At 56.0% G+C, this 60,948-nt stretch overlaps 1 protein-coding gene and 1 long non-coding RNA gene across 5 annotated transcripts; one reads left to right on the top strand and one right to left on the bottom strand.

Moving 5' to 3' along the window:
• The first annotated feature begins 3,098 nt into the window (after window positions 1-3,098).
• KIF21B (kinesin family member 21B) lies at window positions 3,099-52,538 on the top strand. 4 transcript variants are annotated; one of them, XM_039227467.1, is made up of 35 exons: window positions 3,099-3,256; window positions 15,957-16,179; window positions 16,504-16,686; window positions 18,992-19,141; window positions 19,225-19,359; window positions 19,764-19,931; window positions 20,253-20,368; window positions 20,913-21,108; window positions 22,249-22,438; window positions 23,422-23,485; window positions 23,592-23,810; window positions 24,134-24,215; window positions 24,662-24,779; window positions 25,612-25,803; window positions 27,834-28,033; window positions 31,247-31,354; window positions 31,833-31,901; window positions 32,271-32,503; window positions 32,872-33,019; window positions 33,264-33,458; window positions 33,551-33,652; window positions 34,850-35,015; window positions 35,219-35,270; window positions 35,458-35,515; window positions 36,275-36,480; window positions 36,559-36,633; window positions 38,591-38,704; window positions 40,366-40,404; window positions 42,376-42,512; window positions 43,455-43,635; window positions 44,833-44,997; window positions 45,326-45,443; window positions 46,299-46,469; window positions 47,016-47,215; window positions 48,359-52,538. In XM_039227467.1, the coding sequence occupies exons 1-35, from the start codon at window positions 3,216-3,218 to the stop codon at window positions 48,411-48,413; spliced, it is 4,869 nt and encodes a 1,622-aa protein (XP_039083398.1). In that variant the 5' UTR covers window positions 3,099-3,215; the 3' UTR covers window positions 48,414-52,538. The 4 variants fall into 4 exon arrangements, with proteins under 4 accessions (XP_039083398.1, XP_039083395.1, XP_039083399.1 ...); XM_039227464.1 differs by lacking the exon at window positions 48,359-52,538 and adding an exon at window positions 47,750-47,927; XM_039227468.1 differs by lacking the exon at window positions 40,366-40,404.
• A 4,041-nt stretch (window positions 52,539-56,579) lies between these two features.
• LOC120228868 lies at window positions 56,580-58,504 on the bottom strand. The gene is made up of 3 exons (XR_005527615.1): window positions 58,411-58,504; window positions 57,961-58,020; window positions 56,580-56,624 (listed from the first exon to the last, which is right to left on the bottom strand). It is a non-coding gene; the product is annotated as an uncharacterized LOC120228868 (long non-coding RNA).
• Between the last annotated feature and the right edge of the window lie 2,444 nt (window positions 58,505-60,948).

Here is a 60,948-nt window from a genome sequence, read left to right as displayed (position 1 = left end):
CTAGAGCCCAAGGGTATCTCTTAGGTATATTGATTTGTTACTGTAGGGTTGCTGTTGAAAGCTAGGCCGTGCCTGAGAGATCGGGGCCAGATGGCTTCCTCGAGTTGCTGCTGGAGTATTTTAACTACAGGAGTGGGAGCTTCCTGCCTCAGAGAGGGTCCTCCACAGCTCCCCCACGTTCCCATCTGCCCAGACGCCCACAGCTCCTGTCAAGAGAAATGATGGAGGCCCCTAGACGCCTGACAGAGAAAGGCCTCAGCTTAGGACAAGAGCCGGGGCTCAAATTCCAATCCAATTAGGGGACTCAGGGCCAAACAGGGGGTAGTGTGTATGTGCGTTTGCCCGTTTCTGTCAGGCAGAGAGGAAAGGGGTGGAGGTTGGGGGGGATAGGCATGTAGGCAGCTCCTTGAGAAACTTCAGGGTTAGGGAAGGAAAGGAAAGGAGAGCAGCTGGGAGGAGGGAGAAGGGGTGGGAAAGGGTGGGGGTGGGGACAAGCCAGAAGAGAGGAAGCAGAGGCTGTGCTGAAGCCACACAGAGACTGAAGAGGGCAGGGAGTGTCCTTGGCTTCCTCTGACCCATCTAACCTAAATCTCCCCGTGTCTCTTCCTGCCCCTTGGATCTCCCTCTGACCTCTGTGCCCAGTTTCCCTGTTCACCTCTGGGCAGCAGCGCCCAGGAGTCAAGAGTCTGGACATCTGATGGCTCTGCTACTCCCTGGAGGTCCAGGAGGGAGCTGCTGAGGTGGCTGGCACAGCTGATGTGGGGTCCTGACCTCTAGGAAGCCTGAGTTTCCAGCCCATGTGCCTCCCTGCTCCTCCTGGCTTGACATCCTTTGGCCTGGAGGGAAGGGGAGGGTGCATGCAGCAGCTCTGGCGCCATTTCCCAGCAGTGAAGCTGTGAGTCACAAGGGTCACCTACTCTCGGAAGTCAGAGGGGACCTCCTGGAGGCAGGAAGCCAGAGATGAGCACCAGAGAAGTCCAGGGTCTGGTGGGCCAGAGAGCAGTTTTGAAAAATGCAGCATTATCATCCAGGAGAGCTAAATCTCCAGCAGAAGCCTAGGTCAGGCCAGCTCCCTTCCCTCTGGGCACTTGCTTGGAGGTGATCTGGGGAGTCTGGAACAAGATGCATAAGTTCAAATCCTGGCTCCGTTGCTTATATGCTGGGTGAGACTCATTCTCCCCCACTTGCAAAACTGAAAAGGAATAATAAAGCCCAGCTCACAAGGTTATGAGATTCAAATGAGAACATGCATATAAAATACCTGGTTCTCATGGATGGTCCATAAATGTGAGCCACCTCCCTATCTCTTATTTTGGTTGGAAGATGGGGAGAGAATGTCCAGGATCTGACTCAACATTGCAGGCCTGCAGCTCTGGAAGCGGTGACCTGCTGGCCCAGAGAGAGCTTCCTCTAGGTTCAAATGCTAATAAAAGGTGCAGGATCCCGCCAGCATCCCGCCCCCCCCTCCACCCTTGGGGCACTGCCAGTGGTGCCCTGTTTTGAATCAGATTGCGGGGAGGGGTGATGATTTACCCTTGAGATTTGCCCTTGAAATTATCATTGTTTGGGTTTGACTTATTAAAACCAGAGTGATCTGGACTATTGGATGGACCAGTTATCTCTGGGGATGAGTGGGGGAGGGAAGGGAAGGAGGATGGTACCAACAGATACACCCTCAGACCCTAACCCACACCCTTGCCAAAATCTCTGACATAGTTTCATCATCGTTGGAGGGTGATGCAAGAGACTTGGCGTCCGACTCCCCCCCCCCCCCCCCCCCAGAGTATCATCCACATCTGGAGCTGCAGCTGGGTCCTCCTCTTGGGCTCTTTCCAGAGGAGGGAGCTAGTTGAAGTGTGGGGAGGCAGGGCAGCTGGCGAGGGCTCTGTGAATGGCCCCAATGTTGGGAGTTGGGGGGCAGGGAGAAGGTGTCTGGGCTTAGAGGGAGGGTAGGTGGAGCAGAAAGAGAATTGTGACTTCTCAGGGCCTTGCACTTCTCCATCTCTGCCCTGTGTTTAAAGGCACCAGGGCTCCCCTTGTCCTTTATATCCGTGTAAAGGCAGCTGCACTGCTCTGTCCCCTTCCGTACCCACCTCTCCCCTCCAGCCTCTACCCAGGTGCCTGGAGTGAGTGCCCCCTTTGTTGCCTTATCTCCCAGTGCAGCCCAGCCCTCCCATACTGACCCTCTGCCCCCACGGTCACAACAGAGTGTGAGGCAGGCTCAGTGGGGTCATCTGTGGGTCATAAAGGTCAGTGAAGCCACCTCGGTCTCGCAGAGGGAGGGGCCCATCTGGGCGAGGAGCCTAACCAGAATCAACCAGAAGATGAACTTTAAAATGCTTGCAGGATGGAGGTGGAGGGAATTTTAGTTAGTCACCAGCAAGAATCTCGTTCAGTAAAGGTTGACACATTCACTGTTATAAATCAGAAGGGGAGCTTTCCTGGCGCTTTCAAAATATAAACCGCTAATCACTGTGGGCTGCTTTGAAGTGAAGCACTCTGCCCGGAGACTTGGGCTCTTACCCCTTGCTTAGCCACCAAATCTGAGTGATCTTGGGTAGTTCCCCTCTCTGCGTCCCAGTTTCCTTATTTATGAAACCAGGGTCCCATCTAGGCTGAGATTCTGCGACTCCGGGGGGTGGGGGGAGGCTCAGCGTGGTCAGCTTCTGAGCCCTCCTCCCGAGCCCTCCAATCCCGCCCGCCTCCCAACGAGCGGGTGGATGCGAGCCAAGAGGTCCCTTTAAAGGCTCAAGTCCCGCCCCTGCTGTTGCCTAGGGCCTTGGATTGGTGAATCGGGGACGGGGCGGAGCCCGGCGCGGGCTCGACGGGGCTCGGGGGCGGGTCCTGGGTCGGGCCGGCCCCCGCCCCCTTTGTTCGCGCTGCGGCGGGAGGTGGCTGCAAGGGTGGGAGGTGTGTGCGCGCGTGTGCCGCGCGGTGGGGAGCGGCGGGTCGCGCCGCGGGCTGTCAGCTAGCTGCGCGCCGCCGCTCGATGGCGCGAGGAGGCGCGCGGGCCCAGCCCCGTGGGGCCACCCCTGGCCGCGGGTGAGCCCCTCTGCTTGCAGCCCGCGAGCATGTCACCTCCAGCCGCCGCGGCAGACTCCGCCAGCAGTGCCCGCGCCCCCGCCTCCCGCAGCCGCAGCCGCTGCCGCTGCCTGGGGCATTGGCCCCCAGACCCCCGCCCCTGATCCACGCCCAGACCCTAGAGCCAGAGGACCATGGCCGGCCAGGGGGACTGCTGCGTCAAGGTGGCCGTCAGGTAGGGACCGACGGCGGAGGTGGGGGTGGCGTGCGCCGAGGGGGCTCGGGCTTTGTCTCCCGTGGGCGCGGGGCCGGGGGGCGCGGGCGCCACTCGATTCGGAGTCCGCACACTCGGAGGAGGGGTCGGCGTGGGCCAGGCTGGAGGGCGCCGTGCGCTGGACCGGCTCCCGCAGGGGATCGGCGGCCCGCGGGAGGCTGGAAGGTGGCTTTGTTTGGGGGGTAATTTCGGGCCCCTCTTGGGAGCCCTTAATGATCAGAAAATCGAATAAACAAGGAAATCCGGTATTTCACACCCAGCCCTGGCCCAGGCCGGAGCGTCTGTGTGTTTCCTCTTCGCCTCCCCTTGGGGCTGCTGTCTCATACTGGGATATTGGAGGGGGGGTAGGAAATTTCCCTTCATCCACCCTAGTAGGCTACTTCTGTGCTCTTGGTCCAGCTAAGAAGGCAGCACACCCGGCCCTGGGAACCGGTTCGCAGACAAAGATCGATTGAGTGCAAGGACGAATGGAAGGGCTGGGATGGTGCCTTGGCCTTCCATGGGGGAGGGGGTGTCAAGGGCTTTTGGAGAAAACGTGCTGGCCCTGCCCCAAGAGGAGGCTAGGGGAGGGAGGAAGAGGTGTATCTGAGGTTCTACCTCTGAGAGGGCAGGAGGGTGTGACAACCGTACCCCATCTTCAGGCACTCAGATAAAATGGAGGTAGGGTGGTGCACGGACTTATCTGGGACTTGACGTGACATCCTGACAGAATTGAGGTGGGGAGAGGACATGGCTGGGGGGGGGCTTCTGTTGGGAGGGGTACATGGAGGTGCAAAGCTGGGACTACTGCGAAGTTGAACCGTCTGTGTTCTTTGTGTTGGGTGGAGATGCTTTACACCAACACCACCTCTCCCTGTATTTGTTTTAGGTCTTTCTCTTTGAGATGGGCTCTGTTGGTGGGAGAGTGCCAATCTGGGACTGGTCACCAACGCTGGGATGATGGAGAAATACACCCATCTCTGACCAGGCTCTGTGTGATGGGGGTGGGGGTATGGGGTCTAAGGCTAGGGTGGGTCTCTGAGGCAGGTCCCTCGATTCCCTAGGTTGTAGGTGACCCAGATTCCAAGAGCCCATGGGAAGTCACTCTAGACAGGGTCAGAGAGGACTATGGAAAAGCTTCCCCCTCCTGCCCCAGGGCAGATGCCCCCCAGGCAATCTGGCCCGTCCTCTGCAGCCCAGAGAGGAGCAGTGGACTGCTGATCGCAGCTCTGGGATCAAGGAAGGGAGATTGAGGTGCTTCCCATCCATGCATCAGGCGGGCTCAGCATCACTTGAACACAGCCTTGCTGGCCCTGAACAGCCTGAGAGACAAAGAGGAGCCCTGCAGGTGCCTGGTGGGCTGGCTGGGGCGGGGCCAGGCTGCTGCTGGGGCTGACATTGCAGCAGGATCCTGTGGAGGTCGAGGGAGGGAGGTAGAAGGAGAGGGGGGGAGTGAGAAATGTAAATATGACATCTGCAGCAGACTGGGAGAGTCCGAGTACATCATAAAAGGGAAATGAAGCCCTGGCCCCACTCACTGTGAACCAGGGCTGGGAAGGAAGAGACACAGGGTGCTCGCTCCTCCCATGGGGCTTTCCTTTAGACTCCATCTTCTAGGAGAGGGCCAAACAAAGCCCCCTGTCCTACTGTCAGCCTCCCCAGGCTGGACTGGGGCATGGTAAAGTATGGAAAAGCCCCCTGGGATTCGCACTTTGTGCAGAGGAGTGAGGAAAGGCTGGGGTTGCCGTCTTAGCATCACCAACAGAAGGTTTCTGAGACCCTTTCCAGAGAAGGGATTGTGCCTGCCCGCTGCACCCAGTTCTTTATTTAATGGGTGATGGGCATTATCTCTGCTTCTCACTCAGATTGCTCTAGTAGTGCCCAGAGGCCCCCACTCCTTGCCTCAAGTTGCTGATCTCCGATGGAGGGGTGGGGAGATTTGAACATCAGAAGAGCCAGGCTTTAGGGGGCTCAGCCCCACTTCTCCTCTCCCGCTCCAGCGTGAGCGCCCAGCCTGGCACACGCCAGACCTCAATGGGCAGCCGGCCGTGGAAGGCAGACAATGCCTGGACAAAACCCAGTTTCTAATCAGAGGGCTGAGGATTGGACCAGCCTAGGGCTTGGGCCGGGACAGGGAGCAGATGGTGCCACTGAGGAGCTGTAGGAGAGAGTCCTCCATGCTGCTGGATCCCCATCAGCCCCCCATCCCCACCTCTAGAAGACACTTGTCCCATCTAAGGGACCCGGTAGTGGGCTGGAGTAGAGTAGTGGAGTAGGGAGGGCATTGCTGGGGAAGGCCAAGGCTTTGGAATTGCCAAGGGTCCAGGTGGGTGCTGGGTTCTGCTGTCTTTCTGACTTCCTGGAAGTTCTTTCTTGTATCTAACTGAAGTACTTTCTGAGTCCCCATAAGAATAATTTGCTGAGCCCTGTGTCCAACTCTTGGGACAGGGATGCCAGGAATGAGGCAGACTTGGTTTGGGGTGTGTGTGTGTGTGTGTGTGTGTGTGCACCCACACGTGCTCACGCACACCTGTGTCACGGGGGTAGGTTCTGGAGGGGCCTTTTAGACTAGATGAGAAGTGCCAGGCCTAGGGCTCTAGGCCCTATAATCTCCTTGGGAAGAGGATCAAAGCGGGCTGTCTGCAGATCTCTGTAGGGCAGGCCAGGGCTGGGGAAGGGCTAGAGGTGGAAACTTTCAGGACCTGGGGCTGTGAGGTAAGGGCAGAGGTCTAGGTGTGAGCAGACGCTATAAGCTCTACCCCAGGCCTGCCTGGAGTCTGGCCCCTCTATCTGCCCCTGAACCCAGGCTGTAGTTGCCTTTGCACCAAGGGATTCCCAGGCCAGCCCCTCCAGCCTGCCCTGTGATCCTTTTATCCATTAATCCCCTATAGACAAGGACTCAGCTTCCTGGGCTTCCCTCTACCTGGGGATGGGTGGGGGTTGGGAGGATGGATGCTTGAGAGAGGTGAGGCTGAGCCCTCCCCGAGGCTGCAACCCAGACCTGACTAATATGGAGAGAAGGGGAAGAGGTGGCCGTTAAGAAATGCAAGTTGGCAAAGTTGAAATTGGGGAAGGAAGCCAAGTCACATGGTATGTTCATTTAAGACCCTTTCAAGCCCCCAGCTCTGAGCCCCCACCGTGAGGGGAGCCCTCAGTGCCCCTGTTATCTTTTCCTGGTTTCCTTTAGCTTCCTTCCTTTAGTGGCTGGGGAGAGGAGGTGCCTCTACGGGTCCCACATCCATTCGTGGAAACTACAGGGTTGAGCAGGGGCTGGAAACGGATGGGGGGGGGGGGCGCACCAGCCAGGGACCCAGGGGACAGAATTAGATTGCACCCCTGCCCTCTCTCATCTGGATTCTCTAGCTGTCATTATTCCTGTAGCTTGGACAATGTCTGTATAAATTTTGAATCAAAAGAATCGGTGGCTTGGGACAAAGAGACTGGAGAAGGCCGAAAAAATTATATGAGGGTGGGGATGGGTGGTGCCTTCAGAGTCCCCCTTCTCCGCTCTGACAGCCCAAGGCCGTTCAGTGCCAATCAATGCCAGCTGTGTCCCATGCTGTGCAGGGTTATAGACCGGGGGAACCGAGGCTCAGACAGGACCTCCTCTGCATGGAGACCTGAGAATCTTAATGGTGGCCTCCCGCTGCAGAAATAGGGCTTATGTCATCACAAGGAAGTAGAGTGTAGTAACCACAGGCCCCGGAAACCGACCCCCTCCACCACCCAGTCAGCCTGCCTGACTACCTTGAAGCTGATTGGATCTCAGCTTTTGAAAACCTCAGAGCGAAGATGGGGTGGGGCGGGGGCTAAGGAAGTGGTGGAGGTGACAGGAGCCTGGCACCCTTACGTTCCCAGTTCTGGGGGCAAAGGGCAGGACTGGGGCCAGGGCAGTTCACCCATTGGCTGGGTCCTGGGGCTTTTTTTTTTTTTTTTTCTGTTTGTCCTTCTGGGCCTCGGTTTCACCCACTGTCGAATGGGAACAACTGGTTTGTTTGCATTTGTTCATTTGTGAAGAGCAGTGGTTTGGATGAAGTAGAAGGCACACAGCCCACAAAGGGTGGACTCCTGAGGAACTGATGTGAATAAAATGTTTTAAAAATAAGCTTTAACTTAAGGCATATGTAAGAGGTGCCTCTCTGGTTTGAGCTACAGGGAGTGATGTTAGGTACAATGAAGAGTTCGCCTCCAGCCTCCTCTCTCTCCTTCCCTTCCTTCCTTCTTTCCCTCCTTCCTTCCACTTACAGCAGAAAGCACGCCAAGATGGAAAGGAGACTGAACTGGATGGTGGCTAAGCATTATCACCTCTTGAACTTGCCCTGTGCCAGGCAGTGTGCCTACATTGTCCCACTCAACCCACCCGGAGCCCCACCAGCTGACTGATGTTATTCCCATTATATGGATGAGTGAATGCTCATAGCCAGTAGATGAAGGAGTCTGGATCTGAACCCAGGGCATTACCCCTCCGTCCCTATGGGCGTGGGGGCTGTGGAGCTCTGTAGGAGGGGCCGTGAAGCCCCATGGCAGGTGGCAGCACTGCGGGTGGCAGTGTTCTGACTTCTGAAATACCCCCTCTTTCACCTCTGGCTGTTCTGGGCTGTGGAAGGGAGGCAGTGCCACGGTCCCCTGTCTCCAAGTACCTGAGTCCCCATCCCTGTACTTGGCCGGGTGGAAGCCCACCATCAGAGCAGTGGTGGAGGCCACCTGTCCTTTCTCTAGGCTGGCTGGTCCTGTCTGAGACTGGAGTTAAGGTGCATCGATGAGAGCCTGGCAGCAGGGACTGAGGGCTGAGGACCGAGGACCAGGGACATGTTGGGGGAGGGGCTCACAGCGCTCCACAGCCAGCTGCTCAGAGGCCAGCCGCCTGTCGCTCCGCATTCCTCAGCAGGGGAGGGTCCCCAGGGTCCAGTTCACACTGAGCTGTTCTCCATGTGATGCACATGCCATCACAGCTCTGGGCTCTGGGCACTCCCCACTCAGCCCCACTCTGCAGAGTCTTCTGTCTCCTGGGAGGTCATGGGAAACCCCTGCCAGATGCCCCGAGAAGGGAGTGGACATGGACAGCCGTGCAGGGGTGCAGATGAGCAGATTTTCCCTGCACTGCACTCACCCCTCTTCCCAGGCCCCTGCAGGGGAGGGGTCAGACCAGTGGCTCAGGAAGCCCCTGGCTGCTGCTCAGCCTATGCATCTTTCTGGCTCTGGACGGGGCCTGGCCCCCTCCTTCAGCTTCTCCTGGCATCTCCGCTCCCCAGTCCCTGATACCTCACCCCGCTTCTGCGGGGGCTCCACTGAAATGGTGATGCCCTGTGCGCTGTGAACAAGTCTCTTCCCCAGGTTCCCCCCTCCCCCTACCCCCCAGACTGCCTGCCCCTGGTTGCTACACAGAAGCCAGGACTTGGACGAAGTGAAAGAGAAAGGTCAAGGACATGTGAGGAAAGAGTGGAGGCTGAGCCCCAAGTGCCCGGAATTGACACCCTAAGGTTTTCTGGGAGTGTCTACCTATACTCTATCCCTGTGCGCTTGGGAACATATTTGGGGGCAGAGGTCAAGCACAGAGGGTTGATAGACCCATTTCACCAGATCTGCTAGGGCCTCATAAACCCATGCTTTTTGACCCCATAGTACAAAGCCTTCTTGTTTGGGGGTTCCAAGTCTTTTCCCTGAGGGCAGTCTCAGGCAATGCTGGGGGAGGGTCTGAGAAGGTCCAGCGACAGGGCGACCAGACCCTCTCTGGCTGTCACAGGGCTCTGGGTAGCGCCTTACTCTGTATCCCTGCAGCTAAAAGGGCCAGCACCCCAAACTGGGCCTCACCACCCTATTTTGGAGAGTAGTGGCCTCTGTGGGAAGATGCCTTCTCCTGGCTAAGTCAGCAAAAGCCCCCGGGTGTCTGGGAGCCAGACTCCCCTGAGAGAACAGGATCTTGCTTCCAGCCGCCTTCCCCAGAGCTGGCAGGCTGCCATGGGGAGGAGGGGGAGAGGATGCTCATTCGAGTGGGGGTGTGGGCGCCCTGTTTCTGCCGCAGAGGAGAGCCGCCTTCCTCTGGCAGCGAAGCAGCCTCCAGGCTCCTGGCTCCATGCTTCTCCACGCTCTAGGCTTCGGCTTTCTTAACTGCAAAATGGGGGGAAATGCTTTCCCAACAGACTGCTCCTGGCGCTGCTGGCAGCTGTCGGTCGGATCAGTCCGGAGATTCTCTGAGGGGATCGTTTTTCTCCAGTCCGACCTCTCTCCTGCCCTGCTGCAGGGCTGCTCAGGAGAGGCAGTGGGACTGGGCAGTCAGCTTTGGTTAGAATTTCGTTTCCACCGTTATGAATTGTGTGACTTTGGGCTTGTGAAATTTCACCCCTCTGAGCCTCCGTAAAATGGGGGGAATGGCCCTTGCTTCACAAGGTTGTCCTAACACATTACATGTGTGCTTGTATGTAAATGAGCTTGACACATAGGTTCTCAAAAAACGGTAGGTATTGTTTGTCTTTATCAGACAAGGCACCGGTGTGCAGAAGGCACAGAAGAAGCCAGAGTGGTATCAGTGACTATGATTTCTGAGCAAAAAGATTCCACAGACTCCCAGGCTCCCCTTCCCAGGGCTTAACGGTCTTTGCTGGCAGGAAGTTCTTTTTGCTAGCTTATCTAAATCCCTCCTGCTGTAGCCGAGCTCCCCTTTGATCTGGCTCTGTCCCTGATGAAGAAGAGCTGGTCCCCGGCAGTTCACAGCATGGCTAAGTGACTCAGGGTGCCAGGCCGACTAGAAGTCTTGGTGCTCCTCTCTGTGGTCCCCTGCCCCCCACTTCCACCACAACAGCTCAGCTCCACTTTACCCCTGACGCCCTGCGGTTGGAGCCGGGCAGACCGCTTGGGGTTGGGCAGAAGGGAGGTCGTGGAATCAGATCATTCTCTTCAGGCTTGAGGGCAGCACACCGAGAGACCTGGCTAATGAACTTCCTCATGTCTCTGGTTCTCTGTTCCACTAGTCTCTGGGGGCTCCTTTTCAGGATTCCAGAAAGGCATTAAGGGTCCTGTAGAAGATAAAAGCAGATATGCTTATTCCCCCTGGGGCTTCTTCCAGAGGGACTAGTTATGCTGGTTATTTCGGCCATCTGAGAGGTGATTCCAGTCCAAGTCCCTCGTTCTTCTCCAAGCGCTTGAGGCAGAGCCTGATGAGAGGGTGTCTCCCAGCCTGGAAGTCCCCAAAGTGCAAATAACCCACAAGCATGCTAGCATGCCAGTGCTCTCCAGCCCTCCTTCTGGATTGAATCTCTGGGGCTGATGGCTAGTAAAGGTGGTCTTCCTAGAAGAGCTTGTTCTTTATTAGCTAGGTGACCTTGAGCCCAGTTAATTTCCTCTGAAGTTTCATTTGTAAATTAGGAGCAAAAACACCACCTTAGAACAAACTTATTTGTTTAATGATCTAAAGTACAAAAGCATTGTAGGTACAGTGTCTAGCAAAGAGGCAGTCTTGCCCCTTAAGTATGGTGGTTGTTACTAACGGGAAGTTGCGTAAGCAAAGAGGTAAAGGGGTTCCAGGTGCCAGCAAAGAAAGAAAGGCATCAGGAATCACAGACCATACACCATAATTGTAAGAATTTTCTAGCACTCTGGAACAGTTCTTGATTAGTTATCTTAATATCACAGGCTGTTACCTCTCAGGGACGAGACTCTTGAAATAGAAAGAACCTGGCGCTGTACCCTTAAGAGCTCAGGATACTGAGCTCCTAACTGGGGGGGGGGGGGCAATTCAATTTAAGAGCCCAGGGAAGGGCCCTAGCCGGCTGATGGGGTGGGACTAATTTCACCTGAGCTGCGGAGCCAACCCTTAGGAGCCCAAGGTCACTGGGCGGAGCCCCCGGGGGGCGGCGATTGGCTGGCTCTGTGTGATGTCACTGAGGAAGGGGCGGGGGTGAGGGGAGCTAGCCTCATCCTCCCCCTCCTAAGCCAGGGGGTAGGGCGTGGGGGCTCTGGGCTCGCTACCCCTCGCAGCGCTTTTCTCCCGGGCAGTCTCTCCGCATGCCTCGGGGCCGGCCTCCTCCCGGTCTCCTCTGGCTTCCCAGGGAGCTGCGGAACCGCTGAGCTCAGCTCTTTCCGCAGCGCCGGGCTCGGGTTCGCGGCCTTTGTCCCGCCGCCGCCACCGGCACCGACGCGTGGGGGGCCGACCCCCAGCCGCCTGCGCGCCCCTCGGCCGGTGCACATTTCTCCGGCGGTGAGGGAAGGATATTAAAATAACCGCCCACATCACACCAGCTTCTGCTCAATTGTGAGCAGAGGAAGCCCAGCGGCCACGCGCCCGTGCCAGATCCTGCCTCTGAAAAGCCCGGGGCCCTTTCTCTTCGCGCTCGCGCCCGCTCCCACCGCCGCTCGGTCTGCGGGTTGCCAAGCGGCAAATAGACCCGGCTCTGTTCAGGGAGGTTCCGGGAGCCTTTCTGCGCGGGGCTGTCAGGCCCGCCCCCTTCCCTCCCTGCCCGGGCCGGCAGAAGGGGTGGAGGGAGGCTTTGGAGGGGAAGGGCTTGGGGTGAGGGTCTCCCTGGGCCCAGTGGTCCCCGGACAGAAATGACATTGGATGCGTGGTCCACATGACTAATGACAAAAACGCAGAGCTGGCCCGCGGGGCCATTGTCTGCCGATTGGAGCTTTTCAAATAATGCATTAAATTATAATTTATCTCGATTACTGCGTTTTTTCATACCCCGTTAATTTTGCACTTGTGGCGAATACCTCACTCACCTCGTCCTAGTCCCGGATCTGGTCCGCAGCTCCTGGAGTCTGTAGTTTACTTGGAAGACCCTAGAAGTCGGGTTTCCATCCCTGGCCCCCCTCCCATGTCCGCCGGAAGGAGCAGGGCCGTGCGTGGCTCCCCTTCCCACCACCCCGCAGTAACTGGAAGCATCGTCCTTCCCCTTATCTGCCCTCGGCCAGCCCACAGAAGTGACCTCCCCCAGGGTGGGGCCAGGAGGGGAGGCTGCTGGAGGGGAAGGTGATGGAGTTCTTAGAAAGTTAAAACTGGGAAGAGATTAGACACAGGAAGAAGCAGGGGTTCGTGAATAAGAAGAGAGTAGGGGGTGGGGCAGAGGCTTGTCAAGGACCTTGGACTCTTATCTTCCAGCCCTCTGGTCTCCTACCTGTGGGGTGTGTGTTCGAATGCTCCACTGGGTGGTGAGGAGTGAGCCCCAGGACAGCTGAGACATAATGTCTGCTCCTGCTGGATTGCAAGCCCAGACGGCAGGGCCAGCCTGGTGCCTGGCCTGGGGCACGCATGGACAGATAGATGTAGCAGGATTCCCTCCAGAGCGCCTCCCTGGCTCTAACAGCCCTTTTATAGGAGAAAGCTTATCTATTGATTTGGGGGTTGAGAGTTTCCCGGGGAAGGAGGTAGCTGGAGAAGCAGAACAGCCTGCAGGTTTCATCTGAAGTCAAGCAGAGCAGGAATTGATACCCAGTTTCACTGTATTTACTGTGTGTGTTACTTAATCACTTGAAGCCTCAACTTTCCTCTCTGGAAAATGGGCATTGAAATCCCTAGCTCACTGCATCACTTAAGTGAGCTAGTCTGTGGCGGGTGCGCCTGGCCCGGCTAGCACGTATAAAATCTTAATTCTCCTTTGCTTCCACCTTCAGTTACTCATTCAAGTCCCATTCCTGGGACTGACACTCTCTCCTTCTTCTGGGTTAGTGGGAATTAGTGACTCTTCCTAAGCCCATGTACTGTCTACCAGCTGGTACCCTTTCCTCTGGGTAACACTGCTCACCCATCTGCACCCTGCAAAGCACCCTGGTGCTTACAGGGAGCCACCCTGGGGCCGGCTGGCTCTCTCTGACCACAGAGGACCCCCACATCAAGATGTGCTGGGCCTCACACCCCAGGGTGAATGCCTGACTGACTCCACAATTCCTGGACCCTAAATCCTTGAACCCCTCTTCTCCATCCTCTTTCCCAGACTGCTCTTCTGCCAGCCATCTTGCTCCTGGCAGGTGCGCTCTCCAGTGTTCTGGGGACTGCTTGTTGAAGGAAAAGCTGCCCTCCTCATGGATGGGCCCTGATGGGCAGAGCTGCTGCTCCCCCTCCCCTGCTCTCACTGTCTCCAGGGGTCCTGATTCGATTTCCTCCAATCACCAGCACTGCCATCTGCCTGGAGTAATTAAATGGTATTTGAATTGGATCCAGAAATCCTATCACAAGCAGCCCACATGGTAGGGAGGGTGTCTTCCGGAGTTAGCGCTAGCCAGCAATGCTAGAAACTCCTCGGGGCCTTCCCAGGCCAGCCACTGGGTTCACATGGGAACACCTGGAAGCCCTGGGCAGGAAGTATTTGGTCTTCCACGTCTGAGGGCCAGAGCTCCAGGTGCCTACCTGGTGCCTTGTGACCAGTGCCACACCCCCCCACCCTAGAAGTGCTGCCTGTCAAGCCTCCCTGTGTATATGAGCCACTCTTACCCCCTGGCCCACTAAGCCCTGCCCTTACTGACACTGTGGCCTAGAAGTGTTGAAGCTGCGGGGCGCCTGGGCGGCTTAGTCGGTTAAGCGTCCGACTTTCGCTTAGGTCATGATCTCGCGGTTCGTGGGTTCGAGCCCCGCGTCGGGCTCTGTGCTGACTGCCAGCTCAGAGCCTGGAGCCTGTTTCAGTCTGTGACTCCCTCTCTCTCTGACCCTCCCCTGCTCACGCTGTCTCTCTCTCTCTCTCTCCTAGAAATAAAAAAAAAAAAAAACATTAAAAAAAAAAGTGTTGAAGCTGCAGGTGCGCGTACGCGCGCGCGCGCGCACACACACACACACACACAGAGTTCAAACCCCGCTCTGTTCCTTACTGTCTGTGACTAACTGGGCATCGTCTCATTTTCTACCTCTACAAATGAGGTAGTATTCACCTCAGATGTTCTCTTGAGGATCGAGAGTTAGTGTATGTCCGAGCTTAGACACTCCCTGGCATAGAGTGAGTGTGAACGTGTGTCTGTTGCCACCATTAGTGGTCAAGGTAGCAGAATTGCTGGCCCAGTCTGCCTCCTGGTGTGGGTCAAGTTTCTAATCTGCAGGTCCAGAGAGGATGAGCAAGAATCAGCTGCTCCCTTTCCAGTGAGAACACCGTTCAGTGGGGGGACTGGGAAGCTGAGTTCTAATTTCAACATGACCTGGAACAGCTGGATAGGGTGGATGAAGGTGGTAACCTTCCCTTCCCGTCAGCCTTGGTGAGGGGAGAGCCACTGACCTCTGAGGACCTGTTGACGCCTAAGGGAAACCACTTCTGAAAAAAACCCAGGCTACCATCTGTGGTGTGGACTGGGCCTGGTGTAGCTAACTTCCCCATACCCTCCCCCAGGGAGTTATCTCCCCTCCCCAGTCCCCTTTGACCTTCTGGCAGCAAAGTGTAGGCAACAGGCTGAGGGGAGCATCTCCCCTGGCCTGCAGCTCTGAGTGGGCCTTGGGGGCTGGGGAAGCCCCCGGACGGTGACAGGATGGCGACTCGGTGGCCCTGGCTCTGTGGCTAGATGCCCCACACTGGGCCCTGGATGCATGCTGGCCTGGGCCGCTCATTCTTCTCTTGGTAAATGTTGGCTTTGGGAAGGGGAGCCTGACAAGTAGCCCATTGTAAGCGCCTGGCTGATAGGGCTGGCTTCTGTGAGCCCATGAGCGTCAGCGCCGAACCCACCCCTCTTTTATTTTAGGCATTTGGGAAGTGCTTTTCTGCCAGTCCCTACAACGCATGCTCACTGACTCACACTTGGTTGCCATGGGGACCCTGCCATGGCAATGGCTGCTTGGAAGAGGGAGAAGAGGTGGCTGGATGGAGATAGCCCTATCTATGGCTGGCTCCCACCCAGCTCTGGTGCCATTTTTCTTCTTCACTATAAGGGAGCCCAGCAGGATCTGGAATTGGGGTCCAGGACAGTGGCAGGCCTGGTATCCCTCTTCGAGGTCTCTGCCCTTCTCAGTGGACTTTTGACTTGGCCTGCTCTGTCAGGGCTGTGCTTGGTCTGTCCCCCTGGGCCCCCAGAGAGGAACCGGAGCCAGTGCCTCAGAATGTTGCACCAGGCTCTGGCATCTGAGAGGGGGCTCCGCAGCTGGAGGACTCATGCGGCCTCTGCAGGCCACGGCGGAGGCTCTGGTTTGCTCTTTAATTGAGTCCTGAGGGGAGCAGCCGGGACTGTCCCTCCAGTCCCCACCCTGGTGCTGAGCCTTCCCTCCCCAGAAGGGGGCAAGCTGTCCTCCCTTCCCCATCTGTGGGACACTAATTCTAGGGCTCTCTGTTCTGTCAGGGATGTATACTTTAATGCTGGATGTGGATTTGGTTCTGTCACATCCCACTGTATGACCTTGGGCAAGTCGCTTCGAGTCCCTCAGCCTCAGTTTCCGCGTCTGTAAAATCAGGCCGATAATATATACCTCACAGATTTATAGTGAAGAAGACATGACCTCATTTATGTAAAATACTTTTAGCACAGATCCAATATATAGAGTGCTCAATAAATATTAGCAACTGCTCAATAAATGTTTGGGTGGTGTTGATTTATTATTACTATTGTCGTATTATTACAAAAGTTGCTTCCATTCTCTGGGGAGGCTCCTAAGCTTCCTTCCTTCTCCTCCAGCTGTGGGGGTTGGGGGGAGTGGAGGCTTGGCAGACAGATGAGGCAGAGGAGAGCCACAGCAGTCCCCTGCTGGCTGGGTCTGACCTGGGGCTCTCCCCGTCCCTGGCAGGATTCGGCCCCAGCTGTCAAAGGAGAAGATTGAGGGCTGTCACATCTGCACCTCTGTCACCCCGGGGGAGCCCCAGGTCCTTCTGGGGAAGGACAAGGCCTTCACCTATGACTTTGTCTTCGACCTGGACACCTGGCAGGAACAGATCTATTCGACCTGTGTGAGCAAGCTCATTGAGGGCTGTTTTGAGGGCTACAATGCCACGGTGCTGGCCTACGGGCAGGTAAGCCGCCTCTACCCCCACCAAGGGCCACTCTGACCCCAATCACCCCGCCTGGTGGAAGAGAGAGCCCTGGCCCTTCAGAGAGTGCTTGCAATGGAGTCGTGGTCTTGTCTGTCACCTGTGGATGCTGCAGCCTGGCTAGTTATCAGAGGGAGGCTGTCAGTCAGAAGGGATTTCTGCAGGGTGTGGCTTTGGGACCCGGAGGGACAGGTGACAGGCTGGGTGGTGAATGATAAGGAATTCTGTCCAGCCTGGGGCCCAGGGCTTGCTGATGCTCCCCAGAGGGTGCTGTCTAACCCCCTCCTTCCATCTTTGCGGATGCAGACAGGGGCCGGGAAGACATACACTATGGGCACCGGCTTCGACACGGCGACATCGGAGGAGGAGCAAGGCATCATTCCAAGGGCCATCGCACACCTCTTTGGGGGCATTGCTGAGCGCAAGCGGCGGGCACAGGAGCAGGGCGTGGCTGGGCCTGAGTTCAAAGTCAGTGCTCAGTTCCTGGAGGTACTGTGGCCTGGTAGGGTGGGCAGGAGGGAGACGTGGGGGACAGCAAGACCACGGAAGCTGGGCATACCCCCAGGACGGTGGAATGAGCCTAGGGAGCCATGGCAGCATCTATAGCTGATAAATATCCTACTGTTGGAAGTATCCAAGCAAGAGCTAGAAGGCCACTGGTGGGACACTCTGAAGTGGTTTCCTGGATCAGAAAGGGCTTCAGTCAGGGCATCTCGGTTAAGTGTCCAACTTCAGCTGAGGTCATGATGTCACAGTTTGTGGGTTTGAGCCCTGCATCAGGCTCTGTGCTGACAGCTCGGAGCCTAGAGCCTGCTTCAGATTCTGTGTCTCCCTCTCTCTCTGCCACTCTTCTCTCTCTCTCTTTCTCAAAAATAAATACTTTAAAAAAGAAGAAGATGGGCTTAAGTGAATGAGAACCTTTAAGATCTCTTCAAACCCTGACTGATTCTCAGCTCTGACACTTATTAGCTATGTAACCTTGGGCACATCATGTCACCACTGCACAACGGTGACTCTAATATCTATTTCCTTACGGGTTTTGTAATGATGACATGGTCACATATGCCTGGCACTTGAAGTCCTTGGCCTGCCTGGTTGCTCCCCAGTCTCAGAGGGCCTACCCTGTCCCTTTCTGCCCAAGGTCCCTCCTGACCCTCTGAGTCTTCTCTGACCCCAAGGGGAGGAAGGTCCTCCAGAAGGAGCTTTTCTTTGCAATTAGTCCTTCCTCTCTCTGGGAGAATGTCTGTGTGCCAAGGCCAGGATTTTGGTATCTGGGGGTTTTGGGGGTAGAGGAAGGGATCTTTGGCCTATAAAGGGCCTCCCAGAAAGGTCTGTAAGGAAGCAAGTGGACCTGGATACTTCTCATGGGTGCCTGACTTGACCAGGCACCTCCCTTGGGACACTTGAACCAGGTGCCTTCAGTTCTCAGCATCTGAAGCTCCAACCCATAGACCCCCAACCCCTGGCTCTGGGGCATTTGCTGGGTGGGGGCTGCCCTGGGCTCTGGTTGTACCCAGGGTGCCCTATGAGGGAGGGATGTGGCTCCAGCCCTCTGTAGGTCTTCCATGGCCCACCCTGCCCACCGCACCACTGCTTGTCCCTCCTGGGCACTCAGAGCATCTACTTTCCCCTTAGAGGACCCTGTATTTTAGATGTGAGAGTTTTTCTTTGTCCTTCTGGGCTTTTGGCTTCTGATAAAGTGACCCCCTCTGTGTGTGTGTGTGTGTGTGTGTGTGTGTGTGTGTGTGTGTGTCCTACTGCTGTGTATCTCTACAAACTTTTCCATTTCTTTGTTTTCTTCTTTCCTCTATTCTGTTGCCATGGGAATCCCCAAAGAGTAGGGCAGTTCCTAGAAAACTCATGCCAAAGGGGGAACCACAAGGGGTTAAATGATGCCGTGCGCCTGTCCCAACAGACAGACAGGCACCATGGCACCCACCTCTGCACCAGTCCCTTCCGTTTCCCCTTCCCCTTCCTGTAGAGTATTTCTGTTTCTTTAAGGCATCAAAGCCTCGGATGTCAGAGGGCTGCAGCCTGCCCCTCCCCCACAGGATTCTGTTGGCCGCTGGCCAAGCTGCCCTGTCCCTTTTCCCATTCCCCAGACCCAGCCCCCCAACCTGGGGAAGAGCCCAGCTCTTCAGCAGGTGAAGTTTTCCCTGCAGGGATTCCAAACACAGGAATCTTTGAGATTGAGAGCATGTGAAATAAGGTGACTGCTCCTGGCCCGGTCACCTCCCCCAGTGGTCCCTGCACACTCTCCCCAGGATGCCAGGCCCCAAGGGCATGCTCTCTCCATGCTCATATTCTTTCCGCATTGGGAGGTTGTCATCGCCTCAACCCCAGGGATCATCAGTCTCTACTGAGCTCTGCCTCTCCCCTCCCTCATCTGAAACCACATCCCTCCCCCTTTCCTAGCCTACAAACAAACATAATAGGATCTGCCCACATCACGGTCATATCTTCCTCATTTACATCTGGGACCTTGAGTCCCCTTGATTCCTTTAGGTCATTAGTCCCTTGCCAAGACTGAAAGCTGCTGAATGCTGGTTCCTTGGGGAGTGGAAACACAGCCTCAATACAGTTCTGCCCAGGACCCAGCTGCCCCCCGCCCCATACCTGTTGAGAAAGACCATGGAATCTAGAACCTAGAGGGAGCCAGTGTTGACAGGTTCACCTCCCAGAGCCTCACTTTCCATATCTGCAAAATGGAATTGATTTACAAATGCAGGAAAGCCCCTTGGGGCTCCACACCATGTACCACATAAACCCAGCAGCTGTTTCTGCCCCCACCCAGCTCTACAACGAGGAGATCCTTGACCTGTTTGATAGCACCCGTGACCCTGACGCCCGCCACCGCAGGTCTAACATCAAGATCCACGAAGATGGGAATGGTGGCATCTACACCACGGGCGTCACGTCCCGTCTCATCAGCTCCCAGGAGGAGGTGAGCATCCACTAAAGGTCCAGGGCAGTCGGGGCCCGACTCCATCACCGGTCTTCTGTCCTCACGTATGCCTCCCTCCCCAGCTGATCCAGTGCCTGAAGCAGGGGGCCCTGTCCCGCACCACGGCCAGCACCCAGATGAACGTGCAGAGCTCCCGCTCACACGCCATCTTCACCATCCACGTGTGCCAGATGCGAGTGTGCACGCAGCCCGACCCAGTAAGGCTCCCGCAGGGGCCCGGGAGCTGGTGTATTATGGGGGCTTCTCAGCAGGGCGGGGTGAGGAAGGAGCTGTGGATCCCAAGCTAGCAAATCCGGGCTTGGTGTTTGCCTCTGCCACTTGGTGATTTTTCTTTTGCTTTTCCCTTAAGCCTCAGTTACCCACCTGTACAATGGGGGAACCGTGCGTCTGTGGTTTTGAGGGTTACATGAGAATCAGGCATGTGTGATTACTGGGCACACGGTCGGATGCTCTGCCTGTGCAAGGGGAGAGGCGCCTGCAGCCCTGCCCTGGCTCCCGGCCCCACGCCCCCCTCCGGGATTATTGAAGGATGAGGGCTGAGAGCAGAGGAGCAGCAAGGCGGGGCAAGGGCCAGGTGAGTCAGACGTGACCTCTGCCACAGGTGAACGAGGCTGTGACTGGGCTTCCTGAGGGCACAGCTCCCACAAGTGAGTATGAGACGCTCACCGCCAAGTTTCACTTTGTGGACCTGGCTGGCTCAGAGCGGCTGAAGCGGACGGGGGCCACCGGCGAGCGGGCCAAGGAGGGCATCTCCATCAACTGTGGCCTGGTAGGCACCCATGGCAGGTCACCAGCCCCGGCAGCCGGCACAGCCCAGTCTCAGACCCCTTCCAGACCCTATGGCCACGGCTGCCCAGTCCTCCTTGGGCCTCTTGCTGCCCAGGCCACCCATATGTCCCTACTGTGAGGCCCTTCCTCCTTCACCCTCACCCTTGGCCCAGTTCCTGACTTTACCAAATGATCACATCACCATAGAAACTCTCCAAGGGCTGCTGGGTCATTGAGGCAGGTACAGGTGGCTCGGGGCTGTCTTGTCCCCACTCCCTCTCTCCCTGAGTGCCTCTCAAGTGCCAGGGTCTGTCTCCCACAGCTGGCCTTGGGCAACGTGATCAGCGCCTTGGGGGACCAGAGCAAGAAGGTGGTACACGTGCCCTACAGGGACTCCAAGCTCACTCGGCTCCTCCAGGACTCGCTGGGGGGCAACAGGTACCCTACAGCCAACCTCCAGGGGAGGGCCAGGGTAGGCAGGAACCTCCTGGAGAATATCGATGTGAGGGTTCGGTTCATGAGGACCTCATGGGTGAAGGGGCCTTCCCACTGCAGGCTGTGGGCTTGGGAGACAGGAGGCTTAAGATGCTGCACGACCTTTAGCCAACATGGTTGGACTTGGCTTTGTCTATGCAACTGGGAGAGAGGGTCTTAGAGTGATAGAGCCCAAATGGGGTAATGGAGGGGAACTACTAGGCAACTACAGAGCCGTGGCTGGCAGTGACACATCACAAGCTGCCCGCTGCCTTCACTGTGGGTTACCACCAACGTGAGGAAGCCCTTGGCTAGGTGGTCCAGGGGCCCCCCATCCCAGGTTCTGCCCTGGTGAATGCCCAGGCCCTTAGGGCCTTGGGATAGTAGGGGAATGGGTTGGGAGCAACCTCAGTTCTGCCCTGAGGCAATGCTTCTGGGGGCCTGGCTGTGCCCCTTGAACCTCACTCTCCCACTGCACACTCTCCCCCCCCCACCCCCCCGCCTCCAGCCAGACCATCATGATTGCCTGTGTGAGCCCATCAGACCGGGACTTCATGGAGACGCTCAACACACTCAAGTACGCCAATCGGGCCCGCAACATCAAGAACAAGGTGGTGGTGAACCAGGACAAGACGAGCCAGCAGATCAGCGCCCTGCGGGCTGAGATTGCACGCCTGCAGATGGAGCTGATGGAGTACAAGGCGGTGAGCACACCCCCTGGGCTTGGCGGGCCCCTATTCTTCAGTGTCCCTCCCACCCCTCCGTCCCCTTCCCACCCATTGTCCTGAGTACCGGCAATGTGCCACCCATAAATGGGGGGCTCCCCTGGGTGAAGGGAGCACTGTCAGAGCCCCCAGAGAAAGGAGGGAACTCAGCTTCTGTTGCAGAGCCTTTATGCACAAGGACACACACTCTGGTGGGTGTTTCCATGTTTGTGGAATAGGCTGCGTTGGACCAGATGAGACTCCTAGACTTTGGTACAGAAGAAGAAGAATTGATGGGGACCACATGAGTAGCTCAGTGTGCCTGGGGGCGGGGCAGAGGAGAGAGCTGGCCCTCTCCTGGAGCTCACTCACTGGTGACTGACCACTCACTCAGGTGGTCAGTCAGGGAAGGCTGCATGGGGGGGTGGGGGGCGTTTTGTATGGTCTTTTGAAAATGTGAATGAGATATTATCAAAAGCAAGTGGAACAGGCATTCTGGGATGTGAACAAGTCATGGGCAAAGGAACAGAGATGGAAAACGTGGGTGCTTCTTGGGGGAGTGTCTAATTCCACGAGACTGAGGCAAAAGTCAATGGCTGCTGGTAGCCCGTGGCTTGAATCTGGTACACAAATGGGGTTTGGTTTGGCTTGCCCTTTGTTTTAAAATAACACAGCTTTGTTGTCTACCTTTCTGAAAATCGGGAAATTTTAGTTCTTCCTGAAAAATGGGAAGGTCTAATAACAGATAGCACTAAGTTGGCTGGTGTGGCATAGTTAATGCCCAGAGCCCTGGCTCTGTTAACCCCAGTCCCCACCACTCCCTGTTGTCTTGTACCCAGACTGATTTCCTCATTTATGCTAACTGCCTGGGCCCCTTGAGGGTTTGGCCCTCGGGTTAGCACTTACAGCGATATGAAGGTAGGCTGTGGAAAGGTGAGACTAGGGGAGGCTTGGAAAGGCTGGTTATAGAATTTGGACTTTCTGGTGGCCAAGGGGCGCACTGGGAGACAGGAGTCGTGTTTGGGGAAACATGAGGCAGGGGGAGACCAGCAGCACTGTTCCGTGCATCATCAGCCCTTCCCCACCCTGTGTGCTCTGGCACCTGACCCCCCCTGCCCCCCCGCCTGCCCCTCCTCCCAGGGCAAGAGGGTGATCGGAGAGGATGGTGCCGAGGGCTACAGCGACCTGTTCCGGGAGAATGCCATGCTGCAGAAGGAGAATGGGGCATTGCGTCTGCGGGTGAAGGCCATGCAGGAAGCCATCGATGCCATCAACAACCGCGTCACCCATCTCATGAGCCAGGAGGCCAATCTGCTTCTGGCCAAGGCCGGTGAGTTGGGGTGCACCAGGCCAGCTCGGACACCAACAGGCTGGGGCTCCTTTTCCCCATACTCACCCTAGGACATCAGGCAAGCTCAGCCAGCCGATCAATTCACACACAGATTGATGCATTTAGGCATTTTTTTCTCAGTCAATTTTATTTTTCTATTTATTATTTAAAAAATTCTAATGTTTATTTATTTTTGAGAGAGAGAAAGACAGAGCATGAGCAGGGGAGGGGCAGAGAGAGAGGGAGATATAAATTCTGAAGCAGGCTCCAGGCTCTGAGCTGTCAGCACAGAGCCTGATGCAGGGCTTGAACCCACGAACCGTGAGATCATGACCTGAGCCGAAGTTGGACGCTTAACCGACTGAGCCACCCAGAAGCCCCTCCCATGATTTTAAACCTTTTTTTATGACACAAGTAGTACATGAATCCATCCTCCTTGCTTAATATGCATGAAGTAGAGGTTAAAACCCCTTCTCACTAAACTCTCTCTACTTCTCAGAAGTAGCTCTGTGCACATTTTCCCATGCCTTTGCTCCAAGCCTGGATATATATTCATATGGATGTGCGCACATATACGTGTGTGAATACATAGTGCCTTTTTCTGTATGTGGGATCATATGTATTGTCCTATGACTTCCCATTATCACTTGGCATTATGCTTTGGACATCTTTCCATATTAAACAGGTAAATGTACTTAATTCTTTTGAGCTGTGCAGTGTTCCATATGTGCCGATGACGAACAGTATCTGGTACCAGCCCCCTGGGGATGGACCTTGGTTGTTTCCGATTTCGTGCTCTTACCAACAGTGCTTGTGTACATCTGTGCACACGTATGCATCTTTCTTTGATGTAGATTCCTTTTAGTGAAAGGCTCACATGTGCTGTCTTGCTGGACGCACAGGTACAGGACCACCAGCTTGAGCCGCAGGTCCTTACCATTCCTTACCTTTATTGCTTTCTCCTTGCCGCCTTCCCCCTCCAGGTGATGGCAATGAAGCCATCGGGGCTCTGATCCAGAACTACATCCGGGAGATTGAGGAGCTGCGGTGAGTGAGCCCCAGCCTATCTGGGAATGGTGGAGGGCATGGGCTGGGCCAGAGCCCAGGGCGATGCCGGCGCACCTGGCCCCAACCCCTTGCTCTCCCCACGCAGGACGAAGCTCCTGGAGAGCGAGGCCATGAATGAGTCCCTGCGCCGCAGCCTGTCTCGGGCCTCGGCTCGGAGCCCCTACTCCCTGGGTGCATCTCCTGGGGCTCCGGCCTTTGGGGGCAGCCCAGCCAGCTCCATGGAGGATGCCTCGGAAGTGATCCGCAGGGCCAAGCAGGACCTGGAGCGGCTCAAGAAGAAAGAGATCAGGCAGCGGAGAAAGAGGTGCGCGGAGGGCTCCCGCTCCCGCTTGTGTTTAGCGGGTGGCTGCCCCAGGGCTACTTGGGAACTCACTGAGCACATTTGCTCAGGCGTTTGGGCAAAAGCCCCTCTCCTTTCTCTAATGCTGCACTTTCCCCCGAGGAGAGGGAGGGTGGAGATTACCCAGGGTTAATTCCAGATTGGGGGTAGAGAAGAGCAGCCACGTTCTCTGCAGAACAGGAGCCCAGCCCCATCCTCCTGGCCTCTGGACAAGACATTGCTGTCCCACCCTTACGACCCCCCACCACATGCGCAAAGCTAACCTGGCACCCTTCACTCCTGGGCAGCCCAGAGAAGGAGGCCTTCAAAAAGAGGGCAAAACTCCAACAGGAAAACAGTGAGGAGACCGACGAGAATGAGGCTGAGGAGGTGAGGGACTGCCCCGTCCCCTCCCATCTCCATGCTTACCCCCATGTCCCTGCTGAGCGGAGGGGTCCCCATGGCTACCTTGGCCGGATGGGAGAGGGCTTGGCTCTGCCTCTGGTTGAATTGATCCCCGAGCGTCCTCATACTGGGTGCCCTGGTGTTCTTCATCCCTCAGGCCCCCACCTCATTCCAAACGGGTGAGGCCGGATGGGGAGGCTCTCCCAGAGGGGCTCTGCTCAGGCTGCTGGAGGAGGGGGTCGGGTGGTACTCTTTCAGGACTGGGGATGGGCACAAGGGGCCCTGAGCCTCATCTGCCCGGTTCCCCACCCTCCTGACACACCTGAGGCTTTGTCCAGACTCCTTCTGCTTCTGGACTCCCTTCCCTGAGGCCAGGCCCAGCCTGAGTGAGGAGGGGCCGCTGGCCTCCCCTAACGCTGCTTGGTGTCCAGGAGGAGGAAGAGCGAGACGAAAGTGGCTGTGAGGAGGAGGAGGGGCGTGAGGATGAAGACGAGGACTCGGGTAGTGAGGAGAGCCTGGTGGACTCGGACTCAGACCCTGACGAGAAGGGTGCGTGCGCCCGGGCCGGGGCAGGGGGAAGCGACACACTCAGTGGTGGGTGCATGGAGCAGGCTGCCCGTCAGCACTGGGCCCAGAGAAACTGCACAGACCTTCTGGTATCAAGTCCCTGAGCCAGATGCCCCGAGGAGGCGGGGGAGGTGGGGGTCAGTCTCCTCTTAAGGGGGTCAGGCCTTAACTGAGTTCTCAAAGAGTATGGATGTCCAGGGCTCGGGACTCCCAGACAAGATACCACCACCACCATCACCACCACCACCACCATCAACAGTAAAGACAACAGTAATGAAAAGGGCGGCAGCAGGCACTTACCGAGCATGTGTCATATGCCAGGCACTGCTGAGCTCCACCCCTTTGGCCTGGGTCATTCAGTTCTCACTACAACCCTGTGCATAGGTGTTAGGAACACCCCAAGCTCAGAGAAGCCTAGTGGTTTTCCCCAGCGTGGTAGATGCAAGAGCCAAGACTTGAACGTAGGTCTGGCTGGTGCCAAAACGTAGGAACACCCACTCTGTCAACTCTGCCCTGCTGCCATTTTTGACCCACAGCCCTCCTTCTCCACCCAGCCTGGGTCCCATGCCATCTATGACAGGTAGACGTTGGCCTCTGGGGCACAGCAGGGGTGGTGGGATGCCTAGACCCCCCCACCTAGCTCCTGGGCCAGCCCTGAATTTCTGAGGCTAGGCTTCCAATGAGTCACCCTTACCCACCATGGGATTTATCTGGTAGTGGACTGGTCATGGCTGAGCAGAGGAAGGAGAGCCCCAGCGCCCCCACCCCACCCTCAGCCCCCTGAACTGCATTGAGCTTGTCTCTGCCCCCACAGAGGTGAACTTCCAGGCAGACCTGGCTGACCTGACATGTGAGATCGAGATCAAGCAGAAACTGATTGACGAGCTGGAGAACAGCCAGCGGCGGCTGCAGACTCTCAAGCACCAGTATGAGGAGAAGCTGATTCTGCTGCAGAACAAGATCCGAGACACGCAACTGGAGCGCGACCGTGTGCTGCAGAACCTCAGTGAGGCCGCCACCCCCTCCTCCCTTGCTGTCCCCCACCCTACCTTTGCAGTCACAAGCCCCACCCAGGAACTGGCACCTTTTGCAATTTACCTGGTCTTCTGGGCAAGGGCTTCTGACCTGTGGACTGTGTCCCTTTGACCCACTGTCACCAACGTCTTAGGTCTAACCCTAGTTCTGTGCTTCATTTTACATCTATTATTATTTTATTAGCATCTTTAGTATATTTTTATTAAAAATATTTTTTTTACATTTATTTATTTTTGAGAGACAGATTACAAGCAGGGAAGGGGCAGAGAGAGAAGACACAGAATCTGAAGCAGGCTCCAGGCTCTGAGCTGTCAGCACAGAGCCCGATGCAAGGCTTGAACTCACAAACCGTGAGATCATGACCTGAGCTGAAGTTGGACGCTTAACCGACTGAGCCATCCAGTCACCCCAGCATCTTTAGTATTATTAGCCTCCTTTATTTCCCTAGGGACGTGGACATGATACTCCTTAGCCTTTTTTTCTGTATTCAGTTCCTGGAGTATTTTCCTTTGAACGTAGTTACAAACCTACTCGTCACATTTTGTTTTCTTTATACTGCTTTTTAGCACATTCATTCAATTACTGTTTCACTCATTCATCCTCTGATTCAGCAAACATTTGTTGACTCCATCTTATAGCGCTGACATTATTCTAGGTGCTAGAGATATTGGGGTGAGTAATGTAGTATACATTACTCTGCATCATGAAATATACATTCTTATGGGGAGGCAGACGTAAATATGATAAGTAAGCAGAATGTGTAACATGTTTGATGCTGATAAGTACCGTGAAAAAAAAAATACATCAGGGAAGGAGGTCAGGGAGTGCTGGGGAGTGGGTTGGAGTTTTATAAAGGATGGTCATGGAAGACTTCACGGAGGAGGTGATATCTGAGTAGACTTGAAGGAGTTGAGAGAGTGCCAGCACAGAATGAGCACAGGGCTGAGTATTCCAGGCAGAGAATAGAAGATGCCAAGGCCCCGAGGTGGTGGTGCGCCTGGCATGCTGGTGGAATGACAAGGGACAGATGGCTAGAACATGGTGAAAGGGGACAGTAACGAGAAATGAGATAAGAGAAGAAGTATGGGACCAGGTCATGTCCATCCCTGGAAGGACATTGCTTTATTCCCTAAAGGAGATGGAAGGGTGTGGAGTTTTGAAAGAGGGATGTGATGTCAATTTTAAAAGTATTTTGAGAAGAACATTCTGGCTAATGAGGAGGGGAACGAATGTGGTAGTTTGAGACCAGTTAGAAACTGTTACAAAGATCCTGGTGAATCACTAGGGGCAAAAAAAAAAAAAAAAAAAAAAAAAATTCTGGTGAAAGAGGATTTAGACAGCATGTGCTGAGGAGTGGTCCAGTTCTGGATCCATTTTGAAAATAGAGACAAAAGTTTGTTGACTGACTGGATGGAAAATGTCAGGTGAGTCAAAAATGTCTTCAGGGCTCCAGCCTCTGGGAGGATGGTGATGACATCTACTGAGAACGGGAAGCCTGCTGGGGTGAGGGGGACAGAGATTGGGAGTCTGGTCTTGTGCCTGTTAAGTTTGAAGAGTCTGCTGCACATCCCCAAGGAGACACCTGTGGGCATTTCGGGCAGCAAAGGTCAAGGATAGAGAAGTCAAGTTTATCCCTTCTGCTCTGGCCCACATCACTGTCTTCTTACTAGCTCTTTCCTTCCCACTGGCCTGGTTCTTTCCTCCAGTTATGGGTCAGAGCCGAGCCAGCAGGAGTGGCCCACAGGACCCTCCCAGGAAGCTCAGAGATCTCAAGATGCAAACACCCCCTCAAGGTCCAATAGAATGTCAGAGCAGGAAGGGGACTTGGCATCTTCCAGTCGGATCCCCTCATTGTTTAAATAAGAAACAGGTGCACAGAGGGGTGTGACTTGCTCAAGGTCCCGCAGTGAGACTAGAACCCAGGCTCCTGGTCCCCTCCCCCCACCACCATCTCAGCCCAAAGCTGACACGGCACTGACAGGGGCCTCTTGCTGCTCTCAGGCACCATGGAGTGCTACACGGAGGAGAAGGCCAACAAGATCAAGGCGGACTATGAGAAGAGGCTGCGGGAGATGAACCGGGACTTGCAGAAGCTGCAGGCCGCACAGAAGGAGCATGCGCGGTTGCTCAAAAACCAGTCCCGCTATGAGAGGGAGCTGAAGAAGTTGCAGACCGAGGTGGCTGAGATGAAGAAGGCCAAGGTAGGGGCCGAGGGGGTGAGCAGCAGGGCTGAGGGGTGGCCACGGGATGTCTTCTTAGAATCCACTTACTGTGTTAAAAATTACCATCGCTATCAGGGTGGGCAGTCTTCCTGACACACAGCATTGTGTAATTCGAGCCTGTCTTGGTCCTGGACACTGAGCCAGGTTCATTGTCCAGGGTGAAAGCACCTCTCCCAGTAGAGAGGCAGGTGAGGATCTCAACACTGCCCCCTGTGGTAGGAAACTGCACCGCAGCTGCCCCCAGTTTTCCCCAGTACATGTGAGAAGTCTCATGTACTCAGCCTTTGCCTATACTAATGATAACTATTATTACCGTTGTCTGAATGCTTACTGTGGTCAGGCTCTAGGCTGGTGGTCTAACCTGCACGAACGTGCTACATACTCAGGAGAATATGAAGGAGGCCTGATTATCATTCCTGTTTTGTGCATGAGAAAGTGAGGCTCAGAGAAGTCCATTTCAGCTGCTTAGAGTTAGTGCAGGGATTCGAACTCACGCCTCTGCCTCCCAAGCCAATGTGTGTTCTGTGTGGCATAGTGCCTTTTCCGCTTGGCCGTCACTCAAAGTACTTAGTCTCTGGGGCCTGGAGCCTGCCCCGAGGTTCTGGTTTCTTGGCTCTGGTTTTGCCACCGGTGTCTGAGTGTGTTCTTGTTCTTCCCTGGGGCCCGGCACATCCATGCTCGCTTTTATGTCCCCCCTCCCCCTGGCCTTCCTAGTCTTGCTGTCCTACCTTGGCGTCTGGCCCCTTGTGCTTTCCAGCTCTCCACAGCCCTGGGTCAGGCCCTGAAGCTAGACCCCCTAGCAAAACCTGGCACTGGCAGCTGCCCCAGCAGGTTTGGGGGGGGGGAGGGGCGGGCTGGCCTCAGAAATGGGAGCATCAAAGATGGCTTAGGCTGGTGGGACAGAAGTGTGGATTTGGGGAGCCATTAGTAACTGTGGCCTCACTGCTGACTTGCGTGTAGGCCTGCATGCAGGGCTAGAGGCCGTGCAGTAGTGATACGTTCTCAGAGGAGGTGGGTTCTGAGCCCTCAAGGGAGTCCTGGCCACCTCTCCTGGGCACACGCTGTCTCCAGCCTCATCTGGGCCACAGGTCCAAGGGTTCCATCAGCCTGGCCAGGCTGTTGCTTTACTCAGATAGGCTGGCCTGACCTGGGAAGTCCCACTCCTACTATGATGCTGAGGGGACGTGGATCCCCCAGGTGCCCCCTGGTGGTGGAGAAGGGAGTGGCCAGTGTGCCTTGGGTTTTCCCTGGGGGGAGCAGCACACCCATCAAGGTTTGTGTTTGTAGCTGCTCCCGGGGTAGTTCTGGGGTGGTGCTATCTGCATCCTCAGTCTGTCTCCCTGGAGGCTCCCTGGCTAACGCCCCTGTAGCCTGTACTGGCCAGAGCACATCCTAGCTTGGGGTGACCTTGATAGAGCCTTGTAAAGAAAGCCTGGAGAAATAATATAATGTCCAAGGACCCACCAGTGTTCCTGCATTTCAGTCTCAGGTTTGCTGGGGTCCTTCAGCCAGGTGCCCCACTCTGCCCATCTACCCGTGCTCTCATGAGCCCTGACTAGAGGTAGAAAAGAACCTTCCAGGGGTCCCCCGGCAGGGCCCAGGGTTCTGTCAGAAGGACAGATGTGGCATCAGGTTAGAATCCAAGGAGAGCCAGTGTCTAAGAACCCTCCCGCCTCAGTTCAGCTGCAGCAGTTCACAGACTTGAACCCATGTGGGGTCTACGGTCCCCAGGGCTCCTGGGAGATGAGACACTGCCTCCTACTTCGGATGTTCAGAGCAGAGCTGGTCTCGGGTGCTGTGGCCCATTTCAGCACCACCGGGTGCCTGGGATATGCCCGCCCCTTCTGAGACCATCCCCTCTGCGCTGGCCTCTGTGGAACTTGGCCACACATGTAAAGGTGGGAGGATGGGCTCCTGTCTAGGGGTACACAGTTCTTCCCAGGAAGCCTCTGACCCCTGACCCCAGCAGATGGCCATTTCGGGTTTGCATACAACTTCTGACATGCTGGGGTTCTCAGGCCAGCCTGGGGCTGCTCTGCTCAATGCCAGTCCTTTGGGAGAACACTCATTCTTGACCTTGAAGACCCAGCAGCTTCCAGCCCTCCTCTTCTCTGTAGATTCACCCCTGTGGGGCCTGCCTTCTGAGGGAGAAGCTAACCTCGCCAGCCCCCAGGCCTTTAGAGCTTCATTCCTTTCCTCCCATGCTATTTCCTCTCGAGACAGTCCTCAGGGCCGTGCAGCCTGGTGACATTGCTGGCGATGTCTGAGGCCTCCGTGCAGAGGAAGGATCAAGCTCTGTGTGGCTTTCATTCCCCTGTCACTTGGAAGGTGTCTAAAGCCCTGTATACATTGCACTGTCATGCATTGGGCACCAGGACTTGGCGGGAGGGGGTGGCTGCCATGAGGTCCTAGGTACATGGCTCTCTGTCATGTTGGGTCATCTCTGGCTACCACAGTGGTGCTCTCTGTGCCTTTGCCACAGCTCTGACAACCCCAGGTTCCAAGTTCTCTGTGCTTGATCACTAGCTTTGCTCTGAACTGGCATGTGGCCCTCCCTGGGGCTAGAGTGACAGCTGGATTTGGGGGCAAAATGCCCTTGGCCAAAAGTCTGACCATTCATGACCAGTTTTATGACTCAGTCATTTGTCTCTCTGAGGCTCATTTCCTGATTTATAAAATGAGAATGGTAATGCCTCTCTCATGTGACTGTCACAAGAACAGTGCCTGGCGTGTTGCATGTTCTCGATAAATGCTAGTAGTTTTTATTGTTGTGCCTGGGAGCCTGGCCCTGGAATGTGGCTTGACCCCCACCTCAGCCCTGTCAGCAGCCCAGCTGTCAGTGGGAAAGAGGGAAATGCTCCACCCAGGTGGGATTACCTGCCTCCAGCAACCTGAGCTGGGCTCCCAATGGCCAGACCCAGGACAGGGCTTTGGGTAAGGGCCACCGAGGGCTGTGACATTTAGAAGTGGGTGGCCAGGGTTAGTCCTGGCAGAGTCATTGCCCCCGACAGCTGGGCTGGCAGCAAGGCCACTCCTGGCGGATTGCCCCGGCATGGGGCAGCTTCCGCTCGCATGGAAGAGTAGGGGCAGGCCTCTGAGCCCCGGGCCACCACCCCTCCCAACATCTTCAGAGCCAGCCCCTCCTCCCCACTGCCCAGCCCCACCTCACCCCCACCATGCCTGCCCATGCAGGTGGCCCTGATGAAGCAGATGCGGGAAGAGCAGCAGCGGCGGCGGCTGGTGGAGACCAAGAGGAACCGGGAGATTGCTCAGCTCAAGAAGGAACAGCGGCGACAGGAGGTGAGAGGCAGCCCTTGGGGACCCCCAGCATCCCTGTGTGCCTGGCTGCCCCTCGGTTCCCACTACAGCAGGGCACAGCACAGCATGGAAGGGCCTGAGCACGGCAGCCTTCTGGTCCAGTCCCTCTAATGTTTGAGGAGGTTGGTGGGGGACCCGAACCCCAGACGGCAGGGCCCTGCCCAGGGTCACCAGCAAGCCAGAGGCGGAACTGTGCAGCTTCCAGCCCTGAGCCCCCGTGCCCCGGATCCTTTGCCTTGGGGCGGACAGGCTCAGGGAATTGCCTGCACGGAGAGAAGGGTCCACACTGTGACTTCTGGGAAGGGGAACCAATCTCCATGTCCCATTTTATCAATAAGTTCTGTCTACACAAGAATCAGCCCGAAGGCCAGGCTTTCACCTATAGAGGTGGGTCCTACAGGCCCCACCTATGGGGTGTGGGGCTGAAGTGTGGACCCCAACCCCCTTCTGTCACCCACAGTTCCAGATCCGAGCTCTGGAGTCCCAGAAGCGGCAGCAGGAAATGGTTCTGAGGAGGAAAACCCAGGAGGTGAGCGGACACAGCTCCCCTTCTCCGGAGTTCCAGCAGAGCCTGGAGGGAACGAGGCCCCGCTGGCGGTGGCCCTGGCTCTCCCTGTTCGCTCAGCAAATGCAATTGAGCAGAGCCTGCGCGAGGCCTGCTGTAAGGGCCGCCCTCCCCAGGAGGCCTGAGGCTTGAAGGCAGGCGGCAGGCTCTGGTCCTGAAGGCCTGAGGCCTTAATTAAAAAGGTGGAAGTGTCTTGTGTTCCTCTCATATCAGAGAGCCCTTGGCTCTGTCTCAGTCCCAAGCCCATTCCTGGGTGGAGCGGCTCCTGTGGTCTCCCCCTCTGGCACCCCCCAATTTGTCCCTTTCGCTGGGTCCCTCTTCCCTTGGCCACAGGTTTCTGCACTGAGGCGCCTGGCCAAGCCCATGTCTGAGCGGGTGGCGGGGCGTGCAGGACCAAAGCCCCCCATGCTGGACTCGGGGGCCGAGGTGTCAGCCAGCACCACATCGTCTGAGGCCGAGTCAGGGGCCCGCTCGGTCTCCAGCATCGTGCGCCAGTGGAACCGCAAAATCAACCACTTCTTGGGGGACCACCCTGCGCCTGCTGTCAATGGTACCCGCCCTGCCAGGTGAGCTGGGCAGGCAGTACCCCAGCTGGTATGGGCAGGGCGGGTGGAAATATGGAGGCAGGACTGGAGGGAGGTGGACTCAAGGGAGGTGTGGTCCTGTGAGGGGTCCCCATGGCTGTCAGCTCTGGGGTGAGGGGGTCCACGGAGCTACAGAGGCTGAGCGTGCTCCCAACCAGGTGGGTGGGGGATGGGGATTAAAGAGTATGCTTATCTCGATGAAATGAAATGATAAAAAATTGTATCCCCACCAAAAGAACATATTATTATATTAACACTGTTTGATTACAAAATACATATAGAGACTTGGGGCGGGGGGGAATGTAGAAAGGGAGTGCTCCCACCCAATTGCCTTTGCATCTGTCTCCCAGAAAGAAGTTCCAGAAGAAGGGGGCCAGCCAGAGCTTCAGTAAGGCTGCAAGGCTCAAGTGGCAGTCCCTGGAGCGGAGGATCATTGACATCGTCATGCAGAGGATGACCATTGTCAACCTGGAGGCTGACATGGAGCGGCTCATCAAGGTGTGCCTGGCCACAAGGAGCCTGGACTCCTGTCTTCCCTTCCTCCGCCTGTCCTCTGTCGCTTCTGACTCCTCCAGCCCCTCAGATCTCCTTATCCCCATTTCACCCACTCCTGGTACCTGCTCTGGAGTCTGGAGGTGCAGGGGGACCCAGGGACCCCACCTGGCGGGGGGAGGGAGGAGCTGTGGGCAGGGGCAGGGTTGGGCAGCAACCTGAGGCTTGTCCCCCATCACCCTCCCTGCAGAAAAGGGAGGAGCTGTTCCTCCTGCAGGAGGCGCTGCGGAGGAAGCGGGAGCGGCTACAGGCTGAGAGCCCAGAGGAGGAGAAGGGGCTGCAGGAGCTGGCGGAGGAGATCGAGGTGCTGGCTGCCAACATTGACTATATCAACGACAGCATCACTGACTGCCAGGCCACCATCGTGCAGCTGGAGGAAACCAAGGTGCCCACGGGGCCTGGCCTGGGTGGGGGTAGGAGCCATGCGGGGGGTGGGGTCAGCCTCAGTGACAAGGGGTCTCTACCTCCCCGTCATAGGAGGAGCTGGACTCCACGGACACATCGGTGGTTATCAGCTCCTGCTCCCTGGCCGAAGCCCGTCTCTTGCTGGACAATTTCCTCAAGGCGTCCATTGACAAGGTGGGCCAGCAGCTCGCCTCCCAAGCAGGGAGCCCAACAGTCACAGGCACCTCTGTGATCTAGCCCCGTGGTGAAGCACACAGGCCTGGCTCCTGAGCTGCGTCACTACAGGCTGGGGCAAGCTGCCTCCCCTCTGAGCCTCTGATTCCGAAGCTGCAGAGCTGGGGTGATGACAATAGCAAACTCTTAGCCTGCTGCATGGCTTTAACAAGATGACACTTGCACAGGGCTTGCCATGATGCCTGGTACATAGCGGGGCCTCCATTAGAAGTGACCCTACATGTCTGGTCCAGGCCCATCCACAGCAGGGCTCGGGTCTGTTGGGAGAAGCGTGTATCTGTATGTTGGGGCAGGGGCAGCAAGAAACAGACCACATTCCACGCAGGAAGATTTACACTAGAACATCACATCCACCTGTCCTGTGCTCCTGTCCTCTCTCTCCCTGACAGCTGGCCAGAGGATGGGCCTCCTTGCCCCTGGTCTTTGGGGACAGACACCATATAGAGTGTCTGGCGAGGGAGCGGGGAGACCCCCTCTGCTCCCAGTAAGCTCTTAGCTCTGTCTGTGTTTTAGGGGACTGAGTTAGTGCTGCTGTGACAAAGAACCACAGACTGGGTGGCCTAAACCACACAGATTGATTTTCTCAGCTCTGGAGGCTCAATGTCCAAGATTAAGAATCAGCAGGACTGGTTGCTTCTGAGGCCTTTCTCTTTGGTTTGTAGGTGACGGCCTCCTCGCCTCAGGCAGTTTTCCGTCTGTGTGTGCCTGTGTCCTAATGTCTTCTTCCTATAAGGCCACCAAGGACATTGGATTAGGGCCCACCCTGAGAACCCCCTTTTAACCTAATTACCTCTTTAGAGACTCCATCTCCAAATACAGTCACATTCTGAAGTGCTGGGGGTTAGACTGTCAGCATGTGAATTTGGGAGGGTGGGGACACAACTCAGCCCATAACAAGGGTCATATTCTAAGGCGACCTCTCCGAACATGTGTACTTAGGGAAAGTTCAGGAGGGTGAGGTTGCGTCTCTAGTCTGGGGCTGGTGTGAGGGTGACGTCTGGGAGTTAGCCTGGGTTTGGGACGGCGGGTACAAGGGTGATATCTGGGAGGGGGACTCTCCACTGGAAGGGTGGTGATGAGGGTGCCCACAAAGCCACGGTGGGAAGGGTAACCCTCGGCCTGGCTCCCTGCCCTCAGGGACTACAAGTGGCACAGAAGGAAGCCCAGATCCGGCTGCTAGAGGGACGACTGAGGCAGACAGACATAGCGGGTTCCTCCCAGAACCACCTGCTCCTGGACGCACTGCGAGAGAAGGCTGAGACACACCCTGAGCTGCAGGCCCTCATCTACAATGTGCAGCAGGGTACAGTGGGTGTGGGCAAAGGCCTCAAAGCTCCTAGATTTTTCCAGTGCTCCCTAGCTCCGTCCCTGGGGGGACCTTCACCTCCCCAGAACTCCCCCAAAGTCCTAGTCTGATCCCAGTAGGTGAGGTGTGGGAAGGAGGCCATCCCCTCTCCCCTCACTCTCTCGGGGCCTCTCATCCCTCCTCCCTCCTCCCTCCCACAGAGAATGGCTATGCCAGCACAGATGAGGAGATCTCAGAGTTCTCTGAGGGGAGGTGAGTTTTCACATCATGAGTGAGAGGTTGACTCATAGCATGAACCTGGGGCTGGGGGGTGGGGGCTTGCCATAGGGTCCCAGGGCTAAGCCTGGATTTGGGAGCTCTTTGCAACCCACGAGTCTAAGGCTCAGAGAGCCAAAGCACAGGCTCTTAGGATCCTGAACTCCCTCTGCTTCTTCCTTAGCTTCTCCCAGTCATTCACCATGAAAGGTTCCACCAGCCATGATGATTTCAAGTTCAAGGTGAGCCCCATGGGAAGGCAGACAGGCTGCAGCAGGGCGAGTCTCCCCATCGCCTGGTCTCCATCTTTCTGTGGCTCTGCCTCCACCCCCCAGCCCTGACCTGACAATATTGCCTCCAGCTGGGATGGAGATACCCTGGGTTGGAATTTGGGGGTGCTCAGTTATGTACCTGGTTACAACCCATTCTTCCTGAGGTAGGTGGAAAGTGAGACAAATAGCTGGAGTCACTGCACAGTTATGTCACCAGAGCCAGAGGCCCTGCTTTCAAAAATCACCCCGTTCCCTGCCCCCAGACTCTGCCTCATGCTCCAAGTCAAAGACTAACTTGAGACCTCTAGTTATTCCACATGCAGATTATTGATTCAACGGTATGGGAGTCAACAATGGGAGTCATCTACCAAGGAGGGGTCAGTTATTAATCTGAACCAAGAAACAGAATTTATGAGAGAGAGAAGGGTGGGGACTCCAGACTGGGAACAGTAAACTGTGCATAGTTTTTGGATAAACTGATTAGCTGACCAGCAAAGAGGTCATGCTGGGCATTCTGTGTTTGCAGAGTCCAAACAAGGGCAGTAAAACCCTTTCAGTTGCTTTGGATTCTCTACAAGCCTTGAGAGATGGTCTCTGGGTGATGTTCACCTGGGTCTTCCATTAGTGGTGCCACCATATGCTAAGAGGCACTGTTTCCTTCATTAGGATTTGCCCAGCTCTCCCGTTACATTTGGGCAAGTCAGTTCACCCCATTGCTTCTGTTCCCAGGGTGAGCCCAAGCTGTCTGCCCAGATGAAGGCTGTGTCGGCCGAGTGCCTGGGTCCCCCACTGGATATCTCCACCAAGAACATCACCAAGTCCCTGGCCTCCCTTGTCGAGATCAAAGAGGACGGAGTGGGCCTCTCCGTCCGAGACCCCTACTACCGGGACAAGGTGTCACGCACCATCAGCCTGCCCACCAGAGGCAGTACTTTGTAAGGAGGGGAGCCAGGCTCATGGGTCAGGGTGGGTAGGGAGTTAGGTTGGGGTCTCACTGGACTCTTCTGTTCTAGTCCCCGGCAGTCTCGAGGCACGGAGACATCCCCACTGACCCGAAGGAAGTCGTATGACCGAGGGCAGCCCGTTAGGTGAGAGCATGTTCCAGAACCTGCACCAGGGTCACTGCCATCCTTGGGTGCATGAATCACTGTGATGGTCTACTGTAGATCTTCATGCATACTTTAGTCTGGGCTGGTCTAAGTCATTCAGCTTTCCCCCATGCCCCTTTCTCCATCCTGTCAGGCATGGGCTCAGGAGATATCATCTCCATAAGCACCTTGAACTGGATGGCTAACCCTGCTGCCAAAAACTGTTGGCTGATGGGAGCTCAACGTTGGTGCCTTTGTAGTGGCTTAAACTAGTCATTGCACTGATGTGCTTCAGCTCCTTTTCATGACGACAAGTACTTGGGAGGTCTCAGCCCTTTCTAAGGTTATGTCATGTGAAGAGCATAGACGTTTAAAGAAAACCCAGGAGATGATTGCAGAATGGTGGCCAAGTCTCTAACTTGTTAGCCACTCATAGCATTGGGTCCCACAGAGCTTCTACAGGTCACCAGAAACCTCCTGTGGTCATCTGGCCCATGCACTTAGTTTGCAGAGAGCTTTGATGGCTTTCTCCAAGTCCTACAACTTAGTAGAAGAAGAGCAGGGGCTCATGATGACCTCTTTCCACCACCCGACCTGGTGGAAGGCAGGAGGATTTGCTCAGGCTTCCAGCCCTCCCTCGAGTCCGAAGCCTGGGCAGATGCCCATGCCAGTAGCTTGCCGTGGGGGCCTTCAGTGGGGAGGAGTTACATGGATATCTGTATACTGGGGGCCTCACAGACAATCGCTTCACCCATGAACTGAGAGAACACACTTAAGCTGCAGTCTGAGGGATTTAGACTCTTCAAAGGAAGAGAGGGTGTAGGCCAAACCCGATGACAGCTTTCCAAGGAGAGGAAACGTTGGGCTATTGCAATGGGGAGGTGCAATGCAGTCTTGGATTCTTCCCCGATGATACAGTCAATCCTCAGTATTCACGGTCCTTATGTTGTATCAAGTCACTGTGAACATAGAATTAGCGAATACTGAACCACTGTTCCTGGGGAAATACAGGGGTAGGTTCCTGAGAGCTTCTGGTCACATTTTCATCAGCCAGTCAGTATAGAACCTTCTTTTATGTGTGTCTCTGTTTAAAGACCTTCCATTTAATATATGTTATCAGTTCACTAACATTGAGCTCGCAGCCAATAGTACTGTAACCCACACCTAAATGAAGCCTTTCTAACACATGTATTTTCTTTAATTTTTTAATGTTTTATGGATTTCTGAGAGAGAGAGAGACAGTGTGAGCAGGGGAAGGTCAGAGAGAGAGAGGGAGACACAGAATCCGAAGCAGACTCCAGGCTCTGAGCTGTCAGCACAGAGCCCAACGCGGGGCTCAAACCCACTAACTGTGAGATCGTGACCTGAGCCGAAGTCAGACGCTTAACCTACTGAGCCACCCGGGCGCCCCTAACACATGTATTTTCTACATAAGACACGTTACAGCCTTCACGTGCTTAGACATGTGCCAGACAGCCCTTCAGCACTATGCTTTGGGGGTCTTTTAAACAGTGAAAACACCAACAAAAAGCACAAAAATGCAAAAAACATGGCCCTAAATAGACCACAAAGAAGGTTGCTTGTTACAGTATGAGAGCAAGAAGGCAGATTGTCGCCTCATTTGACTTCTGCTGAGAACATGTGCATCTGCAGACTTGAATTTTTGGCTGCTCTGCCCCATGTCTGGGAATGACCCCAAAGCACCGTGAGAGTTAATTTGGGATTACAAATACATTTTAGTGCGCAGGTAAACCCCCAGGTATAGAATCCACGAATAATGAGGATGGACTATTTCAGAACAGCATGTAGGAGCTGAATCCGGATCATTGCACAGCAGGCCCCGCCCTGCGGGCCTTAGAGCCAAGACAGAAGGTGGTGCTGGAAGCACAGCGCGGGTGTGGGTCTGGGGGCTGGACGTGTGGTCACTGACACATGCTGCTCTGTCCCCACTCACCAGGTCCACAGATGTGGGATTCACGCCCCCCTCATCCCCTCCTACTCGGCCCCGCAACGACCGCAATGTCTTCTCTCGTCTCACCAGTAACCAGAGCCAAGGGTCAGCACTGGACAAGTAAGAGCCAGGGCGGGCCAGGGAGGGCGCCGCAGGCAGGGCCGGTCAGCTGGGCAGACCCTGAGCACGCTGCTCCAGCCTCTCGGAGAGATGAGGCTCTGAAGCTCTTCTGCCGGTGTCTCTGTCCTTTCTATTCTAACTGTGGACCCTTCCTTTCCCCCCCGGCATGCTGGGACCTCAGAAGAGGGCAAGAAGGAAGCCACAGGGACAGGGGGCAGTCAGGTGGGGATGTCTGCACAGGTCCAGCCCCCCACAGGGCCTCACCAGAACTGCGCCTTGAGTCCTCTGCTGATTCTCTTTGACTCTTGGATTTTTCTCCTAAGCCCTTTCACGGGACTTCAACCACTCCTTCCCTGCCACACATGCTCAGGCGAGGTCCCGGTGGCCCTTGCGCACTGTCCCAGTAGAAAGGGACTCCCTAATTGCCTTCACATGACAGGATCACCCCGACTGATGTGTTCATTTCCCGTTGGGCTGCTGTGACTATTGCTAGCCCAGTGGGTATTAACAACAATCTTGTGCATTCAGAAGGCACCTTCACTATGCACCTGCTTTCATATATGTTATTCATGTAGACTGTAATCAACCATGAGAACTCTCTTACCTATTTTACAGAAGAGGAAATGAGGTCTAAAGAGGCCCAAGGACATTTACCTAGAAAGTGGCAGACATGGGCCTCTGACGTGCTTCAGCATCCGTTCCTCCCAGTGGGACTCTGCCTTGGGAGAGGGGGGACCCTGTCGTCCCTGTGCTCCCTACACTCTGGACCTTGCTTCGGCCCTCTGCAACTCTCTGCGGCCTCCAAGAGGGCTCTTTTCTTGACTCCCTAAAGCATCTCTGTCCTGGCAGGGAGGAAGGGGGCAGAGCTGTTGTTCAGGGGAGCCCAGGCTAGAAGGTGCTAGGTCTCACACCGGGTACCTGACAGCAGCCCCTCCCCACAGAAATGTCCCTTGCCGGGTCAGAATACGACTCCCTCCCCAAACCCACCATGGCTCAGCTTCCGTTTTGGAAGGGGCGAACTAAGCCTAGACCACGCCAACCAGGGTGCCCCCACCCACACCGTACCTTTACAGTCAGCAGGTCCCTTTTCCAGAAGCATAGAAGTGGGACTCTGGCCATTCCAACCAGGTTGTCTTGCAGACCTTGGCCCCGTCCGGTCGACCGGGTCTTGGGGCCCATGTGTGGTAGAGACTCAGCTCCCAGGCACATCCCAGTGGGCTTGCTGGGGACAGTGGGCTTTGTAAATAAGGAAGTCCCTGAGGAAGCCGTGGAAGAAACCAGCTCCCGGAGGAGAGGTAGGAGCAGGCATGGCTTCCTCTGGCCTCGGGCACGTAGGGACGTTGCTGGTGCAGAGCAGGGCGCCGCAGCTTGTACCATGGGGCAGCCAGGGGCTTGCAACCAGCAAACAACCCACGAGCTGAAATGTCTTCCCGGAGCGTGGCCCTCTCCTCACTCCTACCCTGTTAGCTGAGGGTCCCCCGGCGGCCGGCCCCTCCCCACCTCCTCTCCTGCTGTCCCTCAGCGCCCTTGCCCTCTGCCTCTCCCTGCTGCCCTTGAAGAGAATAACCCGCCCTCTGACCCCCCACGCTGCTGCTGCCTCTGCCATCCCTTCGTGTGTTTTCCTCTCTCCCCTAATCCAGCTAATTTTCTGCCCTCCCCAGGTCTGATGACAGCGACTCCTCTTTGTCGGAGGTCCTGAGGTACACACAGAATGTCTCCCGTGTTGGCTTCCCAGCTCTCACTCTCTACTCTCTCCCCTCTCTGCCTCTCACTGCACCTCCCCTCCCGCCTGCACACCTGCGTCCTCAGCATGCCGCCCTCCCCCCTGGCCTGCCTCCCCTCCTCCGTGGTTCCTCCCTCTCAGGGTCGCTGCGTGGCCTCCGGCTGGAGCTGGGGGCTTGGGGAGGGGCGCACAGTTGCTTGCCACAGACGCTGCTCTCTTCTCCTTATCACCTGGGCAGGGAGGGGGAGAGCATGGGAGCCCGGGGTTGTCTGGGGCTGGGACCGAGCTCTGCCGAGGGGCTAGGGTGAGGGGCAAGGCTGGGGAAAGCCTGGGGGCCTGCAGGGCCCAGCTGGGCAGGTGTCGGTGGCTGTCCCCAGCGTCCTCGTGACCTCAGCTTGTGCCCGTGAGGTGCACAGCTCAGCCCTTGGCTCTGAGAGGAGCAGCAGGGGGTGAGGGAGGGCGGTGCCCGCTGCCCACACCTCCTGGTATGTGGACCTGGGTGCCAGGAGACCTCTTTGCCCAATTTTGGGAAGAGCAGAGACCAGTTTCCACAGCGACCCCGTTCTACCCCTACTGCGAGGAGCGTGTCCTAGCACCCGGTGGGCCTGAGCTCCTGCCAGGCAGATCGTCACCCCTGGGCCGAGAGCTCCCTCCAGCTCTCCCAGAGCGCCCACCGCTCACCGCGTCTGCTGCCCAGGCTATTGACCTGTCCGCAAGCCCGCCGGCAGGGAGCGAGGCTTTGCCACCATGAGCAGCTAGCCAGCCTACCAGCCTCTCTCACTGAGGAGGGTTATCCTTGTGATGCACTTTGCCCAGCGGCCTTGGGCTTTTTCTGCAGCCACACAGCTGGGCCCAAACCAGTGTCGGAAGCAGGCAGCTGTGGGGGCAGTTCACATGTGTGTGACATCCAGCTGGCCCCTGGCCCTGTCTGATTGCTGTCCTTGCAGGGGGGCCCGGCTGAGTCCGCGGGGCGGTGAGAAGCCCCGTGGAAGGAGCACCGGGCACTTCAGCAGCCCATCGGCCACGGCGTCACTGTCAGGAGCCGTGTTCTCTTTGGAAAAGAGCGAGAACATATTTTTAGACTTGCACATAACTTGGCCGGGGTCTCATTACAAAAGACCTTCCCTGAAGGGGGAAAAAAGTCCCCAGAACCTCCAGCAGGCTGGCGTAGTAGAATCCTCCTGCTCACTGAGGACAGACCCTATACTCCCTTCCAGAATGTTCATGGGAAACGAGGAGGCGCCTCTCGGGGTGCATATGGCCTCATTTCCCAAGGAGCCCTAGGCATCCCTAACCCAGAGCTGAGCTGGGGGCCCCTAAAGGGATTAAATTAGGCCTTTGTAAATGACAGTCGCAGGTCTGACCACGCAGGTCCAAAAGGGGCCCACGGGTGGGTGGGAGTGTACGTGTGTGCACAGGCACGCGTGTGTACATGCACCGGTCCCAGAAGTCGCTGTCACATGGCACCGAGGTGGTTGGAGGGTGACAGCCCGAGCACCCCCCCCGCTGTGACCCTCACCTCCCCCTGGGTTCACTGCAGCAGCAGCAGGGAGTCAGAGTTAGTGCAGGAGCCGGTGCAGCCCTGGGGCCTCGGCCCTGCCTAGCAGGGCGTCCGTGCACTTAGGTCTCAGGATCTGGTGGGGCAGGCACCAGATGGGAGCTCCCCATGGGCAGGGCCCATGTCTCCTTCCTGCGGTGCCCAGCACACGGCTTGCTCCCTCAGAAGTGCTCGAGATGGTGACTGACAGGCTGTTGTTCAGACAGCCCGTCCCCACCTGCAGAGCCTATTCCCAGCTCTCAGACTGGTGGCATTTGGCCGGAGTCTCTGGCGTCTTCTTCATTAGGCCTAGTCCTCTCTCTGTACACCCCCTCTTGCCTGTGTACCTCACCCAACCTGTCCTGAGTCTCCCCGGCTGACAGGTGCCCCTCTCTCCTCTCTCCTGGGAAGGGGCATCATCACCCCCGTTGGAGGAGCCAAGGGTGGAAGGACGGCCCCGCTGCAGTGCGTCTCCATGGCCGAGGGCCACACCAAGCCCATCCTCTGCCTGGACGCCACGGACGAGCTGCTGTTCACAGGGTCCAAAGGTGAGCAGAACCCAGCCTGGCCGGGTAGCGTTAGGCCTCACCCCCACCCCTGCTTCCTTTGGCAGAATGGGCTGTAAAGATGAAAACACAGAGCCCCCAGGAGTTGAGGAGGTGGGGTCAGCTTGCTCACTACCTTGTCTCATGTCTCCTGCCTTGGCTCAGGGATGCCTGGCTTGGGTGCCCTTGACCAAGTCTCCCCTCGTATAGCTCCCCGTGGTAGCTCCATCCAGCATTTCCTTCCAGAGCTTCCTCAGAAACTCCAGGAAGCTTCTGGGGTGCCCCACCTTGTCTCCTCATCCCAGTCCCCCAACACTACTACCCCCTGACATCTACTCCATCACATTCGTCTAAGAAATCTCTGTGATCTTGACAGCAGGACCTCACAAAGTCACAATTAATCACAGCAGCAAAATCAGGAAAGTTTTACCAGCAGAAAGAACAGTTCTGCAGGAGACCTGTCAATAGAAACACAATCATTAATACATATGTATGTGCATGGCGAGAAGGGGCCGAGTCATCCATCTAGGTGTGATTTGTTGATTCCAAGTTTTCCCCATAAGATTTGCTTGCCATTTGTTCATCAGTCGTGTCAGCTATTAGCAATTGTAGGGATAGATACCAAAAGCTTAAGAATTTTATTTTAGCCCAGGGCACCCTAGCAACACACAGAACTCTGGTCTTTGTATAGAGTTTGCTTGAGAAACCCTGGCCTATGGTTCTAACGGACTTCTCTCTGGAGTGTTTCTTTGCGCACACACACCATGTGAGCATGCGCGAGCCCATCTTTCTCTCCCTTGGCCCTAGGGCTCCTCCCTCTAGATGTCTCTGGACCGTCTCCCCCACATCCACAACCCCTGTGTAGGGGGAGCGTGCGTTACCTGGCCGCCGCTAACTGGCATCTGTCCTCCACCCCCCACCCACCTGTCTCCCTGTCCCTTACAGACCGCAGCTGTAAGATGTGGAACTTGGTCACAGGCCAGGAGATTGCAGCACTGAAGGGCCACCCCAACAACGTGGTGTCTATAAAGTACTGCAGCCATTCTGGGCTTGTGTTCTCCGTGTCTACCTCCTACATCAAGGTGTGGGACATCCGGGACTCAGCCAAGTGCATTCGGACCCTCACGTAGGTACTCCCCCAGCTGGTTCACAGGGGTGGGCTGGGTGCTGGTGCTCAGCCCTGGTGACCTACTCAGTATAGCCAAGGCCAGCTACTTGGGCACAGAGGCCCTTTTGGGCACATGGATTTGACCTGAATCTGAGGGACAAGGTGAGATTCCCTGGACTGGGAGACAGCGCCCCGGGCAGCATCTGAGTGAGCCTTAGGACTGTTTAGCCCCCTTGCTTCATCTCAGCCTCCTCGGCCCTGGCCCTGGCTTGTGCCAGGCATTCCCCTAGGAGTCTGAAAGGCGGGCTGGGAATCAGGGGTGCTCAGCAGGCGGCGGCAGGCTCCAAAGCCGCGTTGGCCACCTATCTGCCTAAATGAGCCACCAGAGCTGCTCCTGATCCCTGACCCTGACAGTCTCAGGCAGACAGACATGTGGGAGACAGACGTGAGACAAGGGCTCCTGCAAAATGAAGTTATTTCCTAGCTGAAGTCATGCTTCTTCCTTGTGTTTACGTTATAAGCTGTAATCTGTTATTTAACTTGATCCTTAAAAAAGACTAAACACGGAGGCTTCTTAGGGCAGTGAATCTCCCCTTTGTGAGGCTATAATGGTGGATACAGGTCATTATGCATTTGTGCAGACCCGCAGAGTGTACACCACGAGTGAGCCTTCATGTCAGCTGTGGACGCAGGGGGGTTATGCTGTGTCAGTGCGGGTCTGTCAGTTGTAGCAAACACGCCCCCTTCTGGTGGGGCTGTTGGTAAGGGGGGAGGCTGTGGATGTGTGGGGGCAGGAGGAGATGGGAAACCTTGGCCTCAGTTTTGCTGTGATCCTATAACCTCTTTAAGACTAGCCTTTTTAAAAAACCAAAGAAACTCAGTGAATGGAATGGGTATTATCCCCTCTTTTTAAAGACGAGGAAACTGAGACTCAGAGAGATTAAGTGTTTTCCACAAGACCTTGGTTCAAACCCAGTCCCCTGACTGAGTCTTACCATCTTTTTCTGCTGGGGGTGGAGTGGCACTATTCCCCTTGGTCTTACTCACGTTGGACCAGAAACTCCTAGGGGAGAGCTTGGCTCCTCTCCTTCAGTCAGGGAAGGCTTCCTGGAAGAACTGGGTTATCAGGCCTGGTCTGAGTGGGGTTTGCTCAGCTTCCTGCCTGTGTGGATGGACCGCCTTGATCTCTGACCTTGCCTTCCTTGCTTGTGGCAGGTCCTCGGGCCAGGTGACCTCAGGTGACGCCTGTGCTGCCACATCCACCCGCGCCATCACCAGCGCTCAGGGGGAGCATCAGATCAACCAGATTGCCCTCAGCCCTTCGGGCACCATGCTGTACGCCGCCTCGGGCAATGCCGTCCGCATCTGGGAGCTCAGCAGGTCAGGGGGAGGCTCAAGGAGCAGCAGGGGGCGTGGCGTGGCGGAGGCAGGCACGCGGGCTCAGCTCCGGGCTGAGCACACCTCAGGGCTGGCAGGACCCCATGCTGTTGGGCTCCTGTCCAAGATACAGGAACCGTGTTCCCTGAGATCCCTGCGACCCAGGGCAGCTTGTGTCTAGATCCTTCATCTTGCTTTGAGGGAGGAGGCAGAGTGCCCTGGCCAGACCTCTTCATTCTAGGACAGACCCCCTCCCCCCGCCTCTGCCGCCACAACCCAGGGCTCCCTCTGATCCATCTTCCCCCATCGGCGGGCCTCTCCCCACCCGCAGGTTTCAGCCCGTCGGCAAGCTGACTGGCCACATCGGCCCTGTGATGTGTCTGACGGTCACCCAGACGGCCAGCCAGCACGACCTGGTGGTGACCGGCTCCAAGGACCACTACGTTAAGGTGCCTGAGAAAGCCTCCCTCTGTGGCCTGGGGCAGGGGGTGGGGGGCATTCTCTGCGTTTCTTCTGCCCTCCCTCCCCCCCCTTCCCTCTGTCACCTTGGGAACACTCATGACAAATACTGAGACTTCTGGGGATTTATGCTGAAGAAATCACCCCGAAGAAGCAAGGAGATATGTGCGGAAAGTAGATTGCAGCGATATTTTTGCAAATGGTGAAGAATTTAAAACAACCGGAATGTCTCAGGGTAGAATAGCAGTCACGTAAATTAGGGAAAACCCGCCGAAGGGGTTGCAGTGCATCTTACTAAAGTGATAAAATGAGAACAAAACACAAAGGATACAAAACAACCTAGTTTTGTTCGCTCCCCGATTATATCACTGAAAGCCGTATGTACACAGTCAGAAACTGGAAAGCGGTAGAGAAGCAGAGGGTGGTTGCTGTTATGATGAATGTTTTTATTTAAAGTTCAAGCAATATTTATTTAAAAGTAGAAGGGATTTAAAAGGAGGTTCACAGCCCAAACCCACCTTTCTCCGTATCAGCCGCATGTTGAGCTGTGGGGTCACCCCTGCATTAATTTAAGCCAGTCTCCCGCTCCCCCGCTGCCCCAGTCCCCTTAGGAAGGGCCAAGACCTGAGCCTTCAGAGGCCTCCGTCTTTGAACGAAGCAGTGTTCCTCCCAGACCCCTCTCCTGCTGGGGACACCTCTCTCCCCCAGGACAGTGGCTACGGCCCTCGGCCGGGCAAACTGGGTCTGTGGGATCCTAGGGACCACAGTGCTGTGTGAGAGCAGCTGGCGGCCCTGGCCCTTGCCCGCCTGCCCCGGGCCCTCCCTACCAGCCTCTCCTCCCGCAGATGTTCGAGTTGGGTGAGTGTGTGACCGGCACCATCGGCCCCACCCACAACTTTGAGCCCCCGCACTACGACGGCATCGAGTGTCTCGCCATCCAGGGAGACATCCTCTTCAGTGGCTCCCGGGATAATGGCATCAAGAAATGGGACCTAGAACAGCAGGAGCTCATCCAGGTGTGGTGGGCGGAAGGGAAGGGAGGACGCTAGGGTGAGGCTGTTCCCCAGTCCAGGTGGAGCCTTGGGGACCCAGAGTCTTGGGCCAGAGCCCCCCCTGAAGCTTTCCTGTTCTCCACCCTCTTCCCCTTTGTGTCCACTCCCCTGCCTCCCTGCAGCACGCCGCAACCCCCTCCCCCCATACTCCCCGTTATGCAGCTGATTTCAGGCAAGGGGGCTGCTCTCAGCCCCTAGGTTTGACTGTAAAGCTGTCACCATGTTCCCTTTCCTGGAGCATTTAACCCTGGGAGGCTGGAGGGTTCTCCACTGCTCTAGTCCTTAGGTTTTCCCCCGGGATGAGGGGGCCAAAGGACCCATCTCTGGGACCCTGTTGTCCCTACTCTGGACCCACCTGGCCTGTCTCCCGGACTGGAGATGTCTGCCTGCCTGGGGACCCGAGGGCCCCAGGGGATCCGGGTAGCTGTCCTTCATGGGCGCAGGGTCCTCTGCCGGCTTCTGCTCGCTCAGCACTGCCCCCAGCCATCACTGGCCCTGCTCCTTCCGCAGCAAATCCCCAATGCACACAAGGACTGGGTGTGTGCCCTGGCCTTTGTCCCTGGCCGCCCCATGCTGCTGAGCGCCTGCCGCGCGGGCGTCATCAAGGTCTGGAACGTGGAGAACTTCACGCCCATCGGAGAGATCAGGGGCCACGACAGCCCCATCAACGCTATCTGCACTAACGCCAAGCACATCTTCACTGCCTCCAGGTGGGTGCTAGGCAGAGGGTCTGCCTTTGTCCCCCACCCCTCTCCCTGGTGTGGGCGGGGCTGGCTGGGGAGCCTCGGGGCCCCTGCGGTTGTCCCAACAGGCTTGGTTCGCGGAGCAGACCCCACTGCGCCCGCTAGCCTGTGCTAGCCTTCAACGAGTGCCCCCCAGGGGCAGGGGAGCAGGAAGGTGCTGGGCCCCAGGTCAGGACTCACTCACTTGTCTGCAAGCCTTTCCTGCCCCTCACACAGCAGCCCCCACCCTGCGGTCTTTATCTCCCCCCCCCACCACCACATCACCTCAGTCCACGAATCTCAGGCCACAGAGCAGGCCTGCCACCCCCTGGACCTGCCTCTTTCCCGCCCCAGCTCTGGTCCCCATCCAGGGGATGGCCAGGCCCTCTGTCCCACAGGGGAGCGCCTCAGAGGGGTCTCTTCTTTTTCCTTCTTGTCCGACCATGTCCCTTCTCTCCCCTCTTCCCCTCCCCATCACCTCTCGCCTCTCCTCTCTGCCTCTCTGCCTCTCTCCCCCAACAGTGACTGCCGGGTAAAGGTGTGGAATTACGTCCCCGGACTCACCCCCTGCCTTCCTCGCCGGGTCCTGGCCATAAAGGGCCGAGCCACCACCATGCCCTGACACTCCCCTCCCGTCTCCTCTCTCATTCCCCCCTCTTTCCTTTTCCCTCTCTTTCTCCACTTCGGTCTGAGCTGCTTCTCAACGGTATGAGATTATTTTACTCCTCCTCCCTACTCTCCCTTCACGCCCTGCCTGGCCCGCAGAATGCCCTGCCTGCCCCTCTTCCTCCCACCCTCCTCTTCCGAGCATGACCAGTGGGACAGGCCCCCCAGGATGGGGTGCCAGGTGGCAGAAGGCAGAGGGCAGAGCGGCCAGGCCTGGACAAACCAAAACAACAACGAAAGCCCATGATGTGAATTCTCTCGGGGACCTTGGGAGCACAGGCCCTCTCCCTCTGCCCAGCAGCCACCCCTCCACCCCTGCAGTCCGCCCGCATCCTAAGCAATGCTTGCCCTTTGGCCGCAGCCACATTTGGGGAGTTTGGGGAATCTGGCCCATCCTTTGCTTTGGGTGTAGCCAGCCGGGCCCGCTTCACGAGCTGACCAGTCCCCCCCTGTCCTCCACCCCAGTGACCTGACGGTGAAGTTCTGGAGTGTACGGCGGTTACCCGGTGGCCCACCCTAGGAGTACACAACAGTCCTCGCCTTGGCTATCCTTCAGAGGATGGCCCCCAGACCCTCGGCCCCCGGCAGCCTGGACAGCACAGAAGGGAAGCTGTGGCCTGACGGGGCCAACTGCCCTGGGGACAGAGGGTGTGGGCATCGGGTGTTGCTCCTTTCCTGTTTTCCTTCCTCTCCCTTGACCTTCCTATGGGATACTGTCCCCTCAGTCCCTCCCCTGCCTCCTGGGGAGAGAGGGAGGTTGGGGGGGGAATTTAAGCTGTGAAGCCAAAGGGCATTTTCCCTCTCATTTCTCTCCCTGCAGCCCCTGGGGCTCCCCTTGCCCTCCCTCTGGCCACATTTTCTCCTGCTGAGCTGGCCATGACCTTCCTCAAGCCGCTGGCCCAGTGGTGGGGCCCCATCAGGGAGGCGAATCATCCCCAGCCCCTGCTGCGCCCCCTCCGATGAACAGGCCTCCCCCTATACCCCCTCATGCAGCCTCTGGAGCCCCTGCACCTGCCTCTGAGCCCAAAATGATAGTCCTCAGGTAACCATGGAAACCAGGTGGAGGCAGCTGGGCTCTGAGGCTGACCCTTAGCCCCTTGGTCACCAACAGCCATTCCCAGTTGACCCCAGAAATTCCTTGGGGTCCCTTTCTGATGGGGCCAAGGTAGAGCTGCTAGAAAAAATTTCTTTTGGGGAGATGGGCAGAAACACTTCAGCTATTTAATTTATTTTTTTTTTTTATTTTTATGTTTTGCTGTTGCCTCCTGGAAACTGACTTGAAGTCTCTCCCCACATGTTCGTTCCCTCTGCTCTTGGGGGCCGGGACTCCCAAAGGGAATCCGCCCTACCAGCTCTCCAGGACCACCTCCCCTGTTTGCTTTGCAGCTCGGGCCTGTCCCCAACATTGCCCCCAGGGACCATTCTAGCGCACCCCTGACCTCTAGGCCGCCTGATGCTTCAGTGCCTTCCTCCACCCCGGGGCCTGGCACCCATGCTGGGCAGCCTTACACCAGCCATGCCCGCGGCACCACATGTGTCTTTTCACTCGCGGGGTTTTATGCCCGCTGTCCCCCAAAGGCTGGGGAGCTCCCCCCCACAGCCCAGGGCCAGGGGTCCCTTGTTCCCAATGTCCCATGTGGGCCACGTAGGAAGCAGCTCAGAGGATTATGTCTACCAGGAAGTGGCTTGGATGGTGAGGATGGCCCGGCCCCCTACCCAGCTCACCTGTGTTTTCACCCGGACTGGGCAGCAAGTCCTTCCAGTCTCTTTCTCTCTGGTTATTCAAGAGACACATTTTCAAGCCTTAAAGCTGGCATGGGGCAAGAGGTCATCCTCTTTAGATTAGCAGCAAAGAGGGAGTTCATTCGTTGTTTCTTTTTGCCTTGGGGCTGTGGACTCAAGGTTCCAAGCATGTGGTTAAATCTGTGTTCCAGCTCCCCCTGTCGGGGCAATTCTGAATTTACAGGATCAGGCCTTGGGAGGAGTCGCAGGACATCCGTCCATCCCTGGGCTCCAACCCCCCACTGTTTTTCCAATGCTTAACTGGTCTGTGCATCCTGTCCGCATTGAGGCGGGGCCAGGAGCCCCAACTCTGTTCTGAGATATGCAGTGACTTTTAGACTTTCTGGAGGTAGCTCTGTGTTTGTCCTCTGTGCCTCTCCCTATTTGGTCAGGGGATTGGAGCCCCCTCGGTGTGGTACCAAGCATGGGAGGGTGCTGGCGCCCTGGGCCGAGGAGGCTGTCTTAGCTGTGAAAGGGAAAAACACCTGTGGGGGCCTGAGTCCCCAGCTCTGCCTCCACCCTGTTCAGAGCTGCCCCTGAGGCTAAGAAGGCTGTCCTGCTGTGAGTGGCCCCTGCTGGACACGGTGGTGGAGTCTGGGTCAGCTCATGTGCAGGAAGCACATACCCTTGAATCCTGGCCTCCCTAAGGAGCCGGGGACAGTCTGTCTGTGATGGCTGGAAATCCTTCCTCCTCCTCTGGCCATCACGGGGGGGGGGGGGGGGGGGGGGGCGTGCCCAGCAGCTCCCTCGGCCGCTTGGAAGTAAGCACCTCTCCTCCTCCCCATCCTTCTCCCCACCTGATGAGAAAGCTTCAACCTTGCAACCTGTAAGAAAGAATCTGTCTGCATGACTGTTTACAAACTGTAGAAACAGAAAAGACTGCGGTGCCCGCATGGGCCAGGGAAGCCCCAGCCTGAGGCGACTGTACTGTAGCTGCAAGGCCTGTTCTTGCGCGAGATGTGACCTTACGGCCTGCGAGAGGTGCTCAGTGTCGTTGCCCATTTCCTGCTGTTTCTGATGGCTCAGCTACCTCATGGCGGGCTGGCTCTGCTGTCCTGGAGAGTATCACTGGTTCTAAACTTGAAGTCCCTTGGGAGCCCTGAGCCCTTCCAAAGCTGTGCTCAGAGAGCGTTGGAGTCTCTGCTTGCTCCTTCAGGGATATCCAAGGTACATAGTTAGGGGGCAGGCCCCCAACATCCTAAAGGTTGGAAGCACAAAATGGTTGTGATTTGAGCACAATAGTAAGGCTTGTGACAGGTGGCCTGGGCAGACCTGGGTCTGGGAGGCTCGTCCTAGCTTGGCTCTGTCTAGAGGTCGACTGAGTATGTCTGTGTCTGGAGGGGCCTGCCCCCGCTCAGACCAGGGCTCGGCCCGTGGCTTGTCCTAACTCTGGGCTCATCATATGACTTCTTACTTTTCTTTGCCCGTCTGCAGCCTTGAATCGGGGCCACCGGTGGCCCAGCCACATCAGAATGTGTGGGCCCTGGAGTAGCTCCCTTACTCGACCCCACACCCTAGATCTTTAAATGCCTGAGCCCAGGCTGGGTCCCAGCCCTACTGAGCCTAAGGAGCCCAGAGCCACGGTGCCTGTCATCTGGGCCGAGCCCCCTCGAATGCTTTTGAAGCTGACCGCCCATGGGCTGCTCCACACAGTCCCGCGCCAGGCTCTGTTCGCAGTATTAACCAGCTCGGTGTTTGCTTTCATCTGAGTGGCTGGTCCCTCCAGGACAGCCAGAGTTCCCCAAGGGAGCACCTGGAGCTGCCTTTGGAGATTACCAATAAAGAGGAAAGACACACCCAAGCCTTTGACGTGGCCGCGGCGCCACCGTTAGCCCCTTAGGAGGGGACGTTTGTGGATCTGGGAGAGGTCCCCGCGCCCTCCCACCATCACTGCGGCATCAACCTTGGGCAACCCTTGGGTGTCTGGCCCTGCTGCCTGCCTGGGGCAGTGTCACTTGGGCAGAGGGCAGTTTCAAGCACAAAACCGCTGTAGGGAAGACTGTTGCTGGGACTTTCTCACGCCACCCAGCGCGGTGGAGACGTAGGCAGGCCGCTGCCGTGAAGTCAGAAGTGCCCTGCCCTCTTCCATCATGGAGACAATGCCAACTCTTGGAGGCAGCCTCTGCCACGGTCTGTGCTGGGTGCAGGCACAGCCCCTGTCTTCTTCAGCCCCCGCCTGGGCCCGGTGTGTTCTCTATCGTGTTTGTGTGGGCAGGGCCTGCCCTGGTGAGTTTCTTCCCGCCAAGTGACCCAAATCTGTGGCATCTATTGGCTTGCCATCCTAAACAGGAAACTGCTTATGCTTTCCTAGCTTAGCGCAGCCTCCTGGCCCAGCCTCAGGAGCCAGGGCATGGCCAGTGGCCCCACAGGCCTTCCTCTCCTGGCTCCCACATCCTTCACTGCTCTCTTTGTGCAAGGACAAAAGCTACAAGGAAAGTTCTGTTTTCTACGGCATCTTTGTTCTATCTCCCACCCCCTACCCATTCCCGGCACTCAGATGAACCCCCAGCCCTTACCATACCCCAGTCCGATTTTTCGAACCCTTGTCCTGAGAGCTTTGCAGGGAAGTGGGAACTACTTCCAGAAGAGCCAAGGGTCAGAGAAGACCCCTGAAGTGAATCAGGGCCCTGCCCTGCCCACCAGCTCTTTTCTAGTGCTCACCCCCTGCCCAGGCTGCAGGGCCTCATTTGGCTTAGGCCCTCCTCGCTATGTGGCTAGCACAAGATGTATATGTTTTGTACCTTTGCCGATGACTGTACATAGTGTATGAAAGTTATTTAAGCCTCATGCTGTACATTTCCGTTCCCAGACTGGATGTGTGTGTTCAGAGAAGTTGTCATAAATAAAACCCAAATGACCGTTATCTGTTGTGACGTGGCCCCTGAGAGCTGCCAGCTTTTAGCTGGCAGCCCTTCTCTCGGGTGGGAGGTCGGTGCGAGGCAGGCGGGGCCAGCCTCTGCGTGAGAGTTCCTGGGCTGTGAGTTTGGGGCTTATTCAATTAAAAAGCAGCGTTGAGAGTGTTGCATTCCCTGCAGACTCTATACGTTGTCTCCCGGGACGGGTACATTTGCTAGAAGAGGGCATCAGCATTTAATGAGCACCCACTGTAATCCAGGCACTATTTCGGGCATTCTTCCTTAGCTCTTCACTCCCCTGGGTGATAGGTAGTGTTCTCATTTTCTGAAATGGGAAGGTCTCAACAAGGAAGTGACTTGTCCAGGATCTGAGCTTGGAAAGAGAGAGAGCCAGGATTGGAACCCAGACCTTCCCAGCCACAGTACCCGTTTCCTCTCATGGAAGCATTGAGCGCCTTTCCCAGAACCTGGAGGCTGCCGTGCATGATACATACCGGATATATTTCCTTCCCTTGACACTTAGGAAGAGAAGACAAATATTAAAAGTTCGTAAAAGAAAACATTCATGCAGTGGTCTTGATTTTTGTTTCTAGATCAGTGCTTTTCAATTTTTAAAAACAAATATTTCCTTTTTTCTTAAGGCCCTAAAATCCTGTCTCTGCCTCTTAGTCTCATTATTTTCAACATATAAAGACGTGTAAGAGGACGCCAAGCAAACCTACAATGTGCCCTCCCCCCAGGAGACCAGGATCGTTATGATACACCTGAGATACTCACCTGCGTTTAACTCCATGTATTTTGCCTGTTACCACTGATGTCCAGGAACCCATGGCCCCCATATAATTTTAGATTGTGCTTCATTCGATCTAAAATCAAACGGTCCCATTGACCCTACGTTAGCTCTGCGTGCAGTTATCCAGTTTGCCAGGCTTCGTTCTCAAGAAAACATCTTTAATACAAGTTTCATTGAGATGTAATTCCCATACCATAAAACTCATCCTCTTTTCTTTTTCAGGCTAATGATTTTATTCTGGTTATTTCCATATTCCCTGTCAGGGCCTCGCGGCGACAGACGCCAAACAGGCCTTGAACGAGTGGGTGAGCGAGTGAACAAAGTAAGGAAAGAACGGGCATATTTGGGAGCGCTGAGTTATGGAATGCCATGAAATATCTAAACTGAAGTTGTCCTTTACGTAAGAGTCACCTTCCCTTCCAATAACCACAGATCACGCCACCAACTCCTGGTGATTCTGGCCTATCCCCTGGGCATAGTGGGCTCTGGGGGACCATCTGCATCTTCGTCACCAGCCAAGACTATTCTGAAAGCTTTACTGTCTGATTCTTGCCTTGTGAAGACAATAGGGCCTCCCTCTGCTGTGTTTTCCAAATATAAAACCAAGTTTGTCCTGTCAACCTACACAGTGCTTGCCGGTTATCTAGACCTATGGCTGTTGACAGGTGACCCAGCCGGTGAGTTCTGTGGGGCCGTGGGAGGCAGAAGTCACCGTGGGTGGGAGGTGACTCCCGAAGGGGGGAGGGGGCTCCACCCAAGAGGCTCCCTGGGCCTCACACAGAAGGGTCTCGGTAAGTAAAAGGAGACCCCGAACCACAGAGGGGGACCCCGGTGGGCAGAGTTGCCCTTACTTCCCGAGGCCCTCCAGCAGGCGCAGGAGCCTCCCCACTCTGGGAAGCAAGGGTAGCTTCTAAGGATGGTTGTTTTTGGCTGCCTGACCACGCTTACCCATGCCACCCTCCCGGCCCCACCCCACCCCCCACCGGGTCTTGTCCCGCCCTTTCTCCCCACAGGCTCTTCTTTTACAGAAGATCCCACCCTGTGGGACAGAGCCCACTGTTGACTGTGGGAAGTGACGATTGGGTGTAGCCAGCTGTACGCCTTGGGGGTGGTGGGTGTGGGTGAAACCGGAAAATGGAGGCCCAGGAGCTGTTAAACTTGTCAGGAGCGGGGCCCTGGAACAGACTCCAACCAACTGGTTCTACCTTGTGACTGTGCCGCTCCCCTTGCCCTGCAGAGGGTTTGCCTCAAAAGGTGGTTTTTCCAAACTCAGGCCACCCTGTGTCTTGAAGATGCCAAAGCACGTAGGAGTAGGGAAGCAGGACACCAGGTTAAGGGACACTGTGCTTTCATTCCTCAATGAGGGATTTGGTTTCCTCCCCCCCCCCCGACTTATAATAGTAATATCTGCTTATTATAGAAAATTTGGAAAGAGTGTGAAGTAGAGAAATACTATTTAGGATGAAAGAGCACTTCTCAGAATTTGATAGGAGCCATTCATTGTCAGGCTTGGTGACATCATTAAAGATGGTTTTTCCCAACGCTCTCAATTTACAGATGAGAGGAATTGAGGCCCAGAGAAGCCAAGAGTTGGCCACAATCCTACCAGCAGAGAAATGGCCTTACATACTTCCATTACTTTCCCCATGTGGTCTCTTCCCATCGTGCCTGTTAAAGTGGCTTTACCAACATGAGGGAGTGATTGGGGGGGTGGAGGGGGGCAGAGGGAGGGAGAAGCATCAGAACAGTCTCTGAAGTGGGTCCTGTACTGACACACTTAACCCGATTGTGCTTCGGAGTGCAGGGAAGGGGACGCAAATGTACCACTGTCTTTTGCCCTTATTCTCTGCTCACCTCCGTCTATAAAAAGGTGCAGCTGATAAGGCCCCCAGCGCCAGCCAGTGGCCACTGATATGACACCCAGAGACCAGGCCAAGGGGAGTGCATGAGAAGAGTCTTCTGGCCAGTGCAGCCCCTCGTGTGGGCTGCCTGCCTCCGAGGTTTGTTTGCGAGCAGGACCAGGAGACTCCAGCAGCTGCACCCAGGCTGCGATAGTGCTTGAGGGGCGTGGCCACCACTGAAAGCGGGGCGTGTAGGGGTGGAGAGGTGAGCAAGGGGAGAACTCTGCACGTTCCTGGGGGCTTGGATGCAGGTGACAGAAGCTGAGCACTGCAGGGTGAGAGCCTGAGCATATCTGCCTCGCTGTGGCCCGAGCTCCTTCCCAGTCAGCAGGTTTGGCCAAGAGGGAGACCACATTTTAGGACACTGGGTTACTGTCCTTGTGCCCAGAGCTTTGGGGCCTGGCTGACTGAAGGCTGGGGGTAACAGGTGACCCCTGGCTCAGAGGTGGGGGTGGGGATGGCGTGGGAGTATCAAATTACCCTGTGTAAACCTGAGGATAAACTCCAGGGACTGTCAGACAGCCCTGGGTTAAGACGGATTCTAACAGGAGCCCCAGGAGATAGTCTCCGCTCACCCAGCTCAGCCCTGGGAGTGGGAGGAGGACACATCAGACTCTTTGCACAAATGGTGGCCGAGCTTCCGAGAGCCAGGCCCAAGTGTGGTTACCCGGGCTGTAGTTTGGGCTGTGTCAAGGGGCAGCCCCACTGGTGTTTTTATACAGCTGCCCTGCTGCTGACGGGTACTGTCCAAACTCTCTGATCTCCCGGGATATTTTATGAGCTGACTAATGCCCCTTTAATAATCACTGTCCTGCTTAAACCTGCCAGAGTGGACCCTGCGGCCTGCCGCGGGGAACCCTGCCCAGTGCAACCAGAGTCTAGAATACCCGACGTGTCCCAGTATCACTTTCCTCCCCTTTTGTAGTTCAAGCTGATGTTACTGGAACGTCCCACGCTCCCGCCTTAGATCCCCAGGCTATGTGGGGGAGGGGCAGTAGGGGTGGAGCTGGGAGAGGCCAGCCTGGACCAGGTGGTCACTGTGGAGGAGGCAGCTCACAATGAAGGGCCCTGCCCCAGAGAACCAACTAGAAAGGCCGGGAAACACCGCCACAGAAATTCATGCTTCCTCCTTTTATTACAGAGGTCCTGCAGGGACACACATCCACTTCTAGGGCAGGGCTCTGGGGTCTGGCCCCGCTGTCGCCATTGTCACAGTCTCGTTCGCTCCGGCCAGGACCCAAGGACGCAGGCTCAGGAGTAGCTCTTTCGAGGCCTCCTGGTGCAGAAGCAGGAGGTAGGGGTGTTGACCAGCAGCTTCTCCTTGGCCTCCAGGATGTAGAAGGTCTGAATGGCGAGGCAGCTTACCATGGTGTCCGGGTCTTCCCGCAAGTACTTTAGGGCTGTAACACGGAGACGGCTAAGGTGCTTGGGAAAAGCAATGCCGCTGGGCTGGGCGCAAGGTCTGGGCCCGGCTGGCAGGCTCACGGGGATGCTGTGCAGAGAGGGGCAGCGCAGGGGGATGGGGACCAGTGGCTTTTAAAATATGACCAGGAATTCCTGCTGGGAGGGAGTCCACACTGCTCCGTCCCAAGCACAATGACACGCACCTGCCCCAGGCTCAGGGAGATGTGAAGCCACCTGCTTCTTGTCCTGCAGCCACAACCAACCTATTTGGCCCCCTCCACCAACCCCTCCTGCCCAGCCGCACTGTCCTCTTTTCCGGAGAATACCCCGGAGTGAAGTCCTCTGACTTCAAAGGACTCCGGTTGGTAGCAGGGAACCCAGCAGTGGATGAGGTATGGTGCTTGAGAGAAACAAGGCAGAGGGAAAGGGAAGAGCATGGTGTGGTAAGGGGGTCATGTCTCAGGGTGGTCTCAGGTGGAGGGAGAATACATGGACCATAACAGGAGCAGTTCTGGGTCTCCACAAGGGAAGGGCTGGGAACCCCTGTGTCCCCCAAGTGAGAAATCATCATCATCCAATGATGGCCCTTTTATCAAGAGTTCAAGGACCTGGGGTGCCTGGGTGGCTCAGTCTGTTACGCACCCAGCTCTTGATTTCAGTTCAGGTCATGATCTCACGATCCAGGAGATGGAGCCCCAAGTTAGGCTCTGCACTGACAGTGTGGAGCCTGCTTGGGAGTCTCTCTCTCTCTGCCCCTCCCCCCACTTGTCTGTCTGTCTGTCTGTCTTTCTCTCTCTCAAAATAAATAAATAAACATTAAAAAAAGAAGAAGAAGAAATTAAAGAGTTCAAGGAACCGTCCTCACTGATGAATGGCCTGGAGTGAGGGTGAGGGTGAGTGAGTGGACATGAGGAGCAGAAGTGCTCTGGCCCATGCCCCAAAGCTAACTGCCTTTAAGATGAATCTACCTCTGGCCACCCGGGAAGCTCAGTTGGTTAAACGTCTGTCTTCAGCTCAGGTCATGAGCGCATGGTTTGTGGGTTTATGAGTTCAAGCCCCGCATCGGGCTCTGTGCTGAGAGCTCAGAGCCTGGAGCCTGCTTCGGATTCTGAGTCTCCTTCTCTCTCTGCCCCTCCCCCTCTTGTGCTCTGTCTCTCTCAAAAAAATGAATAAGCATTTTACAAATTTTTTTTTAAAAAAGATGAGCCTACCTCTTCATTCTGTCCAGTGATAATTTTCATGAACCACCTGCCCATTCGCCCTCATTTCTGAAGTGTCCCCACCAACACCACTAATCCTTAAGAGAGGAATAGCGACTGGGTTGCCACTCACCTGTATATAATTCCTCAATTTCATTGGCCTCTTCCGCATCCAGGGTTTGGATGATCTGGCCTACAGGGGCACATGGAGCACTTCAGGGGCCCCACAAAGGCCACAGGACCCTAGCTGCCCCAGCTGTTGTGTCCCTTCCCCAAACACACACCTCCTTTGGGCTCTCTTTCCCTCCCCCAAACTGGCCTTGCCTGGACTTTTCCCACAAGTACAAATCACTTCCCCTTCTTCTGTCATCAGCAAATTGGGCTGGAGGGGGTGCGTATCTCTCTGCACTAAAGATGTCTTTCCTTGGGGTGACATGAAGCAGTCCTCACCAGTCAGCACCCACACCCTGACGTCCCGCCCCTTGGGAGCTTTGCCGGCCCAGTCTGCCAGCACCTGGCCCCTTCTGCTGGAAGGTCCTCAGGCTATTCGAAGCACCTGGGACAAGGACACAGGAAGTGGTACCTGCAAATCGTACAGCTGCCTGGCGGATGGGGGCCTGCGGGCTCTTGAAGAGAGTCAAGCACTGCTTCAGAAACCAGAAGGCTTTGTTTTCCTCCTGCTTCAGCTGTAAGAACAGGAGCCGCATTAGGTAAGGAGCTTATCGTCAGTTCTTCTGCCCGCCCCCCTCAGACGGTCTGCAGACATCTTCTCAGTGCAAAATCCTGTCAAAACATTCTAGGGGTGCCTGGATGGCTCCGAGCATGCAACTCTTGATCTTGGGGTCAGGAGTGTGAGCCTCCCATTGGGTATAGAGATTGCAAAAAATAAATATTTAAAAAAAATTCTACATCTCCAGGCCCTCCCACCTCAGCTCCTGAAGTCTTGTTTCCTTTATGAAGCCTTCCTGGATTGATATGGGGATCGATTTCCCTGTGGGGGGCATGAAACTCAAATAGATTTACCCCAATCTTTTGCTTGCACATTTTTTCCCCTATTCTCCCAACCATAGAGCACTAAACTCAGTTGTTTCCATATTGTTTTCTTTTTCCATATTGTTTATTAATGGCTTGGCTTGAAATCTGCAATCTCATGGTCATCTGCTTTAAACTGCAATGGAATTAATCATGTCTACACCTTTCTGTTTAAACAGAGCCTGGCAGGGCCACATATAATTAAGTGTTTTAATACCTTCCCCTGCCTAGGCATGCACCTACTTCTGCGTTCATCCAGACTCTCTCCCTTGAAGGTTCTGGGGGATGACGTGTCCTGTCTTTTGCAAAGACCACCAACCGTAACCCCATCCCCTGGCTACTCTCCTCCTCCCCCTTGCACTGCAGCCCCAGGTCTTAAATGCGAGGCTACGTCCATGGTTTGTCAGACTTTTTTGGCAGAAAACCTTTTCTTTCAATAAAAATCCTAACTGACCTAATTTTCTGAACCGGCAGAAGAGAGGCTGCTCTGGTCGCAGGTGGAGCAGGGCAGAGCCCCACCCACTGCTCATCTTCCCCAGGTTTGAAGTTACCCTGAGAAATGGTCCGCTTCTTGCATGCTGGTCTCCTTCCTCCACCCCGCTGACCAGATCTGGCTTCACGGTCCCAAGCCAACGGGCACATCCAGTCTTTATCTCCCTGGACTCATTGCTATTGTCACTACACCGTTAACCATCCATTGCTTCCTGAAACTATCTCCTTCCTAAGTGACCACCACCCGCCTCTCCCTCGCCTGGTTTCCTTTCCTAGTTTTCTTCATGGGATCCTTGGAGGTGATGCTTCCTGGGATCCTGATATTGAACCATATGCTTCTCCCTCTATGTGATTTCCCTAGATGGGTGCAACCAGGCTCGTGGTTACCTTGGCCTGCACTACAGATTGCTTCTCTTTGCCTAAGTGATATCCTGCTTTCCACGGCCCCTCTTCCCAGATGACACCTCCTCCAGGAAGCCTTCAACTCCCAGACTGGGCTGGGCACCCCTCCTCTGTACTATGAAGTACATTCCTCCCTTTTAGCCCTCACCACTGTATTCTGAAATTGTCTAGTTGTGTGCCGAGCTCCCCAACTTAGACGAGGACCAATGGGAGGGCAGGAACCAGGTTTAGGTGCTGGGCTTAAATAGGTGCTCGGGGAGCATCTCATTATTGAACTACAGCTGTTGCAAACCCCAAACAATGCAGACTTGCTGGCCATCCCACCGTCCCTGCACAGGAGCAGAAGGGTGAGTAAGCTGTGGCCTCACCAGGGCTCTGAGGATAGTCCACACATCTTTCTCAGCAAATATCACTTTGAGTCTTGACCAGCCCAGTATGGTGGCTGTGTGGCAGAGGGCAAGCCGGCAGATCTGGAGGGACAGGAAGGTGAGGCATGAGGAAGTTACAGGGGCAGGGCTGGGAGGAGACGACCCGGAGGGGCACAAACACGGGAGACAGACAGCAGTGAGTCCAGCCCTGGAGGATGGAAGTCTCCAGTGAACCCAGAAGGACCCAGGGGTGAGGAGGAAGGCCGGGTCTTGTAGGCAGTTTGGCTTTGCTTACACCTGTTTCCCACTAATGAGCAGGTCAAAACATGTGGTTGCAGTGATTTTCCCAGCTGCTGTGGTGCTGCCCCTAGAGCCCGGGCAATGAAACTATCCACCTCCTAGCCTCACGCACCCACCACACGGCTTCCCCCCAAATAGTCTCTCTGAAACAGAGCTCCCCAAAGTCTTGATCCCTCAACTGACAAGGTCACTCCTCTGAATCGGGGTGGGTGCTGTCAGGAATCTCTCCACTGGGTTCCCTGGGAGGGGCTCCACCCCACAAAGGTAATGTCCCGATGCCAACGCCGGCCCAGCAGCTTGTCACACGTGCCCATCAGAGGCCTCGCCATGGAAAGTAGCCCCATGTGGAAACTTAGTGTCCTGTACAAACTGCATCGGCCACTTTGCAGCTTTCCCCAGCTGCAGCCCACAGCCCTGGCCCCCCAGAACAGGGGCCAGGTCCAGGCTCTCTCCGTCCTGCCCACCATGCTACCTCATGGGAGCCTTTCTGCTCAGGGAGGCCCCTCTCAGTTCAGTACGAAGGGGTG

Source organism: Hyaena hyaena, unplaced genomic scaffold, assembly GCF_003009895.1.
Source record: "Hyaena hyaena isolate Hyena2069 unplaced genomic scaffold, ASM300989v1 scaffold_28, whole genome shotgun sequence".
Lineage (NCBI taxonomy): Eukaryota > Metazoa > Chordata > Mammalia > Carnivora > Hyaenidae > Hyaena > Hyaena hyaena.
Note: the sequence above shows the minus strand (reverse complement) of the source record. Positions and strands in the feature narration are given on the sequence as shown.

Excerpts from the sequence above, each read along its gene's own strand:
- KIF21B (XM_039227464.1), top strand. The coding sequence starts at position 3,216 with ATGGCCGGCCAGGGGGACTGCTGCGTCAAGGTGGCCGTCAG. Across the intron at positions 35,016-35,218 it reads CATCTACAATGTGCAGCAGG|AGAATGGCTATGCCAGCACA; the intron begins GTACAGTGGGTG and ends TCCCTCCCACAG. Across the intron at positions 36,634-38,590 it reads GACCGAGGGCAGCCCGTTAG|GTCCACAGATGTGGGATTCA; the intron begins GTGAGAGCATGT and ends CCCACTCACCAG.